Here is a 72089-nt window from a genome sequence, read left to right on the forward strand (position 1 = left end):
ACTTCATTTTTCACAATCAAGAGTCAGTAAATAGCTAAGCTGTTTATTTAATTGTCAAAAATTGTCCTTTTACCTATGTTAGAGTGAAGAACAGGAACTTTCTCATTAGATGAAAACTTCCAGTTCAGTGCCTGTCAAGCTTTTGAGAGTTCTAATAAAATTTTTAACTATTTAGTTTCATAACAAGATTATCTGTTTCATTTAGGGAAAAAAAACTCCCTTTAACTGCCAACTTTGATTAAGCAGTGATTTTAGCAAATGGACATGTCATGCAAATAAGCTGTTAGCAGCTGTAACAAGAAAGATAAAAGCTATTGAAATATCATTTTATAAGGAAACAAGCCCACTATAGGTAGCAGCAACTACATAAAACACTGAGGTGAACAAGAAGTGTTTCCCGGATTTTGAAAATAAAGTCAAAAACACAGAAGAAAACCAATCCTTCATCTCCTATCAGCTGTTCCTGTTGCCAATGATTATGGCAATATTTCACAGAGAACATATGGCAGTGTTTATAGCCATCAGGCAGTATTTCACAGAAGCTGCGACACCATGTGTCCACCAACTAGCCTTTCTGATTGCAATTAATTAGAGAAGCAGGAGGCACTTTTTAAATAACATTACATCTTAGAGATTCCTGAAGTTTTATGGCCCATGTACAAGACTAAGTGACAGGAAAGTCTATTAAAATTGTAACAAGCCTAGCACATTGAGTCTGTCCTTGAGGAACAAGACCTAATAAAAAAAAAAATGCTCTCCTTAAGGAGCATAAGAAAGAACAGAAATATAATAAGCCATTCAGGGTGGTACTTTGGAAGCCTGCAACAATAAGGAAATATTGAAGACCTTTAACAGGCCATTTTATGAAACAGATTCTGCAGAAAAGCTGCCATAGTGAAAGCTATAGAGTTGGTTTATAGTTGCAAGACCCAAGAGGATGTGTACCAAAATTGCGTGGGGATCTATTAAGGAGCCGAAACTCACAAAATTAACTGTGGCAGTCATTTCATGACTCCTATTTTAATAAAAGCAAGGAAGAGAGAAAAACTAAGGGTAATAACTACCCAATAGGTTTTCATACAGAAGTGGAAAGCTGAGCTTCTCCAGCCAGCCCCTGAAGCTGAGTCCAGCACTTCAGGTAGCCCCACTCAAAGATAAAGCAGGGGGGGCCAGAACCACCCCACACTGCAGCAACTCCAGCAGCACTGCAGACTATTCCCATGCAAGTATTGCCACCAACAAAGCTTTCCATTACAGAGCTATTTTCCCAACCCAGTGCAATCTGAGCCATTAGGAATGAGCCAGGAGAATCACACAACCCCAGTTTCATACTACAAGTGATCCAACAGGCAAGACACCAGTCAAAACTGATGGGAAGAAGTTCAGCATCATGTTCCTGCATTTGGGATTGGCTCATAGCATCCTCTCTCCTTACTGACACCTTTGCCCCATACAGCCTGCTTCCCTGCTGCTCCTTGTCTTGAGTTAGGATTCCATTTCCTGGAGAAATGGAGTATGAGAGCAAGCTGGGAGGAATCCTGTCCTGCTGCAGCCTCAGCAGAGCTACTTTTTTCCAAATCTCTAAGCTCTGACCATATAACTGAGCTCACTCTGCAGCTCAGTTACATGGACCGCCATGGCTGGAGTCCAGGTGTATCTCTCTTCTCTCCAGATTCTTAGTCTCATACAACTTTAGAAACTCAACATCTTTGAGGTCCCACTACATCCACTGAATTTTTATAAGTTGGCCAGCAACCTCAGAAGTTATTAAGACATATCAACAGTGCAGCCATCGAAGCCTCTTTTCCTCAAGAAATCAGGCTTCAATATTCCTTTGCTATTATATTCTTGTTATTTTAGTATTTCCTTCATTTCCCCAAACCTCTAACCTCTAATTTTTATTACAGAATTCTCATCTTGGGACACAGGAATTGCAAATGGTGTTGGTAATAATGGAAACATTTATTTTTATTATTCTTAAGAGCAAAATTCCACAATATACCCATGGTGGATCTTGAAAAGGTAAACTAATGACCACAATACACCTGCCTAACTCCAGTACAATAACCTGGGATCTGTTGTTCACACATGCAACATGACAGAAAATGCAAGCCATGTTTAAAAGTGCATCAGGCTGTTGAGATTGGTAAAAATCTTTTCTCTGGAACTAGGCAAACTATTTAAAACTCCAGGTGCAACCTCAATACCAAGCAGCAGCTAAAAATGAGCCACCATTCCACCCACCACTACCCTTGCATGATGACAATAGGGTAACTTTATAAATAAATAAACACCAAAATAAAATGACAGCTGGCAACTTCACCATCCTTGTCTACACTTTCCTAGAAGTAGAACTAATATTTTGAGCTGTGCATGTTGAATGCTTTCAAGGTTTGTACTCCATCAAAAAAGTTCCCAAACTGCAAGGCTGACAGCTGCCACCAACTTAACAGCTATACTAAAGTTCTTGGCACAACTTACAGTGGCTGCCCTAAAATTTAAGAGTAGCTTCAATGTTGAAAGAAAATTACAATATATTCCTTAATAAAATATATTTCAATGAAAAGAAGAAAAAGCTCAGAGAGAAATTCCCATGCAATATGCACCACCAGCTGTGGTGCCTTTTCTACAGCAGTGTCTGTTATTTTTAGGACAGTTACAGAAATGCCACTGATAATCGAGAGCTGTGGCAAGGATCACCCTCCCCTGTAAATCCCTCCTTTTGCCCCTTTCAAAGGGCTCCCATGGGTGCCCTGCTTTCCATGTGGGCTGGGAGCTGGACAGGCAGCCAGCCCATGTCCCTGGGATGGTCAGAGGCTGCAGGCTCTCCCTTCCCTGCTGAAGTGCAAAGGCACTGCAAGGAGCAGCTTGCACCCGTGGCCAGACCCAACCCAGTGATCCCGGTCTAGCTGATGCAGCCCAAAGCCAGGGGAGGAGTTGAAGGCAGCAGGATGGGCCCAGGGTGTGGGCAGCAGCACCACTGTACCTCAGCCTTAGATTTTATCAACATAGCTTTGGGTATGACCCACTACATACAACTGTGGTCTTTCAGGGAAAGAAATAAAAAGCCTAAAAACATTAAGGATTTCAGCGGGAAGGAGGTATCACGCACAGAGATACTCTACCGCCCATAGTGGCTGGCTGGAAAGATAAGCAGATGATGAGAAGAAGAATAATTTATACTCCCCACTAGCTAAAGTGGGAAAAATATAATTTGTCCCCAAAACACCAGGATGTAACAATACAGCTTTCTTTTGGACAAAAAATATTCTTGACTCAACTATATGCATAGTTATCCTTGTAACAGTCATGTCAGCAGAAAGAGTCAAAGCAATAAAAACAAATATTTGTAGGATATTTGTGAAAAAGCCAACATTTGAGCAGAGCTCATCTGAGCCCAGCACTCTGCACTAGCCAGCCTCCTAATACCAGAGACCCAACAAACTTTAAGGCCAGATTTGAAATGTTTTTTCTTTTAAAATCTGAGGTGCACAACCTGGCACCTCCCTGGTGAGAGACCACTGCTTCCAGTCCATCACCTGATTTGCTGTCAGGCCCCTGGGTGATCAGTAACCAGATGAGAATGAAATGAAAACCAAGGTGGTTCTGGCAGACACAGCTCCCACCTCTCTGCAACACCGACACTGCCCCCAGGAGCTAACAGAGCAGCTGATGATCTGTGGCCCATCCATCCTGTGTTGGAGAGACTGGGCCCTGCCACCAGTTCATGTTGCACAAATGAGAAATAATTAGGAGATATAAATGGTCATTTTCATGAATAATTGACTTCTACCATAATTATTAGAGTTCCAATCACCTCCAGAATTTATTTGTACAAGTACCTCAACGCCATGATTAAATTAATTTTCTCTTAGGCTAACAAAGGGACTTGACGAATAGCTGAGTTGAAAGAAAAAGTTTTCCCAATATCAAGCAAATCTACAGAAAACTGAATTTCATATTCCCTTCCTGCACACACCTTGAAAGAGTCAAGTTAAAAATGAACAAATCTGAATTTCCAGTTCTTGTTTAACTAACCAGATTATGCTTTTAAAGTTCATGTAATGCTTTTAGAACTCTTCTAGTAGAACACACATTAGTCACTCTGAATGAGCTATATCTTCAATGTAGATTACTTAAAGATGTACCTACACACATTACATGCTATTATCTGGATTACCTTTAACAGGAATAAATGGATAAGACAAAATATGCTCCTTTTATGCAAATGGAACTTGGCAATATTCTAGTTTCCTTGCACAGGCTGTTTAGAAGGGAGTGCTGTTATCAGATGTCACAGGCTACTTGACATCTTTGCACATATCACACAGAGGAATGACCAAGAGAATTCTTAGCCTGAGCTATCCTAAACATGACACACTTCAGATTCTTTCCGCCTAGAACAGTGATGCTGAAAAACAAACAATTTAAAAATTTAAGCTAGATCAAAAGCAGGTTTTTTTCCTGCAAAAACAGCTACAGAAATCACACTGAACATACTGTTTTGGAAGAATTTTGAAATAATATTCCTTGATTCTTACTCCATTCTTCAGATGTTTTTTAAAGTCCTTATACCATGTAGTATGCTATTTCTAAAGACGACAGTACCTTATAGGTCAAACTGTCTCCTGGTCAATGAACATTAAGAGAGTTTATGGTTTATGTGAGATTGTTACATTAAACAAAAACTACCCCAAAAAAATCTAGGGAAAAAATGTAGAGTATGGTAGTTTTTAAGCATTTGAGTGCAATGAAAATGGTAGCAAAGACTACTGCTAATGAAAGTTTCTAACTGAAAGACATGCAAACAAAAAAAATAAGAATCAAAATGAAAGTTGTTTGTTTTTACTAATACAGAATTATCATTTGATTGTTTTTTTCCTCAGGAAAGGTCATTAAGGTAGCAGTTTAAAGAATTTTTTTTTTATCTTCTTCAGTTAAAATTATCTGAATGAATTTTTCTTGTTCTAACCCTTCTTTCGGTCAAGATTGACTCAGAATCAAGATTCATCATTCTTGAAAAATGAAGGCAAAACCCACCTTCGAATCAATAAAGAAACAGTAAGAGAAAGAAATATATATTGTACTTTATTTGCTTTTACCAAAATTCAAAGCTGATTTAATAATACAAACAGTATTGTTACACACCATAACTTTTTATTCAAGGTCAACTATATCCTCATTATCCATTTCAAAATTTTCTTTTGTCAACAAGCAAGCACAAATTGCATTAGAACACAGCCCAGGGCATAAAAAAAAAACACCCAACAAGAACATTACACTGAGTTCCCAACAGAAACAACTGAAGACCATTATACACCTTTTACAAAACATTTACTTAAAGTTCAGAAGGTGAAAAACGGAACACTTAAAACTCTTGTTAAACCACCCTAAAAAAAAATCTTTGGTCAATTATTTCGAGAGTGGATCTTTCTCCATTATATGCAGGCTGTAATGGGCATACCAAAATGTTGAGGCTTCTGATTTTTGCTGTTTGGAAACATACAAAAATCATATTTGTACTATATCCAAGCAAAGGCTACAGATAACTCTTTAGGTACTTCTGAAAGATCATTAGGGCTGTGCCTACTCCTGAGCTATCAAACAAACCTGAAGGGCTTGGAAGACAAGGGGAAGGGCTGCTTTGGGTTGGGTTTTTTACATTACTTTAGGAGAAAAAGAAAAAAAGGAAGTACCTATATTTGCCTGCACACTGTAGCTTGGGCCCTCTGTGTGCTTCAGCCCTGAAATCCCACAGCCATGAAATTCCACAGCCCCAGAGCTGCACACCGTGGTCCAAAAGCTGCATCCTTGATAGTGGGCACTCATCCCCTTTGAGAGGGGTTCAACAAGCACAACTCATTGGATGAAATCTGGGACTCACTTTTAGAGGGAAAGAGAAGAGGCATCTTCAAAAGAAACATTAGAAGCAACATTGGGAGATTTTTTTTTTTGACACTAGTGTTCAGCTCGTACTCTTTTTTACTACTGTAAAATAAAAGACAAGTTTATATCACAGCCCTGAAAACACAGAAAAGAGGACTAAGCTGGAAGGTTTTGGCTTTATCAAAGGGCACACTGCATGGCAAATAAGCCTAAGCTGATGTACTATTAGAATGGAACAGAGTAACTCTCACATGCTTGTACTTGTTGTGTTGTGTCTTTTTCTTCCATCTATTTCCCCTAAGATCTGAATTCACAAGGCATCATTTGTGATAGGAAGAACACTAATAATTAGGTTATTTATACTTTGTTCGCATTTTCTTCAACTGAAAATTACTGACGTTAGAATGATATTTGCAAACTGATTTGTATTCATATTTCACTCTTTGGAGGCAATGATAATTCTCCAGGACACAGAATTCTACCTAGCATTTTGTTCTGAGTAAATGCAGCAATAGACTAGTAACTCACAACTCTAGAATATGCTCCAAAATAGTTGTAAGTCTCAAAAAGGACCAGGGGGAACCAACCACATACCGACAAAGGTTTCATGCTTCTAGACTACAGCAGTGTGAAAATTGAACCACTAAATCTTTAGGGCAGTAAATGACCTTGAAAACTCACTCAAGATTTCATTTATTCATTACCACAGGATTTATCTGTTCTGAACATCAGACTTGCTTCACCACCATGGACTTGCCTGGCAACTACTGATGTGTGCCTGACCCCAATTACTGGCCTGGGCCAGGCCCGGTCACTGTGTGAGGGCACTGCAGGATAGGTACCATTCCAAGGGTCCCCTAGTCCTCTAGCCCCAGTTTGCCAACCCCTGTGGATCAGCCAAGTCCATGTTACCCTCAGCACATTTCTCCCAGATTTTTGGCTTCTAGCACAGCTATGCATCAAAGGTTTAGTGTTTAGCTCATGTTTGCTGTCAGTGTCCAGTCCCGATAGAATGTTCTGGGAATTAGAAGAATTTTTCACCAATCCCAAATGACCACTGCATGCAGACTGCTGAAGCTCACTCCTAATTCTTTTAATCTTGAGCGAGTCCTCAGTCAACAGCCAACATCCCGGGCCAGGACAGTATTCCATGGATGAACGAGGTCCCACAGTTCTGTCCCTCAACTCTAAAGAGGCAACCAGGCACCCAATTCACCTTGATTTAGCCAGTCACGGATGTGGGCAATGTGCACATGTGCTGCAGCATGGATGACACACATCACACAGAAAATGTTCCTGCTGAAGTTCAGCAGCAATAAATAACAAAAGTAGAGCAGCTGCTGCATGACTTGGAAAAGCAAAGTCTCTGGGCAGCTGCACAGCATAAGCTCCCATGCTGTGTACAGCACCAAGATCTCATTAGGTTTGCTCAAGTCATGAGGCTTTTTTTAAGTCATTGCCATAGTTCTCAAATTGAAAGTTGGAGATTATAAACTGTTACCTCAATCATTTCTTGAAAACCTAGACCAGTTTAGATCACCAAGGGCATTTGAAGCAGACACCTTCCTTGAAGCTATAAAAGTGACAAAGCGAGAGTAGCACAGCACATGGACACAAAGCAGCAGGACACATTTTACCCTTTCTGCTGCATCACAGATTTACATTGTGTCCAGAATCTCACCAAATATTACAACAGCATTACTCCTTCAGCACAACATACGTTTTCAACCTCCACTGATCTGAGCATGCTCTGACTTCCAGAGTATTCTTTGAGATCATCTTCCCTACATTCTCATCTCACTAGCTGGCCTCAGGAAAGGGCATGTCCTGCAACAATACCAAGAAATTCTACGTTTTCTAAGCTCCATCCAAGAGCAAATGGATTCCATTGGGTTATGGATCAGAGCCTCAAAAACATCACTGACCACAAAGTCATGCGGAGTGACCGGGTTAGACAAAAAGGGTACAGAAATCTCTAAACACTAGCCAGCAGGAGCTCTCCTCTGGCCAGACCCCAATTTGAACCTCCTCTGACCCCTCCAACCATTTGCTGCCTTGGCACTTGGCCATTTTGGTCAGTGCTCTCTGAGAGCAAACTCAACAGACCCTCAAAAATATAAAGAAAAGCAAATTTTTGAAGGGAAGCCACTTCTGCTGGGAATAATGAATACAGTGGTGGTGGAGCAAGTCAGCCTATACAGAAAACACACTGCCAACAGTGAATGCATCCTCACAGTTGTTTATTTCTTGGTCCCCTAGTTAAAATAAAGCTCTTCTCTTTTTTGGCCTCATAATGTCATGTCAGATTGTCCTTCCTTTTCAGCCATTTTTGGTTTTGCATGCATTTCATAGGATGTTTTTTATAAAAGTGGAGGTGTTCTTGGCATTTCTACCACAACAGCAGGGCTTGAACTTAAGGTCAAATTAAAGGAACAGTGTGTTCTGCTACCATGACAACCATTCCAGGCTAATATCAGGTACTAAGATAGCAAGTATGAAGTGATAAAATCACTACATTAGTTTAATAAACAAGTTCCATTGTCACCATTTTACCAGATATATATATGGTTCATTGAAAAAAAAATCAAATTTCAGAACTTATTCTGCTTGGCCTGTCATTCATTATCTAACAAAAAAGAAAAATTATTACCTCTCTCAAGAGCTTCAGAATTACAGGTATATTGAAAACTCATTAAGGCTGCTATAGATTTTTAAGCCATATTCTAGGTACACCAAATTTTGCAGACCCTAAAGCAAACCCTAACATGACATTTAATTTCAATTCTCACTTTACATATTCATACTCCGCCTCAGCCTTTTAATAAATGTATAATTGAATTTTAAATATAAATCTTAATGTGTCAAACCATAAAGTTAAGGGCACACCTTAGAAACTCTTTATACCAAGAGGACGAATGTGAATGAAAGGCCTTCTCAGCACACATCCAAAAGCTGGTGCACTGAGCTACAACCTGGGCATGTCTCCCACATCCTTTACCTCACATGTCCAAAGCCAGGTCCCAAGCCAGAAAGACTCAACAGCCACAGTGTTTGCTGGAGCTGGATCCAGCTAATAAAGGGAACAAGGCTCGCCAGGCCTGGATGCAAAGTAACCAGCACCAGAGGGTTTGAGGCAAACACCTTGAGCAGCTCCTAGAAAGCCAGGCCAACGCCAGACAGGGAGAAGATGTTGCTGCATTTATTGCTGGAGTGGGAATATCCCACCAGCTCTGCTTCCCCCTGGGCAGCCTGGACTGAGATGGCCAGTGAAGGTGCCAGAGACACAGATCACCATGCTGAATGAGCGCCCCTGTATCAGAATTGCTAATAAGACAAAGATTTAAAATGTCACTTTTGGCTAGTGCTGACAGTAGTGGCTAGAGAAATAATTAACACTGATTTCCATATTACTGATAATTTTGCAAATGAAAATGAATGGGGCCAAATGGTTCTGAGAATTTAAGATAACTCCAGAAAGTCGGGAAATCCAACAGAGTCTGAGCACTTTATTTGCAAAATAATTTGAAATTACTTTGCATAGTAATAGGATTCTGGAGATATGTTGTTAACCATGCAGAACAGCCACATTGATTGAGAGCTGCAGTAGAGAAAAATAAAAGTTTTTTCCAGAACAGAGGATTGCAAGACATTTTTGTGACCTTTTTAACGAGATGAAAAAAAAAGTCATCTCAATTCATCCACCACGAATCACCAGCACAACATCACTCAAAAGACAGAGATAGGTCACCAGGCCCCACCAGAAGAGACACTGCCTGTTTTCATCAGCCAAACCAAAGCAGCAGATCCAGACAAAATTTCTGCAGCATTTGCCTGGTTGCCTCAGGTGCCCTCAGACATGCTTATATGAAAGTCACATCATCACTGCAAAAAATTAATCTTTTCAATATATGAGAAAACATTTAGAAAACATGCCAACAAATTTGTCTTATTTATTACATTTAATAAATGCATACATCGAATATTTACCGTCCAAATAAAGTCAGATCAAAAATGAATTGCTGAGTAACAGAAACATGCTCAGAAGCTGCTGATTCCCATCCATCTCATACATTCATCTGCCTCTTGGCATCTGCTGTTTGACATGGATTTAATGCAATAGTGTCAGCCTGGCATCAGTGAACAAAACACTGCACAGGAGTGGCCTGTGGTCTTCCAGCCACACATCCACACACAGACTCAAGAACTGTAAGCTGTAGCTGCCAGTTCCTCCTAAAAAGTCTCAGGGCAGGAGGACTAGCTGACCTAACTGATGGGCTGTTTGAATAGCTTTTGCAGTGAGGACACAGCTAATCCTTGGTTGACAGGCCAGCCAGGGGATTTTTATTTTTTTACCTGTGATTAATGGACTTGACATCCATGTTCCCACAGCTTTTGCTAAACACGCAGTTCAGACCTTATTGTTAAATACCACCAAGATCACAGAAAACTAAACTCTTATGACAGCAGAGTGACTATGCCAGAGGGCAGACTGTTCCGAGACAAGTATTGGATTACTCCAGAAATGTAACACAGACTAATAGTGTGCTACAGAAATGCTCATGGTCTTGGGCCCCTGAATACCTTGCACCCTTAAAACTAGCCTGACCTTTTTGAACAGAAAATAGATTGTGAGAGTTCCGAGATCTAAAAAGATAACATGTTATTTCAAATTATACTGGGAGATCATACTCACATATAAGTTTATGTTTATCCTTTTTAAGTCAGGGCATATGCAATCAACTTGACCTTTCATTTTGTATTTAGTCACTACTCAGAGCAATATGACTAAAGCATTGGTGGACGTCTCCCTCCTTCAGAATTCTCAGGTTGGAATGCGAGACGAAATGCAAGACTCAGAAACCCTAATTTCTGTTTTTCCTCTACATTTTGCACAGATGCCAATAATAAAAAAGAGTTAAAGCATGCCAGTCTGAAATAGAAAAGCAGTGTCGGTTCATAAGGGATGCTCTTTAAACAGTTATCTCTGTCTGAACTATTCTTGTTTTAGACTGAGAAGTATTTTAAACCTTAATTACTAAAGTCTGCAAGACTGTGACAGATCTGTCTTTTCCTTATGGGCATCTTGCCAGGATGAAACATGAATTCTTTTAAAATCACCATACTTAATTAGTGCTTCAGCCAAGTTTATGGTGCCTACATGATTCAATAGACTACTTTGGCTTTGGCAAGTGGATCTGACTGTTGCAGTTGGGGAGCTTCTAAGGTCAAAGCTATTTTTCGTGCATTTTCACAATTTGTCATTATGTCTTGTTTGTGCATGGATTTTGATTTCTCTGTGTAAAGTAGAGACTAGAAAACTGAAATTTCCTGGACCAAAAAAACCTTACTTTGAATATTCCTTACTACATCGATAGTCACCGCTTGATTGCTGGTTCAAAATGTTGTTATAGAACCCCGGCATGCATCTACAACAACAGCTCTGTATGGCAATGGAGATAATAGAGATGGAAGAGCTGAGTTATTGTCCAGGAGACTATTCCAGGTTATGAAAAGCACAGCGGGGATACGAGAATGATGTTGTATTAAAAAAACAGGAAAAGGCACAGATCACCTGGGAAAATCAGTCTGTCTTTAGCGCTACCTATCAGCTCTTGGACAGCACCTGGGCTGCAGAACACACCCAGCACCGTGCCATGGCACTGCCTCTGCCCAGCAGAGCCCTGTGGCACAGGGAGCCACCCTGCAGCGTCCCAGCCACCGAGCACTGCCATCCCTCAGCTGCACCTCCTGCACTCAGCCCTGGCTGTGCCTGACAAGGGGAGATGACTGATTAAAGTGACAGGGTGTCAATAGAGAGAGGAGCTTGTTTTAGCGCAGGCTTGTCTCCTTCAGTAAATCTCTGGCTTTATCAGCTCTGTGCAAGTGACTCATTTAGCCCCAATGGGTGGCAGTCCCTCCCTGGCAGCCCCTTGTCAGTGACAGCCCACAGGTGCCCAAGCACAGCAGGTTTGATACAAGTCACACCCTGCTGCAAGCAGATTAACCTGCAAAATCACGCAAGGCTCCTTTTAAGTGTGTGTTCTAGCCAGGCACAGCAAAACCACAGACTCCATCAGACTTGGTAAACTTTCTTTAGCTTCTCCATTTCCTGCACCTCATTTATATTCACTCTGGAGGGTGAATAAAAATAACCAACGACCCACGTAGCCTGACTACTGTGCAGAAACCACATGAGCCAAGAAATTTCTAAACAGTCTTTGTATAACCAAGTAGTTTGCCAGACAACACTGGAGTGGCTTTCAAAAATCTGCATAGCCATATAGAAGATGAAATATTAATATGTTTAATATTGAAATATTTGATTAAATTAATATTAATTCACCATTAAATTTTTAAGACTTTCATATTTCATAAGAAAATCACAGTGAAACTAGCAATAGGGACTTAACATGTGAACCAATTATACAAGACCATTAAGCAACGCCTCAAAAAGCAATCCAAACAGTTCTCAGTGATAAAAAGGAATTAAGTGAATTTTGTTTACAAACCAGTTTGTGCAAATTCTCACTGGAAAGGAGATTTGCTTTTACTCACAATGTATCATATATTTTACTAGAACATTAACATATCATTCTTCTTCAGTTCTGTAATACACACGTTTGATTCCTTTTTTTGCAATAAAGTAGAGTAAACCCTCTGAATTTTTTCTATGGTTATTGGTGAATGTTCTTGAAGAAGCTGACTTACTGATAGGTGAAAACAAAAGCTCTGATTGCAATCAATTATCTTCTGGCAAAGCAATAGGGACAATAGTGGAGGTTCTTTCAAGAGGGGATATTCAATTTCTGCTAGTAGTTCCAAGTCTCACAGTTAACTTCTTCTTGAGGATCCAATTTTCCTTTCCACAAGTACACCTATTTTTCTTCTATCAAAGCTATTTTTAAAAAATCATCTTGATAATATCAGATTACTTTAAAGTATAAGCAATAGATTTTGTTCAGTTAATTCCTTTCCTTTATATGTTCTTCTAAGGCAGTTCACTTTTGCCCTCTCAAGTATTCACAGTCTCCAACAAACTGCAGTCAGAACATCTCAGTCAGTTCACCTGAGCTTATACAGTCACAATGCAGACACATTGAGTGTCAATGCAGACTATCTTTCACCGTAGCATGGCTTACCCAGACTCAAATTAATTTTTCAATAACATTAAAATCTTGTTTGCCTAACGAACAACACTGGACTGCAATGGTGCAGGGGGTTCATAATTAGATAAAGCCATTGTTTGGAGGCAGACAGTGCCCGTTCACAGTTCAATAAACCACTTGTCACAGTTGCTTGGTCAGAGCAGACCTGGGTGTCAATGGGAACAGTTAACAGCCAGGCAGCAAAATAAATTGGTCTCCTGGGTAAATAAATTGAACATCAATATGAATATGCTTATCAGTAAAGACTGTAATTTATAAAGCTTTTATAAATACTGCTTTATATACCCTGATGTTTAAGGAAAATGCCTTTGTGTCTTTTATGGTTTTTTTTTTTAAAAAGGCTTAACAATGGCCTTTTGTCCGTAAGTTTCATACATATTACTGCAAACAATACAAAGTCATGCCATCACTTACAGCAAAACAGTACTTTGGGTATTTTTCTTAACAAATAAGTACAAATAATTACACCAGATTAAGGTGTTTTTACATTTTTCATGTTAGTTTTGCCATGTGGAAGTACCCAAGGGAATCACACAGAAGCCCACTGAACACTACCCTGCTTCTAGCCAAGATGAAATGTAACTTCTTGGCTCTCCCAGCACCATCAATGTGTGTCCATTGGTGAAACTTAGCACACAATGCTCTGGAACTAGCATACAAATTTTAACTTTTCATTGTGAGACTACTTTATCCTCAACTCTTCAAATGGGTTAGATTTATCTAGACTTTTGCTTGTGATTAATCTCAAGAAAGCCATTAGTCCCACACAAGATCAGATACACTTAATGGTTCTTAGTCCTTACTTCACCACAACTAGATAAATGGCTAAGAATACAAGTTATGCTGAACAGTCTGCAGACTAAAATACAGTCAAAGAAAATTTCATGGACATCTACTGTCTTTTAAGAAAACTGACATGGTAAAAAAATCTGAACACAATGAATTTCTTTTATTTCTGTATCCGTGTGTGTGTGTATATATATATATATATACACACACATAAACCCCCCATAAACTTCAGCTGTTCAAAATTCATGAAAATCCAAATAAAAAGGTTCCTATTAATACTGCACTTATTTGCAAAAGTGATCATTGTTTCTGTCCTGTGTCTAGACTGAAGAAAAACTGATGGATTGCATTTTCTGGAATGCTTCCCAAACCAAAGAACATCAACAATGTTATTGTTTCCATGGAAATAGTTTGCTTAGCCCCAAATCAAATTTCCATTTTAACACATTAATCCATGTACATCTATAAAAAGAGGAGGGAGGAGAACAATAACATTAGTAAAATCATACATAATTTTGGAAAGAATTAGGGAAACACACTCTGTCTTGCTGCTTCCTTTACACTTCATTTTATTTGTCCCCTTTACACTACTAAAAAGAAAGGCAAAAATATCTATTAGGTTTCAAGTCCTAAGCAATTAATCACATGAAAACTATTGAACTGTTTTAAAAGTTACCTCTTCAAAATGCATAACATGTTTGTTGTTAAAAGATCATTATTTTATTTCAATGCCATTCATAAATGACTTATTGAACTCAAATGCCTCTTTCAACTCTTAGCATATATTCCAATGCTTCTGAACACCATCTGCACTGCTCACCCAAAATTATTTTTCTGTTCTTTTCAAGAGAAGCGTAAAACATTCGCTTTTGTAGACACTGCAACACTTCCATTTACCAACCCAAAGAAACAATTAATTTGCTCCTCTTTCTTCAGAGGCAATTCTAATATTCTTTTCTTTTTCTCAAAACACCAAATACTGAACTTTTTATTCTAACTCAGCCCATTCTGTGATCAAATACCAAGTTCATTTCACTTCAGAACAGCTAGTTCTATTTTTCTTTCCAAAGCAAATCTCAGAAAGCAGCTCAGGTCCAACTAATTACAAGCAGGTTTATTAGAACAGTCTAGATATGGGTGATTTCAATAGAAATCTCTGCAGGAAGGGAAGAACTGCACATTACGGGAGAATACAAGTGACAAGGTCATTACAAGCCCCCTGTGCCTCACTTAGCGTCTCAGATCTGTTCTCCCTCAATTTCTGTGTCCTCTTTATATTCAAATACAGATGTCATAGTTTCAGTTCCTCTCTCACTTTCTACTGTGTTGGAAAATTAATTTTTCACTGTATCTGAAGGTTAGCTTTAATGATCCTGATACATACTGTCCAAAACAACTTGGAACAACTAATTTGGATTTCTTTTCACAGCCTTGATCTGACAGGATCCTTTCAGGGCAACATGACTTTACCTGCTCAGAGGCATATTTCTATTAAATATTTGCTCATTTTTTTCCATGTAAATTCCTAAAATATTATTTTTATTAAAATTTCTTAGAGTTTTTTTTTCTCTAGCTGTCATCCCACTTTGTTATATTGAAACACAAAAGTAGAATTCCCTGCACAGTATTTATATAAAGTTTGATAATTCAGGGCCAAATTACAAATTTTTTTCCAGACATTTCTCTCTTTTCATATTTTTCTTTTCTTAAATACACACAACTCATCAGCACAATGCTGTTTGTGCCCACCACAAAAGGAAATTTCCTCCAGGAGGGATCCAAGCTACAGTGCTCATAATTGAAAACCAGACAAGGAAGGGAAGCCAACAAAAAGTCAAGAGCTGGGGAAACTGTGAGCATGCAGCCCCTTCTAAAAGCATGGCTTTCTATTTAAATGCATAATCAAGACTTTGACATTCAATCAGGCACATAGGTGTAGCATGATTATTTCAGTGAGTCAATAAAAAAGGCATTGTTGTCACAAGAATAAAATAAAACTTTGTTACAATAAAATTCAGAGACATCCCTAAAATTACCCAATACCATAATCAGATAAATATAGAAACAAAAAATTGAAGAAAAAGCTCCAGTTAAAGATCAACACTTGGTGTTTTTTCAAGCTGGACAATAATTCCATCCAGTTGTTTAATTTCTTTTTTAATTTGTAATTGATTTACAGTGGAGGATGTGCCACAAATTAACCTCATTTCCAGTTTTAAGCTCTTACCTCTAGGAGATAAGTAACACCCCAGTACCAAAAAACCAGCCCACCTTTTTACCACATGAATCCCACTCTGTCTTCCTTCAATCCTTCCACCATTTCTGGCTCAGAAATTACAAAAATCAGACTTCTGTCTTTAGTATTCCCCAAAAGGCCTACCATACTCATAATTGAAAACCATTTTAAACTGAAATGGCATTATGAGCATTACTGTACAACTGAAATAGTATGCATATTCTAACAAAAGGCAGGATCATAATGCATGAGTATGAAAGTCCTAAAACATGACACTGACCGTGTTAATCCTGGAATCTCCTCCCCCTACTGAAAGCGTGCCTTTGCAGCCCTCATGTTCCCTTAGCACAGCTTTATTTTAGCACAGAAAATAAAGGGAAACTCTTTCTTCCTGATTCAGGCTGGTTTTCCTTCAGGTAGATGAACACTGAAGTAGAAAGAAATTGTCAGTGTAATACCCTGCTTGAATGAAATCACTATGCCTCTTATCACAGAGCAGAACCAAGAAATACATCAATAAATAAAGATGTATTATTCTAGACTGTCATTTTGGTTATTAGGGTAATGTATTCCAGAGGAAGGGAGGAAGAATAGAGTGCTCTTCCAGTAAATATGTGGCTCTGCAGGTATTAACTGAAAAGAAATACTGTAGCAGAGCTCCAATTTGCAGGAGCCTGCAGCAAGGTTGCATTCACAGCAAGGTCAGTAAAAAATGCCAAATACATTAGCAAGTAAGCTACTCTCATAAGTGTATGACACTTTTTTCCATCAATATTTTGTGGGAATTTAAACCACAATGATTTTATTATTTTATAAATCTAGGTTAGCATGTGTATAATGACATGGCAGTTCATGCACAATGTCAATATTAAATGCCAGTTTTAAATTCAACAAGACATGTTATTAAAATGAAAACTGATTGACATCTCCAAGGAGCATTAACTCTCCCACAAGTAACTCAGACCAACCCCCATAAAGAGAGCAAATTATGTCCACTTCAATGTCCAGCAGCCCTCCTACACAGGGTATGAGCAACAACTCACTTCCACATACACCACTTCTGGATTTAGTCCAATATGATTCTGTTATTTTTAAAATAAGGGTGCATACTACCACAGAGGTATTGGCCACCACTTGTGGAAAAGGTCCAGAAATACCTCTGGCTGTGAAGGTCACAGTAGTAGAGAAAGAGACTTACCAAATTGATTTAAGTATCATATAAAGCTTTGGCAGCTTGAGGAAGAGTAAGAATAACCTGCAAGTGCTCTGATAATTTCACTGCTATTTTTCATCTGATTTGTCAGTTAGTGGTTAAATCCTGGTGTTACTGAATTCAACCAGACATGTGTCACTGACTTCCACAGACTAAATATCTCCCACCACAGAGACCTTTCTTGAAACTGTAGTCAATAGAAATGTTATTAACTTATATAATTGCAGAAAAAAAAAGTATTATTACATCCCCTAGTCAGTACATAATATGACAAATCATGCTTCATTCAATATCCTGTAATTTAAAATACTTCTTTCAACAGCTGGACCATTTAATGCAGTGAGGCAACACTCCCTTTCACACTGCACAAGCAATGCCTGGCTAAAGGAGCTGAAAACAGACCATACCTGTGCCAAGTGACCACACTGTGCCAACCATAACAACTGCAAAGCTGGGAATGAGAGGTCAGAGCAAGTCAAAGTGGTTAAAGGCCACCGAGGCACAGCTGGGTTGCACCAGCTCCAGGCATTGCAGCAGGGAAGAGAAAACATGGATTTGCTGGGTCTGCAGAATGGTGTGTGAGTGACAGGATGGATTACAAGGGTCACTGAGTAGTCATGTGTGAGTGCAGCTGAAAGGAGTTTAGGAAATCTTACAAACTGTTAGTGGGAAAGGGATGACAAGTAATGGGTTTTGTGGGGAGGGGGTGGATGAGAGCTAAAAGATGCCAGCATGGTTCCAAAGATCATGACCAAGACTCTTGTTCCAGGTCTTCTCTTCAGCAATAAACTTTTAACTAAAAGGATTTCCTAATTTTATTTTTTTTTTCCTAGCTCTGTCTAAAGCTCTCACAAGATGTCTCTGATTACTTCTCTGGGCATTTCTAAATACACAAAGGCAAGATCTTCTTGCATGATTACAGCTATTTGTCTTCCATACACATACCTTACCCAAATGTAAACACCCTAGAAAATCCAGCCATTGGTTACCTGCTTCTTGCACAGTTAAAAAGACAAGGTATTGACACAAGTCCCTGAACCAATCCATCAAAAAACATCAAGAGAAGGCAGTTGTTACTAAAGCCAATGTATACTTTGCACAACTAATATCATGAGAAGAGTGTTCCACCAGTTTCAGATGGAGTTTAGGGCAAAATTGAATGGAAGAAGGGGAAAGCAGATGTCTGAAGTTTACAGGAAACATGACTATTTTATTAGTAGCTGTGACATTGAGAAAAACTGAATACCATGACAGTACAGTCAGAGCTGAAAGTAGTTCTGGGTACAGATCCAGAGCTGTACCACCAGAAATACAAGTAGAAAGAGGTGAAGACAGTGCTCACCAAAGCCCAGATGTTCTTAATCAAAGGGGCAGGTAACCAGCTGCCCTCCCTCAAAGAGCTTTCCACCACTGACCAACACTACCTCTGGTTTTTACAGAGCAAGATGAGTATTTTAGCCAGCTCTTGTTTCATGCGATCAGTCACATCTGCATTTATTGAACCTATTCCACTGAGAGCACAACTGCCCATTTTGGGACACAAAACTTTTCTTCCCTTTAACTGTATTACTGTTATTGCCTATGACCTCAGAAATCAGGTATCTATTTACAAGTTCCTACAGTGGCTGCATTTCTACATCACCGCCAATTTATCGTGCCCCCAGACCTGCATCCTGCCTCTCACCTGTGCTGTGGTGCGTGTGCTTATCCAAGTCTGCAGCAGCAAGGATGAGGCTTCCCTGGAGCCGCGCTGTGGCTCACCTGTAGCAATGACTGTCTAGTCAAACAAAGGCAACAGCACTACAACAGAGTTCTGGTTTGCATTAGGAAGATATTTTCCAACGGTCATCACACCCAGGTTTCAGTGTTTGAACTCGTCTCTATTCATTGCTCTTCTAGGCATTTCTAAACCTTGATGTGAAGTGTGGCTCTGTCTCGCCACAGAACAGAGCAGCACAAACTCCTTCAGCTCCTTTACAGTCCAACTGGAGATACTGCAAGGTAGGGGAATTTTTTAAAAATTATTATTATATATTGAAAAAAAATTTGCTAATAAGTGATTAAACAGATGTGGTGCTCTATAGTGTGTAGATATTTTGGTTTTGTTTTTGATGAAGAGGACTATCTTTACCATCAACAAATAATTATCCATTTAAAATAGAAGATGTAGATGTAAAAACTTTGAGTCACTTACTGCAGTTGGAAATTACTGATGAGTACTGTTGATTACCACTGCAGTTTTTCAAAAAGCTTTAAGATTAAGAGACATTCACTGCTCTTCTTCTGTCAGGTGCCTCAAAAAGAAACCGTGAGAAGAGACACACAATGAAAAACGGCAGGTTATAGCACATGAGACTCCTTATTAAAAACATAAAATGCCTTTCACTCTTGCTTTTATTAAGTCTACTTTTCAAGCCAAATGAAAGTTAGGTGAGCCCATTATAATACAAGTCACGTCTAACTATTTCATTATCCACGTCCTGCAGCACGATCGCCCACAGAACACCTTTTGAAAGCTCTGGAGTGATGGCAGCAGGTTGAATATAATGAACAGTGTTACAAATGGGGACATGAGACGACAGGTCTGGTGAAGAAGGAGTCTCCTGGAAACTGTATGGCTGTAATTACTGAGTGCTGGTGCTGTCTCAGTTGGCTTTGAACAAAGGTAACCGCCTTCAGCAAGTTATATTTCCTCAGCTAGCTAAAATGAAACCAGTCAGAGACACAAATATTTATGATACACAATACATAACCAAAGTCATTGTCTGCTTTTATTGCCTTTTTTTGTTGTCGCTCTGAAGTCTCCCACATCAACAGCACAAGAGAATTAAACAGTGAAGCACTGAATTATTTTTAAATTAGACTTCCAAAACTAGAATGTTGAAGTCATACTTACAGGAAGATAAAATGCTGTTATTCTGGGCACTATGCTTGCACGCCACCTTTATTTCTCAATAACTCATCCAGTTTGCTATTCAAGAATCTGCCAAGCAGAAGTCAGTGAGAGCTGAGACCCCTGCCTCCCTGCATGTGAGCACCCCTCAACAAACACCCAGCAGGAACAGTTTGGTAATAAAGGGAGCATCTGGTGCAGACAACATTGGAGACAGCAAGACTGAGAAGAAAGCTCAGGCTAATCCATGCTTTCTCATCTGTGATCTGTTAAATCTCAGAAATGGGCTCACCTGCCCATACAGTAAAATACCAGAGAACAGCAGACAATCATATCATAATTAGATGAGATACAAGGTGAAAAAGAATCTCTCTGTTGAAGTCATTTCTGCTATTACCAGCATGCCCCAACTCCTGTTTCCCTCTTACCTCTTTTCCTGGAGAATCATAAATTCTGAAAATTCATTTCCCAACACTAGTGATAATCATTAGGTTGCATAGGAGTGAAGACAACTGGAGCTATTATATCATTATTCTTCATCTTTTACTGGTTATGGTTTTATGCCTGCTGACAACTAAGTACCACACAGCCACTCACTTGCTCACTCCCCCAGGCAGGATGGCAGAGAGAATCAGAGAAGTAAAAGTGAGAAAACTTGTGGGCTGAGATAAACACAGTTTAATAGGGAAAGTAAAAGCCATACACACAAGCAAAGCAAAGCAAGGAATTCATTCAATACTTCAGGCAGGCAGGTGCTCAGCCATTTCCAGGAAAGCCAGGCCCCATTGCTCATAATCCTGACTTGGGAAGACAAACACCATCACAGAATCATTGAGGTTGGAAAAAACCTCAAATTTCATCAAGTGCAACCATTGACCAAATACCACCATGCCCATGAAACCATGCAGCTGAGTGTAATCACTCCAAACACCCCTTCTTCCTTCTCTCTCCCCCAGCTTCATGTGCTGAGCATATCTCCATATGGTCTGGGCTATCAGCTGGGGTCAGCTGTTTTCCCTCCCAATTCTTTTGTACTCCCATTCTCCTCACTGGTGGGGTGAGGTGAGGAACAGAAATGGTCTTGATGCTAAGTGCTGCATTAATAGCTGAAACATCCCTGTGTTAACAACACTGTTTTCAACACAAATCCAAAACACAGCCCCAGAGCAGCTACTGTGAAGAAAATTAACTGTGCCCCAGCCAAAACCAACATAATGCCATATTTTTTCACAGTCAATTACTAAAAGAAGACAAAAAAAAAAAAAAACACAAATCAAAACCAAAATAGGTTCACAGAGGTAAAATGAAAAGTACTACAAGTTTGGGAAAAAAGCATTATAATGAGCAATTAAAAAGAAGGGAAAGTTAGCTAGTGAAGAGATGAATAAAAGATGAAACAATATGACACAAAATATAGTGAATGGAGTGAGAGAGGTCAACTAGGTGCACCTGTACAACTCTTCAATGTGTTCAAAGATTTCATATCACACAATGCTCTCAATGATACAAGAAGGCAATATATTTTGAAGTGGACAACATGACATATAGAAAAAGTCTGCAGAAGTTACTGCAACAGTATTATAGTTATATCCAAAAACTCCAGAATTTCATTTAATTTGCAGGTGCCCAGATGTGGTTCATCTTTCCCTGTGGAGCTGCAGAGCCACCACAGCAGTTCCCACCTGCCCATCCACCACTTATGGCTCTGTTATTGGCACGGGACAAACACGCTGGGAGCGCACAGGAAAACTGGTCTGCAGAGGTGAACTGGCAAGAAATGAAACAGCAAAGCTGTTACATATAGACACTGTGAAAGAAAAGTTATCTTTCCACTATTATCACAACAGGAAAGCAGGAAAAACTGCAGCACAGACTTATGAGGTAAAATCAGAGCTCACACTCTCAATATCATTTTCACTATTCTGCAAGTCCCACATTCTCATTTAAGCTTTATGAATGAGAAATTCATTTGAAAAGGGGGCTTCTATTCTTTATTACTCTGTTCTCCCTGAAGAGGCATAACCAAAGCCATAAGGGAAGCATCCTTTGTCAGGTCAAGGATCAAACCTGGGGAGAGTCCAGGACCAGAGGACGCAGGTTTCAGTTCAGGGGAAGCTTAGCTTGGACATAAGAAAAAATTCTTCACTGAAATGGTGATTAGACATTGGAATGGGATGCCCAGGGAGATGGTGGAATCACCATCCCTGGAAGTGTTTAACTAAGACTGGACATTGCAGAGTACCCACACTTTTACCCTGCCTACCACCCTGCCAAAGCACTGCAGGACGAAAAAAATGCAAGACCTTCGTACTAGGCAAAGAAAACAGTGACTGTTAGTAAAACTTCACACAAATAAATAAAAGTAGAGAAAAGCAAATCTAACTGTCAGTACACATTCTCTAACTCTTCCCCAGAGGCTCACATCTTACCACTGCTGTAACTACAGTGCCCTAAAGGCCTCTGTGCTGCAGCTACAGTTCTGGCTTCTTTAACAGATTCCTGCCCTTCATCACACCTGTTACCACATTATATCCTCCCACTGCTACTCTAAACACCTTCCATTCACAGTATTGACAATGGGCAATTTCACAAGGAGGGCAAAATAAAGCAGCCATGCTTAGTCTGGAGCACACAAATTTACTGACTGTAAACTATGCTCACACTGCTGGTATTACTTAAAAGTGTTTGGCACTGCCAGCAGCCTGAGAGGCTGAAAACCAAGCCTAATTGAGATGTGAAATTTCAGCTTCCTTTTCCTCCTGTGCAAGCTGTAAGTATCCTGCAGGCCACAAAAGGTAAACACACCTGAAACATCAGCCCATTAATTTTCTAGGTTGAAGCTCTTGAATGCTCCATCTCAGCTGGTTGGCATGGAGCATTAGGAAGCCACAAAACGCATTTCAGGATCTGACATGGAAAGCAGCTCAGGCCCCAGGCTGCACAGGCATGGAGACCTGTGGAGCTGCCACCCAGCCCAGGCACCCTTCGAGCAGAGCCACCTTGCTGAGACTGCATTGCCTGGCCAGACACAGCTGAGCCCAACCCTCAGAGCACTGCAAGAACTATGCAAATAAGGAAATCAACCTGAAACATATACCAATTAAGTCAAAAGCATTCTTGGTTGTGCTCATCACAAAAAAAAAACAGAATTCAAAGGCTTCACCTAAAGAGTTTAAACAAAACAATCTGTGCACTGTATTACTAGTGGTAAATATCCACTGGCTGACATTTAAGAGACATGGATGGCCAAGAGTGATTATTCTTAAAATAACGTCTCAAAAATCATTTAGATAAAGGTTTATATCTCTATATTTCTGATCAAAAACTTAGGATGCAACTGAGAATACATGACAGAGCATATTTGGCCTACAAAATCTTATACTAGGAAGCAGTTGCAATCATTTTGAGCAGAGATTTTAAAAGAAGAAAAACAAAGAGCAATGTAGGCAGTAATTGCCAATGTTACTGCATTCAGACAGTGTTATCTTTTATCTGCAGACTGCCTGCAACACTCCCAGTAACGACTCGGTAGGCACAGCAACAAGCAATATCTTTTCCAACTTGGTTCCCAGTTCAGGAGTATCCATCCCTTGTTCCCAAGTCCAGGAGTATCCATCCCTTGGTTCCCATGTGCTACACCGCTCACATTGTTCACACTGCTGCTGCTACCAAGCATCCTCTGCTGCCAAGTGTGCTGAAGAATTCAGCATCTGTTATGTATCTTTCCCCTGTTTAGGGTAAACAGTATGTATTTATCAAGAACCCAGCTCTGCTGATTAACCACTCTGTTTCTCCCTTGCTTCCCCATTTGCAATTCTCTTCCATAAAATTTCTGCCTGGACTAAATCTTTGCCTGCACACACACCATATGGCACAATGATATAAACAAGACAAGACCAAGTTAATTGATTGTATTAGACCCCATGAAACAGATTTTAAGTTCAATGATGAGCATTTTTTTACCAATACAGAACATAGAGGTGTCACCCAAGCCACAGAGCAACAAGCTCTTGCACACACAAGTTATTTGTGCACAGAAGAGAGGAATTCTTCCTTTCATAAACAGGAAATGAAAGAATAGCAGTCTTTCTATGCATATTTGCTTTATGAAACTTTGTCTCCCTGAAGTGTACATACCTAAGAACTGGCACAGCCATATCTAGAGCTCAAAAGATACATGAAGTCCTTTACCAAGCAAAGCAATGACAATCCTGAGAGTGCAGCAATCACATTGCAGTAGCTTTACTCACAGAGAAATTAGAACCAGGCTGAAAGAGACTACAAACAAGTGACTGTCTCTGCTTTTCAGGTTTTTTTTTTAATTACTTCATTCTGGGATTTAGGGGTACACAAAAGTCAGATAAACATCTCTCATGTAGTTTTACTATCTGTTACATCTAGACCCTGCCAAAATTTTTGCATCACCTGTGATGAAATCCAAGGAAAAGGAAATCTGTCACTTTAATACAGCTTCCAAATCACACATAACAAGGTATTTTAGAAGAGAAGATTTTATATCTATTCAAAGAAAAGAAGCAAATATGAAGCATTTTTCTAGACAAAGAGAAAAAAATATCATACAAAGAACCTTAATATGCAGTAAAAAAAAACGAGAAATACAGAGCTGCTGTTGAGCATGGACATAAATCAGATGCTGGTGTGCTCCCTGCTGCTTAGGTGTGGTGTTGCTCATCACTACCATAATTTATACATGGGGAAAAAGTTCTTATTTAAAAAAAATTAGGGTGCAACTGATTTCAGTGCAGATTCAGGAATGTGAACAATGATACTCACAAACAAATATTTTCTACTGAGGTCACTGGGCAAATGGAAATTCTCAAAGAGCATGACCAAATCCCCTACAAGGGAAAACATCCATTTCAATGATTTGTTAACTTCTAGTGATTCATAGAGTAGGTACAGGAATTTTCAATTTTTCTTTATAGAAAACAAAGTATGTTAGTCATATTTATGATTTTTTTTATTGAAACTTAGCATGACCTGTCACTATGTTATTTCGCATTATTTTTATTCTCAAAATGTAAGATTACCAGATAGAAACATCCTCACTTTGCAGATATTTCTAGAGCCCTTTGTACTAAACCTAAACCAAATAACAGAGATTAACTACTTGCAAAGTAGGTAATCTCTGTTATTTTTTCCTTTCCCCTCTCTTGCCAGCAGAGGAAGAATCACAAGAGACACAGGCTGCAACTCCAGAGGAAAGCTGGCTCTGCACCAGTGAGTGCCTGCCCTTGGTGAGTACAAGGTACTCATGGTTCCAAGGGCTCACCACAGCCCTGGAAGGGCTGGGGGTCCCAGAACCCAAGAATAAAGTCTTCCCAGGGACAGCCCTCCCAAGTTAGACTGGGACATCTGTCCCCTTTAAAAGGCAAGCAAACTTTTTACTACAGCCTTTCCTACATGAAGTGGGTCACTACAGAGCACGGAGCATTCATGGATGCTCCACAGAAAAGTGGTTTGCTGCTGGATCTGGGGTTTTCTCAGCAAGAAGGGTTAAGGCTCTGTCATGCAGAAAACCAGAACAAATAACATAAGACTGGTGGCAATCCTGCTCCAAGGGAGTGGGGGAAACTCAAAGCAAAAGAAATAAATGCAGTTTGCAATGTCAAGTCATTACCAAGAGAAAGATTGTGGGGTAAAGTGCTGCCTGAGCATGCAGGCTCGGGTGTGCCAGGCAGACAGTGTCTCCTTACTGGGTGCAGGGGAAGGCTGAGCACACGCTCCAGGTAAACAGAGCATCACATCAAAGGCACACCTCGCTCCACCAGCCATTTTCCTGCCTAATGGGAATAACCTGCAGGACCCCAAATACTGCCTAACAGCTTGGATCAAAGAGGACAAAAAAATATTTGCTACACTCCTGCAGAATTGGAGTTTGCACTACAACGAAGATAAAAGACTATTTGTTTGTCCTCATTACATGAAGCTTTTTCAACAAAATAATTAACTGTAGCATAACAGAAAGCTTCACTGGATAAGAATTTTTAAAGCGTGTGTTGAAATCCAGCTACTGAGAACGAATTTGAAAGGCCACGTAGAAATACGGAAAAAAAGATGTGAGGCTTTTTTTAGAACTTTATTTTTTTAATATTTTCTACCCTCTTAAAAGCATAACCATCAAAGCAAATAAAAGTTTAATAAGTAAAAAAAAAAACATTTTAAATGAAAAACCATGATTAACTTATTAAGATCCATTAAGTGTATAATTACAAGGATTCTATTACATTAAGATACCAATTTCTTTAAAGCCAGAAATAATACCTGCTGAAACTTTAATTATTTAAATGAGAAGAGAAAAAGGCATGTTATCTTCTCTGACAAAGATTAAAATCAATTTAATTGCTTCTCTGCTGCATTGACACGATTCTTGCTGTGAGTCAAGCAACCAAAAAGGGAAATTAATACTGCAGCTGTTAATCAAGTGATATTTGTGTGCTTCATCTTATTATAGCAGGAGCAAGAATAACTACTACTTTGGAGAGTTTGTCCACACTATATATCGCATAATTTTTTTGCTTGAAAGAGCATCTTAACTTGAGTTGCAGGCATCTCCAGGTGACATGCAGCCTGAGAAAATTGTATGTTACATTGTTTGATCCCCTCGTAAAAATTGTTCTTCCAAGAGTAAGGTTTATTTCAAATTAAATTCACCCCCAGGTATCTGACTCGCTAGTATGAAATTACCAAGTCATACCAAAAAGAGACAGAAATACAGCTGGAGGAGAAGGTTGCCTATGAATCATACTTTCAAGGAAGAAAGCAGGTCAAAGAAATCAACAATTTCAGTAAAATTAGAACATGCATTTGAAAACACGTAACAGCTGAGCACACAGCACAACCCATGGCTCCAATCTGCTGATTTAAAAATGTTTATCCTTGCAATGCCTTTGTTAAACCTCTGCACCAAGTGAATATTCAGCAACATCTACAGTCGACAAATTAATGTATCTGATTGTAAGAAAAATGGTATTGTGAGATATTTATGAGTTCTGAAATACAAACCCGTGTGGTACCTCATCATCTCTTATCAGCCCTTGTTAACTTTACAGATGATGAGAAGCACCAGAATAACTGAGGTTGTCAAAACTAATAGATCTCAGAGGCTCAGCATCAGCACAGTTCAGTTCCATCTACAGTCCACTTTTGAGAAATTTTAACTCCTTCACATCTCTTCACTGAGCAGGAACCAATCCCATTACCGGGCTGTTACTTACTGCTGGCAGCATCAGGCACTACCCTAGATATTTCAAGGAGAGCAGGCAGCACTTTCGGGGAAGAACTTGTGTTTAGCAGAAAAATACCAAGCAGGTCAATTTAAATACAACCTAAAGTACCATCATGGATCTTACTGGAAATTCTAGGATCTGGGAACAGCAAAATCAAGGTAAGTTTTTTTGAGAAGGGCTTTTCTAGGACAGTATGGGTATATTTGCTAACAGAGTAGAATCATTTGTAACAATAATTCTTCACTTAATGCAATAGCAAGCAATAATTAACTAGGTACAGAGTTAAATGACTGCTTTCCACTGCAAAACTGGTTTGAGTTTTGTTCATTGCAAAGAGTCAGTGAACATGAGGAGCCAAATCTCTTTTTCTTCTATATTATTTGGGCAGTTTCATTTTAATTTAGAGCTTTAAACTGGGTATCTGGTCCCTTCACAGCCCCTGCCATGGCTGACTGTGCTGCTGTCAGACCACCAGGTTATATTCAGTTTGGCCAAAAGTGGCTGTGATGGATCCCAAAGGCTGGTTTTTAAGAAAGCAAAGCTGAGTGAGCTCTGATACCAGACTGCAGAAACCAGCCTGGGTGTGGGTAGTGACAGACTCCCAGAGCTCACATGTTCTTGAAACTGAAAGCCAGGGAGCCCTATTTAGAAGGGATTTTGGCTCCATTTTAAGATCTTGCAGATAAGCTCCGGACTGGGTCTGCTTTTGGATGCTTAGCTTCTGGTTCACTGAGAGAAAAAAAAGGAAAGAACAAGCTTCTGGCTGTAAGACATTCCAGTTAACTATCATTACTGCCTCCTGTTTATTTTTACAGCATGTGATGGAGCTCCCTCCATCATCCGGGGATAACCTTGGGAAAACTCTGCTAGCAAGACACCAACAAAATCTCACCAATACAAGAAATGTGTTTGACCTGTGCAAATCCTGCCAGCTCCCCCAAGGACCCACTCTGGAAAGGACTGGAAACATTCGGGACAGAATGTTTCTGCACACAAGGCCAGGGAGGAAGGAAAACACCAGACAAGCCACTAAGGATGCTCATGGACACAGCAGAAATTCATGGCAAGTTTATTATTGTCTCAAAAACTTGGTACATGGAAATCTGAGTTTGTAAGTCTCCTGGAGGCTTTGCAAGCTCCCCAAGGAGCTGCAGGAAGTAGTAGAGCAGCACAGCAAGCTGCAAGGCACCTATGCACTGGGCACTGATGGCTGCAGGGAATGCCGCAAATCCCAGCAGCCTGGCATGCTGTGGATAAGCACAGTGGGACTGGACAAGAGGCCAAGAAATTCAAGTTGCTATTCAGCAGGGGAACAAAGCCAAGGAGCCCAATAAGCTCAGCAAAGATTTTCCTTCCTGCATTAGATCAGACTCAGAGGGAGAGGCTAGTGACACCAATAAGGATAGAACACGAGCAAGAGTCACTGCAACCATGCAGAAGAAAATAAATCTGTCATGGAGATGAGACAGCAATAACAGCAAGCTCTCTCTGTGCCTGGCAGGCACGGGCAGCTTCTGCACGTGCTCACGCTCACACCCGCAGGCTCAGATGGGAGCCTCAGCTGAACAGACACTACCAGGGGCTCAGAACAAGCCACAGCATCAGAGAAAAACTTTTCACTCATCTGACACAGCAAACAAATATAACCAATAACCATCATGTCCTCTGGGGTGTGCAGCAGAACAAAAAAAAGAAAGAGGTTTAGAGAAGGAGATTGATAGAATGAGTCCAATCTTATTTTCCACAAATGTGACGCAGCAAGCTTCACTTGCTCTGATGCCTGACAGAGGGTCTTTGTCACCAAGAGACAGTCTGTCCATCTGCTAGGTGAAAGTGGGATTGACTTTAGCATTTGCTTCTCTTAAGAGTCCTAAATGTAATCCTGTGTCTCCAGACCAAACAGCCATGTTCCATCTTGTTCGACAAGGATAACCTCACATTGCCTCTCTTCTTTCCCTCACATCTTGTCCATCCTGCCTCTGGCTGTGGGATGCCACAGGAATAAAAGGGTTCTTGGTGTGTGCTGTGCAAGCCCTACATTTGGCAGCAGTTTTTTTCAATCTACATGGTTACACCCCCGTCAGTCAGGGTACCACTACCATTTATATTGGTCTGTACATGGCCAACCAGCTCACCAGACTGAGAAATTGATTGAAATTTAAAAAAAAAATTAAAATTCTAATAAAACAGCTTAATAAAACAGCTGAGAGCCACAAAACTTAAGGTAGCTCAATAATATCCTTTGTCCTAAAACATTAAAGGAAAGCGCCCAGAATTGTGGGGTGCACACAATTCAGTACTTCACAGACAGTTTGGTACTTAGCTTTGGAAGTGCTGCATAGCCAGAAGCTGTGTACAGCTCCTGCCACAACAGCAGAGCACAGGTCTGCAGAAGCAGCAGAGGGATGCAAAAGAGGAGGATATTTACAGGGCAGGGAAATCTGATGGGAAGGGTAGAACAGCATTAAACCTCCTGGCTGCAGGGTACTCACTGAATCTGCCACCGGGGGATAACATCCAAGCACCTTGGTGTGCCTTCAGCAGCCTGCACAAAATGCACTTGAAACCATGATCCGGTTCACAGCACTGCCTTCCCAAGAAGCTGTCCCTTGGAGCCCAGAGAGCACTGACTGCATCTGGAGTGCCCTCACCAGCTGTAACTCCAGCACACAGAGACACAAGAGACACAACACAAGCAGGACGGGATGATGCTGTGGCCCAGCCAACACTGCCCCTAAGTCCCCAACAAACCCCTTGGAAATGCTTAGTGCTTCATTGCTTAGGTCCAAGGCAGACCCAAATGTATTTAGAGTCTGCAGAAAGAGAGATGAGAAAAATACATCTATCATTTCAAGAGCTGGCAATACTCCTTTTTTGGGGAAATCTAGCAAGCAAACACAGTTTTTCTTATTGATTTCAAATGAAAGACAACAAAAAGTAGATTCAAGCCTTTCTTCTGGACATAAAAATGTTTTCAACCTGTAGTGTGTACATTATTGTGAAGGCTCTTTTAGAAGCCATTTTGCTTTTTCCAAGTGCTTCACTTCCACAAATAGCAGACAAACATAGCTTGTAGTTATTAGATATTAGCCTTAAATCCTCCCACTCCTCTCAACAACACAAATTCCAATTAGATTTTTGTATTTCTTTCATTGCTTTGTGGAGATGAAATGTTCTCTAACCACTTGGCATGGTACCAAGATGAATATTTGCACCTGTAACACACCATAGCCTAAATCCCACTCCTGCTACAAGTTGTGGTGTTTGGCAGTAGAGGCAGGGAGGTTCTATAAAAGGAAGTAAAACTTGGTTTGATTTTTCTTGTGAGTATAATTTCACAAAATAAAAGTGGGCCAGAATCAAAGGAGATTATTTTTTATTATTTATTTTTTTATTTAATCAAATAAAAATATACTATTTATATTATTAGATAATAATTACTACTATTTAATTACTAGAGAGCACATCAATCTTCTGGTATGGAGAGAGCCTGATCTGTGACAAAAAACATGTGAGAGAAGTCCTGCTCCAGTGTGCTGAGAATGGAGTCACATTTCTCTGTATGTCAGCACAGAACACCAAGGATCCATGTGAAACATTTGCTTTTTCTGAACACTATCAGCCTGAACAAAATTAATGATAAAGTGTTTCATAACTAATATTTTGGCCTCAACATTCCTTTTCTCAGCCAACAGCATTTCATAAAATCAGAAACAGTAAAAACAGATTTCTGGTCCCTCACAGCCTGCCAGGAAGCCAAAGGACATGAGAAGCTTATCAGGTTTCCAGCATCTCCAGCTCTCTTCAGTCATGCGTTCATCTTCCTTCCCTCATGGCTTTTTCAACACTGATAATTTGCAAAAGGCTTGCAGAAACAGCAAGGAGGGAGGGAGCAAAAGGTGTCCCCACATCTTTCACCATCAGTAGTTTTTATGTTCTGGCAGTATGGAAACATAACTAATAGCGCAGCATACATCACTCTGGATGAGCAGCCATCATCAGGGACACAAGACAAACACAGAGGGGATGCTCTGAGATTGCTGCTGCAATTTGGGGCTGGGGAGCTGGGAAGCCACACACACACTTCAGATGTCTGACAAGATTCTGCGCTCGTGGTGCTACAAGGAGGCTTGCAATGATTAATTCATGCTTTACTGCTCTATCACTACATCTGCAGCAAGTTAACCTCCCTGCCTCAGTTTTAACTTTTGCAAATTACAGATTATAATTACAGGCTAGGGATTAATTAATATTTTAAAGAGACTTAAGGCTTGAAAAGGCACAAAATTGTCACCAGGTATTGGGGGGGAAAACATTTTCTATGATGCCCACGAAAGTGTAATTCAATACTTTATGAAAAGAATGCACCCAGATTTGTATACGACACATGCTGAAATAAAAGCAAAGAAGAAAACAGAAGTCTTTAAAGAAAAACAGCAATTGTGAAAATAAGTATATAGCTTGCTCCAAGCCCTATAAATGCTATGGATTTAGGAAAAGAACAATAATATTATTGTAACTCCTGACCACCCTTAGATATGGCTCCACAAACAGTTTCCACCTGGGAGGTTGTATGAATTTACAATACATTCTCTACTCTACAGTAACTACCCACATGTATGCTTTTACTGTCCAGTAAATACAAGACAGCTTATAACACATTCATGGCCCAGCTCATGTAACTCCAACTAGATCTGACTCTCAGAACACTGTTATTAAAAACACATGTATCTGAGGTAATGGCAACAGCAGGTCCTGTATGACACCAGCAAACAAAACCTGAAATGAAATTCAATACTGCATAATGTAAGGCAATGCAAGATGATGTGAAAATGGCCTTCCTGCAGATCTATGCACTGAACAGGCATTTAAATCTTATTATACCCCATCATATTGCACTATTTGGGCACATTTCTAGATAGTATAGAGAAACATTATGCCTAGTACTGCTAATTCCCCACATGCAGCAGATGGTTTCACCATAGTGAAAATGTGTGCTTCAAAATCAGGCCCTGTGTAGGGAAGGTAATGATGGAAACCGTGGCATCACATTCCAGAGATACAGAGCTCAGTTAAAAAAATTTAAAAAGTCAAATGCTACATAGACAGTGAATATGGCAGTGATTTATTGAAACTTCTGCAACAAGTAGGGGAGCCAGAAGTGAGTTGCTGATGCTTTCTTGACCTTTATCACGTAGGAGAGAGGAGCTGCACAGAGCACAGCTAAGGCATGAGGTTCCAAACAACAAAGTTATTTTACGTGCCTGGGGTATCAGAAAAGTAGAACTACCAGCCCCAGTGCTAAAGGAAAGCTCAGAAAGCATGGCAAGCAGCAATGCCACATCCACAGCCTAGTGAAGGAAACAAACACCTTTCTGAACACCTCACACAGCCCAGGCATATCAAGCTCTGGCTCCACTGGGCCAGAGACACCTGGTGTTAGAGAGACAAACACCTGGAATTTCTATTAAATTTCTCTATAGGGAAAGAATGTCACCTATTGCTGTTAGGAATTAAAGAGGGCAAAAATTGTACTCAGGGTAAATTACACCATTTCTGTCACAAACTCCCTGCAAGAACAAGAATGCTTTATTGGATGGAGACTTGCATTTTGGCTCACAAACATCCTCATGAGTTTGTCCCACCCTCCCTTGAATGCAGCCCTTCCTTGGGACCTGATAGCAACCAGCAGAGGCAGCTGCCTTTTACAGATCATGACCTGAAAAGCAAACAAAGATGTTTTTGTGTCCCTTTATCCTATAAACCTTTAAGTAGACAAATGGGCTTGGCAAACTTCTCACCAGCTCCTGTGAATTTGTTCTTTGAGACCAGTGTGAATGAGGAGGAGCAGATTCAGTATTTGATGTTTGATATCCAATGTTCAAAAGGAATTAAATGAGCATGAGGTTTGGAACACAAGGGAGGAGGGAGGAGTTGGGGCATGGCTTTTCCCCCCAGATACCTTCAAAGAGACTGTCAGAAGACTGCATTGTTTATCCCACCCCTGGCTCCTGGCCCAGAGGAAGCCCTCTCAAGCAGAATTATCCCTGTACCACCCTGGCAGGTACAGGTCTCCATGGAGGCTGGCTCTGGTTTCCAAAGCATGGCTGAGCTGAAAGAGGAGCCAGGACTGCCGCATGAAGCCAGAGGCAGGTTCCAGGAGCCCAGCACTGCCCATGAGCTCAGTGTGCAGCACCCAGTGCCAGCTGTCCTACAAACAGAGCAACAGTTCTAACAGGGCTTTATCACTTGCAGAACGTTAATAATTTCTGCTGTGAAATTATTATTATTATTAGATCTACATAGGATATGTTTGAGACTTAGTATTTCTGCATTCCCTTTTGGGATGTAAATGAGCCAAAAAGAAAAAAAAGATTCACCAGGACTAACTCCCTGCTCTGCCAAAATGAGCACATCCCATATCAGCTCCTTCAGTTTCCTACACCCCAGTCAAAGCTTCTCAGGAAAAAAGTTTTTCATTAAAAATTCCACATTCCCTAAGAAATTTCCAACAAATTGCCACTTTCTGACATATGTTTTGTTGAAAAATATCTGACCAGTTCTGTGAATATAATATTACATGTGCTGCACTAAAATAAACACTTACAGAAAGCTAGATAATATAAATGTGGAAACCTGTTAATTAGAGCAAAATATATGAAACATATGTCAGTTACTGATACATATTAAAAATACGGTTAAATATAGCAGCTTGTTTTCCATCACTACAGCTATGTAACAGCTCACAAAAAAATGAGAAGTGTGAGGGCAACATCTTGAGACAGCACATTAGTGTTCATTTTGGCCACCTTATTGGTGTCCTATGTATATGTACTGAAGACAAAACATCTCTGCTTTTCAGGGACCTTCAGCATGTGAAACGCAAGTACCAATACTGCCTTCTTTATCATGGGCAGCAAATCCCAAATCAAAGGTATTTTCTCAGAGCTACCAGTACTCAACCATGAGAAAGTCTGACATGTCTATGATAGCAATGTATGTCAGGATTTGATTACACATACAGCATCAATTACCTTGGAGCATGCGTTTACTGTCCAGAGTCTAGAACTGGACAGACTTGGTACTTCTGGTAGGAGACTTCTTGGAACTGGACTTCTGGTACTTCCCCAGAAGTTATAGACACTTTCCTTCAAAGTTAAGACAGAACAGTATCAGTTTTAAGTGAAGGATGCAACACATCATGAACAGAAATAGGCCAAGCAACCTTTTCCTTTCAGTGTTGTTCTTTGCTGGGCAGTACCAAACTCCTCATGCAGACAGAGAAAAGATGAGAAACTATCTGTGCTCTACTCTGGAGTCATTTCCCAAAGGCAGACTGGTCCCTGCACCATGAGCTTTGCCACAGGCAGGGAGCAGGTCTGTCTTGGGTCAGCCAGCACAGGATCCTGCCAGCACAGGTCTGGCTACCACATTACAAACTCCCCAGCCAGGCAAAGACACATTTTAGCACTGGTGATCAAATGTATTGGAGCTGCTCCTGAGAGCATGGCTGCCAGCAGGAACCAAACCCAGAACCTTCAGTCACAGCCATACAAGTTGTTACTTCCAGCCCCAAAGTAAAAACTCACAAGCGATGACACACCCACAAAACAAAAAACAAAACAAAGGAAAAAAATGAAAAACAAACCAAAAAAACCCAAAAAAACCCCACTAACTCCAAAACCCTACACAGCTCCCAGATATGTCTGATCTAGTTTCCAACACAACAAAAAACAACTACACTGAAAAATTACAGCAGAATAAAGACCCTTAAGCCACAGACATTCTGGTCACATTTGCTCACTAACCTGAGAATCTCATTGGTATCCTGCATGATAGAGTTTGCCCTTTCCCCATTGAAGCTTAGCTAAAAAGCAGACAATCAATAATCCTTCCAAAACAGATACCATTTTCTGCACATGCCAAGAGTTTCTTAAATCATTTGTATATTACACTTGAATTTTTTCCTCCCTGTGCCCAGAGGCTAAGTCCTCATTATACTTAGAGGAATTAAAGAAATTTGAAAGTGTTCATAACATGAGGTGGGCTGTTCCTATCATAGTAAAGACTTTACTGAATTAGGTTGTACAAATCTAGAACAGATACATATATAAGAAAATGCTATGAAGTGAACTTGACACTCCTAACCAGTAGCTAATTAATTTCTTTGATAATACTAAATAGAAAAGTTAAAAATAGTAATAGAAAACTATTGGTTCCTATATAAAGAATTAATACTGCAGAAGAAAGCCTCTTTGAAGCTTTATCACATTTCATCCTTGCTGAACATTTGTGGCTTCAGCAGCTGCTACATGAAATGTGACTGTCAGTGCAGTGAATAAACACGTAAGCAGTACTACAGTGCAGCTGCCCCTGGTAACAGCATTAGTATAAAGCCTTTAGTGGTCACCACAGACCAAACCAGAAATGCACTCTGACTTTATAAAGATGTGCTCTCATGTCACTGAACATACTAGCCCATAGACTATAGAGCTCATGTACTACAGCTTGTCACTATTTTTTTCCTCCTTCTTCAGAATTCAGAAAAGGGAGAACCCTTGTTCACTGCTTATTTTGGCTTCTTGTCTGTAAGACATTTCTAACAAAAAACATGTTCAGTTCCTTTTCCCCTCTGGCCCACTCCTCCAGTACTAAAGAGCTCCTCTCATCTCTCCCCACAGCCAGCACCACCTCAACCCCTCTTTCCCCCTTCTCATGTTTTAACACAACCCTCACACACTGCCAGCAAAACACAGACCCTGGAATAGTGCCTGTGGGAAAAGGGACAAGGTAAGATCAACTCCCTCATCTGTGCTGCTCTGCAGATTTCATCAGAATACTGATTTCAGGGAGAAAAATATCCTGTTCATTTCACTAGGAAGCTCCAAGAGCAACAGACCTACACAGATGGACAACAGTGCAATAAACAGAAAGTTGGCAGCGTGAAAGGAACACCTGTTGCTAACAAACTATTTTTATTACAGTTTTAAGTCTGAATAGCTTGTACTTCTTTTAATTTTTTCATTCCCTCATAGATTTCAGTTACATATAATCACAAGTCTTCAAACCAATTGGTTTCCTTAGTAGACAAGCTTTTTTCAAAGAAATGAAAGATGATTCTTTTATAAGGTCGCTCTTGTAGAGCCTGCCCAAATAAAGATGAAAACATTAACAAGGACCTGCTCTGTATTCTAGAGAAAAATAATATTTGAAAAGGAAAAAAGAAATCTGACAAGCAAGGGCCAAGTGGAAAGTCATGCTATCTACCCATTCAGCACTTCTGCAAACAAATCTATTTAGTCACCTGCAAGCTTGGCCATAAGCTCCCTGCAGGAATTATAGCTCGGGCATTCACAAGCCCCAAAGATTGTTGTTCGAAGTTTAATCACATGACAGAAAAATATCACCCATTTACGGTATATGCTACCTCAAGTTCTCATAACATCACATTTTTGAAAAGGTGAAGGAACCACACAGCACTGACAAAGTGACAGAAACCATTGAAAATGTTCAATTCATCAGTAATTCAGGATATTCTCACAAAGAAGGGGAAAAAAAACAACGGCAGTTATGAAGGAAGGTGTGAAAATGTTCTGAAGCTTAAGTATTAAAGTGAGGAGCACAACTAAAATATCAAATACTAAATTCAAATGAACCATTAGGATTTCCTCCTTCCCTCACTGCAAGAGTATTGACAAAAAAATGGAGAATAAACAAGTAGCTGTGTTTTCTGGAAGGAATCATTCCATCTTGTTGGGTTATTTTTGTTTCATTTTTGTGATATCAATGGTTACTACCCCTCCCTCTCAACATCATTTGAGGTCTAGGTAAGAGTGTCACAAGTGCATCCAGCACATCTCAAAGTATTTGATTTGCTTTTAACTTCATACCACTTTGGTTTCAGCCTTTCCTTTGCCTTACTTTGCAGTCTAGAAAGATTATGAGAAACCTAAAGAGACACAGTCATCTACCTCAAAAGAATGTAGGGAAACAGCTGTTTTGTCTCAAAAAGCATCTTTTTCCTCTGCAATTGCATTTCAATTTCACCTATCCTTGGGGAGCCTTGCTCCTTTTTCTAAAGGAAAATAGCTCAAACAAGGCAAGTCAGCAAATGGTTTATTCACCACAGCTATTACCTAACAAGTTGGTCAAAACTTCCTCAGACGGCAGGAGCCAGCTCTATCAGAGATGGTCCAACACCACTCAGTAACACTCAGGCAGCTTTATGAGAGAATAGCGAAAAACACACACATATCCCAAAAAGCCCACAGGTGAGGATGGGAAGCAGTACTGAGGGAATAAAGGCAGGGTATCTCTGCTGAATGTAGTTTTCCTCCTCAGCTGACAGATAATGTAGAGGGAAACTTCTTGCTGCTTGTCACCTCAGGGCTTTGCAGTGGTACAGGGGTTGCCAAGGCCAGCAAGGCTTTCCTGACATATGCACTTATTGCCTACCCACCAGCAGTTATTTGTAGTGCAGGATCCCCAAAACATTTGTTTAAACAATTACAGGGGCTGTGTGACTACATACAAATAAAACTGAATTCTTGACATATTATACAGAGATTGAGGAGAAAAAACAATATACTAATCCCAAAAGAAAAAAAACGACAAACCACAAAAAAGACCACAAAAGATGGAAACAGAAAAAAAAAATAGCCATTTTCTACATAGGCCCACTCTGGAAATGGCTGAATTACATTCAAACTTTTTTTGGAGAGAACAAAAGGAGTCCAGCTCAAGTCAGACAACTTGTTGAAAAATTCAGACTCAACAGGTACAATCAGACAACACTATAAGAAATAAGAGTCATGATATTAGCTATAAATTTGCCCTTAACACCTATGTAATGCCAGGTGCATATTTTATATCACTCTACAATACAGTTGTAATAGTAGACAACCACCTCAGAGCAGGATCTTGAGCTGTGCCTCCCACCCACAACTGTACAAAGCACTTCCCCCTCCTCTATCTTTCAAAATTATAGCATTGAAGACAGAGAAAAGCCAGCATGTACCACCCCACAGCACTGAGCATCCTTCAGGAGAGCCTGGCCTAGATGAGAAATGCTGCATTCCCACCACATTTTCCTTATCTCAGCCATTTCTTCCTCCCCAGTCTCCACTCCATTAGAAAGCAACAACCTTGGTCTTCTCCAAAATGGGTCTTAAATCAGAATAAGCAAAGTGAAACACAGAAGCAACCAGCCAGCTCCATGTTAAAAGGCTGATGGAGGAAAATTTAAAGCTGCCAGTATCAAGGAAAAGCCAATCTCTAACACCCATTTTTAGGCAAGCAGCCCAATTACCCAGAGCAGCTGAGCTAGCAGCTCTCACGCTCGCAGAACTGTACTCTGCTCTCATGCTTTGGGGTCCAGTTCCATGCTGCTATGTTTGAATGTTGTATTGTAGAGCTGATTTCTCAGACTCTTCATTTGGCCTTTGTCACTGCTCCTATTACCAGGTTCAAGAAGTTCCAGATGCGCATATAACAACACTGGCAGCTTTTCTAGAGCAAAACAAATATCATCTTTGAGTTGTGCTTGGCAACATCTGACTTTTTAAAGTGTACATCCATATTGTCTGGCATAAAGGCAGAGACCCACTTTGGGCACAAACTCTCCCTTCCCCCAGAGGTACACAGATATGAATAAAAAAAAAATTAAAAAAAAAAAAAAACCCAAAAAAAAAAGATCAGAAGGCTTTGTGATTACTCTGTGGCACACTGAGCCTGTAAAACTAAACCCATTTTATTTCATCATATTCAAATCCCCACAGTTCCAGTGAAATTTAATTATACCTTCACTTTGCATAATTAAACAGCCATTTCATGGCTTTCTAAAGCATATAAAATGAGTGATGAGTGCAGCGGTAAAACTTTCAAAAGTACTAAGAGATTTAGGAGGCTACAGGTATGTCTAGACAGCAGCTAACTTGCATAAAAGCAGCAGTATTATTTTGTTTGCCCAGTGGGATTAAGCAGCTCTCCACATATGCCACATTTTAGCAGTTCAACTATTTCTGATATTTTATCTACCCCATTTACAGCTAGCTCAAGTAATTGCATCATATAGAACAGATATATGTAAAATCCTGGTTATTTATCAGATGGAACTCAATATTTCAGCCACAAAGGAACTTTCAGAAGGTTCATAGTTTGGTGAAGCAGCAGCTATGAACACTCAATTGAACCCTTAGCACTGTTTCATGCCAGTACATTAATTAAGAAGCAACATTTTTTCCCTCCACACTGAAACAAACACATATTATGTGACATTTTTAATCTAATTTTGTATATTCCCTAAAAAGCTTCTTAGATCAAATTCACTGTATTTTAGGTTTCTTCTTTCCTGGTTTTCTGTGCCATGTCCATCCTTGTGATGCCCAAGTCAGCTGTGTTTAACTCATTCCTCTTTGAGAAGAGGTGGTAATGAGCTGTGGCATCTCTAACAGCAGAGCACAAAAGCTTCTTCCAACTTTTTTCCTTTTGGAAAACTGATATTTTGTAAGCAGCTAGGATAGGATTCAGACATATCAAGTGGTACCTGGCTTTTTCTCTCTCTCATTCCCTTGTGTTTTCAAAGAGGCTGCCTTTGCTGATAGAATGGTTTCTGAAGCTAAAGGACACACCTTAAAGAATTCTTTCTTTTTACAGCAGCACAGGTGATAGGGACTTTCAGCCAACACACCACACACAAAACATAATTAACAACAGTCTGCTTTAGAAAGTATTTGCTTCACATACTAGGTGAAAAGTAATGGTTTTTGCCATTCTCAGAAACTCTACAAAAAGCCTTTGCTATGCCCAGAATGTTACCACTTTATATGGAAAATTATTCAAATAAAGTAACCAAGGATAACACAAGTTGATTTGCCTATAGCAGACTTTTCTTTTTAATTCAGTCTTGTTTTAACAAGTCAGTAGGCCACAACTTAAGATAGCATTTCTATGCCCAATACATCATCTTGTATCTTGTAAGAAAACCAGAAAAAACATTAATTAGGACTCCTGTCTGAAAAATACATCATGCTGCACTTCAAGTAGTGAAACAGGTGTTTTAACTTATTTTACACACTTCTATTCAAATACAATCCTAATGTAGAATGGTAAAGACTAAAAGGAAAAAAAACACAGATGGAGTAATATATACATAACGAAATGTGAAAGTATAAATAATGCAAGCATATGGCATACATGTGAAACTGCTTAGACGATCAGGCAAAAGTCAAATGAAAGCAGCATTCCTTGTTTTAATCTTCAGTCCATAAGATGGACAATCTTCTTGCATTTTTTACAAAGGTCAGAACAGTCTTTTTTCTTGACAATTACAATGCTCCCTAGACAAAACACTTTTTACTCTAATTTCTATTACTCAGTTTCTAAAAATGCACTCTAGCTTGGCCCAGTCACTGGAGATTGTGCAGAGCACACAGACCTGATCACAGCAGTTCTGTGATTTAGCATTTCCAGAGATCCACATGTACCTGATGGCTGTGCACAGAAAAGGTCACCTAAGTTTATAGCGTGCACATGGATAGAATAACAACGCAGGAGAAATCTCTAGTGAGGAAAAACAACCTTGAAAACACACCAGATTGCATAAACTAAATGTGTTGCCAGAAGCCAACACAGACAGAAGTAGAAATTGCTGAAAAACAGTTCTCCAACAAACAGCTGACACACACAAATACAAAACTGAATTTAAAAAAAAAAAAAGCAACCTACTTTTTCTTGGACAATCCAGCTTGAGGAGCTACCACCCCAACCACAGCCTATGCAGAGCCACTCAGCTGAGGGACCCCTAAAAAGCTCTGTTAACACCTGGAGCCAGTTGGACCTTGAGGCAATCAAAGCCCAGGATCAGCTGCTGCAGCTCCCAGGAGTCCCACCCCTCTGGGGTTCTGCAAGGGATGGAGAAAGTTCACACACCAACACCTCAGCTGCCCCACACAAACTCAGTGTTTCAATGGAAATCTGCCTTTGACATCAGTTTTAGTTGCACTCCCTGGACTGGCTGAGGTCCAAGTGCTTTTCTCTTTTGTGCAGAGGAAAAAACACCAGGTTCACACATTTCTCACACTGTTGCTGGAAAATTTGCCACCACCAAAATGTCAGAAGTGATACATCCATGGCAAGAGAGCAAGTGTCTGAGGAGCACAGCCAAGCACCAGGGTCCTTCTCATCCTCCAGCTTTATGTCATGTCCTCTCCTGTAGATGGGGAGGTGACTGCCAGCCATTCACAGGGACCTGTGTCCCACCTGCCTTTGCTGACTTGCCTGTGCCACAGGCAATAGTGTAACCTACAGCAGCATTTGCCACCCAGCTTCCTTTTACTCAAGAATGATGGCAGTTAGGGCAGGTGGAAAAAGAAAACAGGGAGAAAGTTCAGTTATCTGCTCCTGCAATTTAGGACTAACTCCTGGGAACAAAGCTGTGTCCCTGCAAGTGTCATCGCTACAAAGCCAGCAATGAACACAAAGGATTTAAAAAACAATCCTCAGTTACAAATTCACATTGATTTTCAATAAAGCCATTTGAACATTTTTTTTGCTTGGGCTGCACGTTACTCTGTCACCACTGATTTACAGACAAGATATCCCCATATAATATTATTACTACTATTATTTTGTATGTGTTAAGTATTTTTTTAAGCATTTCTACTTGCAACAGTGAGGAAAATAATATGAAAGAGAAAAAAATAATAGAATGCCATTTGATTTTCCTTTATTTCCTGTTGGAATTGCTTGGGGAGCTGAAAGAACACATAATCTTACCAGATAAAGAGTCATTTGTTTTGAAATAGCAACACAGATCATATTGGCTTTCCACCAGCAATGTTCCTAACAGACTGACCACAGGAAATTAAGAAGAGGCAGCTCTGAGAAAGCTCTTCATGATTCATATTCAAGGTGAGTGGCCAGCTTTTTCTTCCTCATTCAGCATCTTTCCAATACAAAACATCCATATACTAGAAGGCTGTCATGCAAGAGGCAGAGGTCATGCAAAGAAATTAAAGTAATACAACTGGCTGATATAGGTCAACCTGGAGATTGCAGACTTTCCAATTCAGGGCTGCCTTAATTTGTTCAGCTATCACAGAGGATAGCCCCTGAAAGAGCAATCACAGTAAAAATGCATGAATAGGAACATGAACAGGATGCAAAGAGCACCACCTGTTTGGTGACGCTGGATGCTTCACACACACATCCTGGCAAATACAAAAGGAGGAAACCTTAGAACAAAACGCTTGACTATTTTTCATCCACACACAGTACCTATGGGATCTGATTTCACTTTTCAAACAGATGCAACTACAGCTGCTTCACTTGCAAGGTGTCTCCTAACACTGTTGATGAATAGCCCTACATTTATCTCCCAGGGACATTGATCAGAAGGGAATCTGCTTTGTGCTCCAGATTTCAGTAGAAGTGCCTAAAACCATGAAATGCCACAGACAACCCAGGGCTCACCTGGGAGGATGGTGCTGTTGTTATGATTCCTAAATAGCTTTCAGGTACTGTCTAAAGGGAAAGTGAGCATGCACTTGGAATGGCTAACAGTGAAGACAGGTTTTCACACTGGAGGTAGGTCTCATTCTGTGTCTCCTTCGGGTGCTCAGGCCCTCAGCTCTTTGACAGGACAGCACAGTGAGGGCTGAGAGCCTGCCTGGCCTGCATTAGGGCCAGGAATCTGGTACAGTCGCCAATTCAACATTTTACCCATTACTATCAGTACTTACTATTAAATATTTATTGTCAATATTTGACAGGGGCAAATGAGATAATCGGGATAGTTGTAGACTTCTCAGCCCTACTTGAAACTAGAGGAAAATAATGAAGCATTTGATACAGAATGAAGCTTTAAAAAAAGTGATGAAAGGTAGTGTGATGTAAAACAATGTGGGTTTATGGAGAAGAATAGAACTTTTCAAGCAGTTGTTACCTTTCTTAAGAAAAATACAAGTTTCAGTGAAAAGGGCAATATACTTAGCCTTCTGTAGGGTATTTGACTTGCTAGTCCTGATAGAGGGGATCAAATAATATGGGGTCAACACAGTTAGCACTTAATGTGTTAAAAACAGGCAGTCAGGTTTCATCTTAGTAATTTGAAGTAACTAGTTAGAGTTGAGAAGTCATCCCAAGTAGGTACTTATGGGGAGGACCCCAAGGATCTGCCCCTCTGACATGCAGTGCTGACACTTCTCCTGAGGACAGGAGAGGAAACAGAGCCTCCCCAGTGAGAAAGGCAGGAGAGCTGAAGATTAGGAAGGTGGTGAGAAACAAAAACACATCTTTACTATAGAGCATTCAAGGAGCCACATGCATTTCAGGACAGGCAAATTTACATGTCAAAAACCACAGACATTCTGAAAACAAGGAGTGAAAGCCAAAGTAAAAAAAAAAATTAAATATATTTAAAAAAACATTTCTCCAGGCATTGGCTCCCACATTCACTCCTCCTTGTGGTGCAGCTAGTAATCATGCAGCATGGGGCTGGCTAGTTGTCTATTCAGAGTTAGATTTCTGTTTGTAAATTATGAAGGCTTTAAATAAAAACACCGAAGAAAAGGTTCCAGACATTATATGGTATCCCAAGGGTCCAGCTAGCTAACACAGGAGAAGGGAAACAAGAGAAACCTCCCAGGAGATGCAGAGAGGATAAAAGGGAAGTTACTTGTTCCAGAAAGTGCCCCACTGATGACTTTTCCCTGTTCCTGATGCTGTGGAAAAATCGTAGATGCCATGGACATCCATGCATGTTGCCACATCATTTTTGGCAAGTGAGATCTAGGTAAGAAATGACAGGTCACAGAGTGGACCCAGAAAGTGCCCTTCCTCAGGACAGCACCTCAGCATGTGTTAAAGTATGCTGCTGCACTTGAAGTGCAGCTAAGAATGTGTTACCTGCCTTTGATTTTTGTGCTGAAGAGTGATGGCTTCGAGTACGTGCTTAAATCAGTGTCAGAATCCTTCACTTCCTGGCTGAGCAATTAGTGTCAAGCCAGGGAAGGGGAGCATATTTTTATTGTGAGAACATATGCCCAGAGAGAGTAGGACTGAGCCCAAAAATCATCAAATATGGTCCTGAATGTTGCCTGAGGGTAAATTTCAAGTTGTGTCAACTTGGCCCACATTCGAAGGAGTAACTTCAGGCAGGCAGGCGGGAGTAACCTGCCAGCCCTGAGAGCCATCCATTACATCCTCCCTGACACAGAAGGAAGCAGGTTAATTTTGATTCAGACAGCCCAGCAAAATCCTACTTGTACAAAGTGAGCCATTCTTCAAGGCTTGTTTTGAAAGGCTTTTTTTTATAATGGTTAAATAACTATTTGTTTTTGTGCTGTTATCAATCATCGTGGTGAACGGCCAGTGATAACTGAAAAAATTGGATGTGTTCAGAAAGGAAGAATACCTGGGGACCGAGCTATAAACATCCTTCAAAAAGAAAGCATCCTCTGTGGAAAGCTGATTTTCATTCTTTCCAAACACATATCCTAGACACACTGGCACTTTGTGAATAAACAGTTTAACTGCTTTAATTAAGGCAGTACAGCTATGCTATCACATCCAGCCAAGTTAATGTGACTTCTGCTGAACACTAATGGTAAAAGTATTATTCCCTGAAACTTGGATGAGGGACAATTTTACAAACTATTTTTTTCTAGTCTGTCCATCATCACTCTTGTGTGAGAACAAGTTTGTGGTCTCCTCTGTACTGAAACCCACTGAGCTAGAAAATGTAAAGACTAGAAATACCTAGTCATCAATCCCTGTTAAAGCATCACTTCAGGACATTTTTTTACCCAGTAAAAAATGTCATGGTTTTAAAAGCTGAAATCTGATCTCACCATTCTCCCCTCTCCCTCCTCTCCTTTTCAAGGCACGCAGTAAGTTTCAGCAGTTTCAGAAGGAACTGTGTCTATCACAATAGTTGAAACTCTGGCAAGGGTATCAAATTATGGAGAAGGAAATGGCAGTGCTCTAGGTTTCAGTGCTTGCAGGCAAAGAACAATGCCTCCTTCTTTAAAAATAAGCAATGAAAGAATAATACCCTACACATTGTATAGGGAAATTCTAGTTAAAGAATCTAAAAATATTTATGAACATAAGGACAAAAGCAACAAGAGCATTAGGTAAATTTCTCAGCATAGGCAAAAACATCCCTGACAGACATAAGCAGTGTGTCCTGGAGACTTCCAGCAAAACATTTGTTCCTTTAGTAAGAAACCAGCCTGGAGAACCTCATATCCAGCACTGCAAAATTGAGGGGCCAAGACCAAGCTTAGAATATGGGCACTAAATAAAAAGATGACAAATTTTCAAGTGTAATGAAAACAGTTTCTCTAAGGATTTAAGCATGCCTTCTTGGTCTGAGCCTCTGCCCTTGGGCTCCCTCAGCATGCAGTCCTGGAGCCACAGCCCTCCACAGCACTGGAATGTGGGAGTGCACTCCAAAATCCATGCAGCTAGTCCAGAAAAGCTCTGCCTGCCCACAGCATCTCCCTGTTTGTGTGCAGATCCCTACTCTCAGGTTAGCTCAGACAAGTTTACATGAACTGTAACTGTACCTTTGAACTTCAGTGTAAGTGTAAGAAATTAGCTGAGGTGAGATGCTCAGCCAAGGCACCCGTTGGTGCTGCTGGTGACACTGCTGGGACATCTGTCCTCTGCAGAGCATGCACCCCTAGAGAGAGGCCTTTGTCCCCCTTCTTTCTGACCTGAATCTTTGATGTCACACCTCCTGGGGCACAACAAGGAACCTGGCCAGATGTTTCAATTTCCTCATATTCACAGCTTTGATTACATTAGACGAGACAGGATTTCTCCACTGCCACTACCCGGGGGTAATGTGAAATGAGTTATGAACATTATCCACTCTGTGGTGTACATATCTGATGCCAAGGAAACCTTAATGGGGTCAAGTGGAATTTCATGCTTGAAGAAGCTCATATGCTTGGACATGACCCAACTTCAGAAAATGAGATGCTTTAATGTCAGTAAAAAGGCTTTGGAGATGTAGTTCCTAGTAGAAAGTGACTGCTGTGTGAGGAAGCCTGGTGTAACCCGTCCCGAAGGGGAGTGCTGCCTGCGGAGGCAGCTTTTTGTCATTTACACCACAAACTGGTACATTAAATGGCTCTCATTCCTTCTGAAAGACTGACTACAGCAGCCTAGCATGTCAGGATAACCTGATCTACAAGAGAAAGAAAAATAATACAAAGTTTTGCTTTTGAGCAGGTGGTGACCATGACTTGGCTCTTCACATGATCTCAGCATTTCATCTACTTAGGAGAGAGCATCATTTCTTCTTAAGTGAAAAGCTGAAGTTTTGATAACATCCTCTGAACTGCTGAGCAACAGCTGGAGTGAAGACTCACTGCTGCTCCTCCCAAGGTGTGTGCCTGCAGGTGGCTCCAGTGCCTGACCTGGTTTAGCACATCACTGCTGTATCAGGGAGGTTTCCTGATGCCCTGTTTAAACACGTGAGGACCTGATGCCACTGAAATCTCCACCCTCAGTCAAACCAGACTGACATTGTCTGAACCCAGCAAGTTCAGAAGTGACAGGGACAGTGGAGAGGGAGAACAGTCAGATAGAAAGAGTGACCACATTTCTCATTTTGTTGAGAAACCAGACTAAAAATCATTAGCTAATTAAGATGATCATTTTTGCAGTCGAAACACAATATGTTGGTATTGACTGCTATATGCATAATCAATAATAATATTTAACATTGCTGTAGCACTTTTTGCATTCAGCATGCACTGATTTAATCACTGACCAAGCAGTACAGAAGATGAAATTCTGATATCTGCACAGCTTTTACATAATGACAAGGGAGACTTGCCTGATAAAGCCTGGACTAGAAGGGGTTAACATGGAGTGCACTCTTATGATGAAAGAATGTGTAATTGTCTAAAGATAAAATATATTTATTTTCTTTTAAGCACAGTAGCTTGTCCAATATGCAGTCCATTACATCTGCGTGCCAAAGATTTGATCCAAGCCTGCTCTACAGTTATTGAGTTTGCTTTGTGTAAATTTGTGGATTTAATAACAGAGGAACTCTGGGAGCAGAGTGTCCAGCAATCCATTTACTGCTGGCAGAGGCCGGTTACCACATGCTTCAAAGGAAAGCACAAGAAAACCTTTGTAGACTTGTAGGGAACAGCCTGTTCAGAGAAAAAGCCCTAATTAGTTCAGAAGATGCCTTGTACCCTGAAGCACAGGAGGCATTCGACAGTAATTAAATATAAAGAAAATCAGCATGTAGTTCATGAACCACACAAGCAAGATGACACAATGCCTGGTAGCACTGAAGTGAACTATTCTGGATGCCTAGAAATTAATACTTTTGTTATTAATGTGACCTTTTCCTCAGCCCAAATTTAAGTCTGAAAGAAAAGGAGAAGGATGAGAATTCAGGAACAACTGCAAGAGAAGCTAAGACTTGCCAGTGACAAACATGGTGTGAGGAAGAGACAGAAGCAGCAACTTCTGCTCATCCTTGACCTGGCACCCAATGGCACAGGATGCAAGGATCCTTGCACCTCCTCTCACCCAAATCCTGTGGGAGACACACCAAACAGAGAACCAGATGGTTCCCACTTGGAAGAAAAAGGTGGAAAGGATTCCAAATAGCAACTGAAGTGGTTCAGGGAAAAAGAAAAAACAAATGAATGCATCACAAAGGAGAACATCAGCCAGAAAACATGCCAGACAGGCTGGATAGGTGCAGGGAATGGCAAGGAGAGATGTAGAGAAAAGCAGCTGAACTGTGAATTTCCTACTGTACTCCAGTAAGGTCCTACTAGAAGCCTGAACAAAGAGATGTAGAAAGAGCCAGACATGCAGGAAGGAGCCTGGCAAGCCAATTAAAAAATAGCAGTGAAAGGATGAGAGGTAAAATCATCTTGTCAGTATAATGTGATAGGTAAAGTGTGAGTGATACAGACCATGGGAATAACAATAGCATCTCGAGTGCAAATAGATACTCCTCCCCACCAACATACGAGGCATTGGAGAGAAGCATCAGTGGGTATAAAAAGGATGTGCAGAGTAAATTCAACACTGTTAAAGATTGCAGTGCTTGCCAACAGACTCTACCAGCAGGGCATGTCAGGTTGCTGTTTTTTCCCAGCCAGGCTACATTTTCCAAGGACGGGAGGTATGTCTGGAGGGAGTGAGGAGGCTTGTGTCTTTTCCACCTGCCGCAGCCCAGAAGAATCTTTCCTTTGGGGCTGTAATGTCTCATCACAGATGTCCCCACAAAGGTTTTGCTCTTCTCCCTATCACACCTGCACCAGAGGACCTTACACTTAATGCCATGAAACTCATCCCACTTCTGTATTTCATTGCGCACTGTGACCTATTTCTGCTCACATCACAGTCTAATTCTTGTCTCCATTGAAAGTAACTCCTAATTTTTATCATTATATCTGCTCAACACCATTGATTTCTTCAGCTCTGCTATTATTTTTCAAACTGTATATCAGTTCTCCTTTGGGAGTCCCTGCGAAATGCATCCCCCTACTCTCAGGTCTCCTGTTTTTCCTTTGCAATTAAACTTTTATGGTTTAGTTCCTTGGCACTGCTTACAGCCTGAGATGTGGTTTCAGACCCTTTTTCCATGTGAGCATTTCTCTGGCATTTGACAAGGCATGGCCCCAGTGTCCCAGAACAAGCCCCATAACCCCTGGGAGCAGCAATCTCACTGAGTAACTATCCTTCCTGCTTCAGTGATGAGTCCTGAAACTCTGGAAGAGGAACAAAGGGGAATTTCAAAATCTCAATCTTTTTTCACAGGAACACAATTTCTACGTCATTTCCATTTTCATCATTTATAAACCAAGCAACAAACCCCAGGAGCAGTGAGGAGGCAGAGCGGGGTGACTGCCTTGCCAGACCTGGCAGACGGCTGTGTTCATGCTCCTGCTATCTGATACAACAAAGGCACACTCAGCTAATCCCTGCCGGCAGCTACCATTTCAGCTTCAGCTTCTAGTGGCAACACAAGGCAGCTAATATCCCTTTAAATGCCTGGGAGATTCATGTGAAAGGAAATATGGGCACCTAACTGGAAAAAAAACACCACAGAGCCATAAATCCCAAGTCAAATTAGGAAAGACCTAGCACAGTATTGCTGGCAAAAAAAAGTGAATATATGTATAAATGGTGATGAGCTGCATGTTTACAGGCAGTCATCTTTAAGCAAGATATCTTCTGTCTTTAATAAACACACACAGCTTTTTATATATGCCAATGCAGACAAACAAAGCAATAAATAATCCTGCTCAAACAGTAGATACCAAGCCTGAAAATTTTTTTCAAGAGTTTATCAAACTATAAATGTGAAAGCTGCAATGCTGTCTTGAAAAGCTATTCATAAATTAGGAATGACACAGACAAGGCATTACAAGTGTACAAAAAAGCAGAACCGACCTTAAGTATTAGAAGGCCACCATAATTATGTGCCTGTTACTCAGACTCTCTCTTATAGATGCTTATTTGCCTGCACTCTGCAGGAAACCAAGGTCTGGCAGCTAGAAGTCACAGTTTGCCTCAGCTCCTCCCTGCAGGTTTGGACGCAGACCCCACAGTCAGTTCCTACATCAAACAGCTCCCAAGTCTGGCGTAGGTGGTCCAAAGGCAGCCCAGCCTAAGCCCTAACAAGAGCTGACCTCAGCTGCAGCTCACCTCATCCATCTCCCACCTTGGTGTGGGTCTGGGTGTTTTCAATCACGAGCTGGAGTCCCCAGAGTAATGGGATTTTCAGAAAGCCTGTTTTATTTAGAGCCACAAGACTGGTGAGGATGGAGTTCTCTCATGTGTGGAGCCTGTGCTCACTCTCTCAGGCCTCTCCCTGCAGATCCATCCCAGTGCCAGCTCTCCTTGTCCCGCTCAGGACAGAGCAGCAGCTCTCCAGCCCAGGCAGGCTGGGGCAGGAGGGTGGCACAGAGCCTGGGCAGTCACACCGAGCGCTCACCGGGCAGGACACAGCCCTGCTCCTGCTTCCCGCTTAACCCAAAAAAGAGCTTATATCAGTTCACATTTCCAAGGCTACCATGGCAAGGATAAGTGCCAGAAAGTTCCTTTTTTGAAATGAAAGCCTACTTTACATGTTTAGCTCCTCCAAACAAATGCAGCCTGGACCATGTTTTGAGAGGCCTGAAGCCTAACTCTGTGCAAGCAAGAGAAAAACTCGGGGCCTAAATCTTCTTAAAATACATCTTGAGTGTCTGTGATCACCAATGGAAATGTGCCATAACACACATCAATCTAATTTTGGAAGCAAGATGTCCAACTGGATGGCAGATTTCTAGTTGTTTTCCCTTGCCTGTAGTTCTCTGCAGCCCCCTCAGTGCCTCCATCCCTGCACGTCCTGCCGTGTGCAGAGCATTCAGCACTGACAGGAGCCAGCGCTCCTGATCCAGCCACTGCTGCCCAAGGAGATCCTGATCCAGCCACTGCTGCCCATAGAGATCCTGATCCAGCCACTGCTGCCCATAGAGATCCTGATCCAGCCACTGCTGCCCAAGGAGCTCCTGCTCCAGCCACTGCTGCCCATGGAGCTCCTGGTGACACTCACACACTGCAGTCCTCAGTGCTTGCTTCTCTCTCCCTCTCCCCAGCCACACTTCTGCAAAATGTCCCAAACCATTGTTGTCTGTTTCTGTCACTGTGCCATTAACCTAATTAGCAATAGGAAACAAGAAATCACGACAGTGTTTAGCATGCTGAATTTCCAGAATGATTTGCTGCAGCTTTTGTCTGTACACAAGAGGATGTCATAAGAAGAGAAAAGCTGAAAGTTTATCTAAATTAATCTTTTGGAATCAGAAATAAGAAACAAATACAAACACTCAATAGAAACCTTTATTAATTTTTGCATTAGCCTTGATTTTAATTTTTTGTGAGAAAAAAAGTATTAGCAATGTGTTAAACATTCAATATTTAAAATTTCAGCATTATGCAAGCCTATAGTTACATAGCAGAGATATTAAAATATTAACACCTTGTAATTTTTTTCTTTTCGAGGAGCTGGCCATGACTCTTTTAGCATGTATTTGCCTGGTTTATCAAGTTTAACAATTGTAGTGTGTCTCTGGACTATAAGGCTAATGTAATTAAATCCTATTAACACATCAGGAATAAAATCCTTTAATAGGCACATGAGGCTTTGAGAGGCAGCTCATTCCTGAGCACATTTAATATCCTTAAATTAAGCAAGTGTGAATGGGAGGATGAATCTTATTAAAAACTTAAATCTGATTATATTTGAAAATTATTGGTTTCTTAATGTAATAAATTATCCAATACAGACTAGAACAAATAATATATCCTAGCTTCACATAACTCCACTCTATAACAAGTGACAAACGAAATTAAGAATGACTATGGGGCAAAAAGGAAGGTCTTTTTATAAAAGTCATTTTGCATAATGAAATACTTAAATCATTTTAACAAACACTGGGGGAGGGGACAGAAGATATATATGCAGATGAGGGCATTAGAACAGGACTCATTTTTTCTCTTCAAAAAGGAAACTCAAAGACAGTCGGATTGGGTTTTTTTTCCTCTAAAAATGCCATTCTGACGAATTTGTTGTAAATTTTGAAAAGAAAAGATGAAGCTTATGTTGGTGGGAGCTGATTCCTTTTCCAGAAGGCTAATGCAAATGTAAACCATCTGCCACACATTCTGCTGATAAAGCTGTACTTCCGAACAATGGACCAACAGCACTGGAATACTAAAACATTAACACAACATTAGGAAAAAGTTTTGAAAGAGATAACTTCCATAAAATAGAGGTGTTTTTACTGCCCCTTCATGCAAAGAGAAATTATTTATGATAGACAGATAGATAGACGGATCTGTATATACACGTTTTCTTATGTAACATGTACGGGTCATAAATCAGGAATACTGAGGAAGAAGTAAGGGAGTCAGTTAATGAGATCCTCTGCTAAGGTTTAAATCATATTAAATCACTTCTATAAACAGAAATACCTCAAAGTTTATAACAGCATTGCTACTTGAAATGAAACCTGGAGTTGCCGTTAGTCCTTGAACACAACAACCTCTTCCTTTCAAATGGGGGCATATCCAACCCTTAGCAAGAAACAGTCAAGCGAGTAGTTGGACAATCAATAGTCTGAGGTCTTTACTCAGGACAGTGGACACCATCCAATCCCTAATAAATCCACTGGAAAGTCTCAGTAGATTTTTCATCTGGTCCTATGTGACACAGTTCTGAACGGAAAAACTGGGTATCAGAAAGCTTTACTTATAAATCAGAGTAAGCAAAACGATTTACTGTGGATTCATGCAAACAAAAATAGTTGACCTAAAGAAAACACCACAAAAATATCCTTATAGAGATAAAAAAACTACACAATTGATTAAACAACGTGCCCCAAAATGGTTTCTTAAACTTCTTTGATGATGATAGGCACCAATATAAGAATTTCTGGTGAAAGAACTTATGATATTTCTATCATGTAATGCACTAGATTAAAAGGGTTGCCCTATTTTAGCACAGTAAAATATTCTCAAGTGCATTGCAGGCTTAGCAGAGGGCATCATATATGTATTCACCAGAACAGATCTGGATATAAAGTAATTTGATCTTAAATTGCTAATGATTTAACCAGAAGACTTCAATATCCAGTAGTTCTCTTAACTATGTTAATTATTCAGGCATCAAGCTGGGGGTGGGAGGCCAAAACTGTATAATCACAAGTTAAAATATCTTTAAAATGCAACACCCGTAATGCAAGAAAATAGCAGATACTTATATGTTGAATAGACAGAATAGGTTATCCTAGAAAAAACAAAGTATATAAAATAAGCAACTCTCCTCCACCACCACCTTTGGTAGTCAAAACTCATTTCTCTTTAAATCTGAGGCAAAAAAATCCCAAGAGTTCTGGTTGTTTCTTAGATGGATGACAGATTTTGTTCTAATTAATCTAGAGCACTGTGTATAGAAACGACTGCAAAAGCAAACATGTCTATTAACAAAAAGCAGTGATTACTGCTTGGCATTTAGCCAGTAACTCTACATAAGCAATGAATTGATGCCTGCAACTGTCTCAGTGCCATATGGGTTCTGCTGTAGCAATGAATTGGATCCAACGCAAGGTTAAGATGTGTCAAATTTAACTGGGGTTTAATTGATACTGGTAAAGAGGCTCTAAATAAAGAAACAGTGTGTGTGCTATTAGAAACAGGATGCATGTCAGCCTACATCCCCCAGCTTGTTGGCAGCAAAACTATGTTTAGAGATCCAAAGGAGTTTCCAAACTCCTCTTTTTTGCCTTTTTCTCTTCTTCTTTTTTCTTTTTTGGTTAAAAAACAAACAAACAAAAGAGACAAAAAAAACTTTAGGTTAACAGGTTTACTACCACTTAATTGGAATTGAAAGATGGAACACTAATCAGGTGGACAGTGTTACCAGCTCCTGTCTTTTACATGCTACAAATTCTTCACAGCAACACCAGTCATTTTGCCTGGCCGAAAATCCAAGCTAGTATTTCCATACAGTTATGAGGAAATATCCCTAAACTACACAAGTGGCAAGATTGCACAGCTTACCATGAAAGAGCTAAAATGGTATTGTTACCTCCAAGAAGGATTCTCCTCTCTTGAACAGCAACAGAATACTGTGTGACCCCTACGTGCCTCAGAAGTTACTCATTGTGTTTGATGGTTATTTCTGTTGCACTGACAGCTTTGGAGCAATGAGCCTTTTATCCAAAGTGACTCAGCATTCTCAGAGCATGAACACCCAAACTCTCAGTGGGGAACACAAAACTGCCCAACATGCCTTCCTCCACAGCTTTTTCCTTGGAACCAACCTGAGCCAAAGGCTGCCTAAGGTTTGGGTTACGCCTTGGGTTAGGCTTTTGAAAACCACAAAAAGGCATGCCAAGGTTCTCATTGCTTATTAAAGCCCTGTTATATCATGTGCTGTATATATTTCCAGCAAAATGCAAACCCTGGTCTCATGCACCAAGGAACACAATGAGAAAACAGTTTTTTACTACTGCATCTTTAATGCCTTGTTGACTGTCTTGCCTGAAAAGTAGGAGCTTGATTTTCTTCCTCTCTGTCCTTTCGAATGATGCCTGTGTCTGAGAGACAAGATTGCCATGTTAGTTCCAATTCTCTAACACACAGTCTTGTACACTGGAAATCAGTATGGAACACTGCACTCACATATCCCCTAACTTTTTACAGCCTTTAAATTGCCAGTCTTTTGACTACATTTCTTCAAACAATATTGCCATCTGACTGATATCAATCAAACACATTGCCCTTTGATGTCAGAACTCACAGAGTCATCCCACTTGACTGAATTTTGATTACCTCTGTATTCAGTCAAGTAATGTGCTGTTCTTCAAAAAATAAAGAAGCATAGCCACTGTGCATCTTTAATAAAAAGACTCTTGGCTCCTGTATTAGGAAAATAATGCCAAAACCATTAGCTTTGATACTCTAAGTTTGCATGTATGTTTTGTTTCCTGAGTGGAGATGGATGTTTTATGGTTTAGTATGAAATGAAGGAGAAACATTTAAGGATTAAACTTCTAATATCAGGCTTTCATCTGTTGTGGCTCACAAATTTCAATAGTCCTACAGTACCAGTACAGAGAGGATGTGCACTATATTTTTTTCTTTTTTTTTTTTTTTTAATTTTAACCTGTTCTACATTAAAGCATGAATCAAAAGCAGAAGGTTTGCTCAATAGGGAAGGGGGAAAAACCACCAGATATTATGTTCCCTATTTTTTAGTCATGTGCAAAAAACTGCACTAGCAGGCACAAAGGACAGAAGTCCAGCCAAAGCCCTGAAAACCACTGACCATGATAACTGCTGCATTTGGTATTTTTTTCTTTGATAGTTAAGCTTTCCTGGGCTTTTTTTCTTACCCCTACAGTATTCTCTTTGTCTGTGCTCTACTCTTTGCTTCAAAGAATGCATACCTTTGCATTCTGCTACACCCACCTCCATCCCTCCACGCTGCCAGAAGGAAGGCAAGAATAGCAGACTTGTGTCTGTAGGTCAGAAGAAGAAATCTCAGCAGAACTTCCTTTGCAAGCAGATATTTTTAACACTGTCCAAACAGAGAGAGCCACTGGCCATCTTCCAATCTGACACTGAGCATAAGGATATGGTGTTTGACTCCTGAACAGGAAAGACCCATTCCAGGACATGAGATCAAACACAGTCTAAGCATATCAAAGATAACTGTCTGCAGAGCAAGTAGGGACCAGTGAAGGCACTTTCTCCTTATATGTTAAAACTGCTGAGAATATGGGCAAGATTTATAACCTTAAGAAGGAGGCAGCCCAAGCCACCATCAGGCGGAAATAGCTCTCAAACTTGTGGATAACAGAACTAAAAAGATTACTTTCAAAAGACTCCTTCTAAGAAATAGCACCTCAGGCTGCTAAAACTCTATTTTTTTTCCAGCAGAAAACATCTTTCGGTGGGACATCGGTAGTTACAAAAAATCCCCAATCAAAAGGAATATAAATTAAAAACAAAACAAACCAAGAAACCCCCTTCCCAAACAACAACAACCAAAAAACCCTCTTTATCTTCCCAAGCTACCTAAGCCTCCTGTATAGTCCTTTATGTAACTGAGTGGGCTGTGACTGTTCTTGATTTGGTTATTGGTACACCTGCAGTACATACCTACTAAGCATGTTGCTTAGGCTCACTAAATTAGCACAGTTTCTATGGTCTGGGTTTCAGACAGCTCTGTCTTTTGCTTATGTACCTCATGAAAATTCAAGTCTTTCACAATGCTTAGCTTTTGCTGCACTCTCACTCCATCACTGTTGCCAATACATAAAGTTCCTTGGCACATCAGGGCAGACAAACTGTTTCTCTGGATGGCTCATTTTTCCAGAAATGACATGTGTCACAAAGCAGCTCAGACTCCTTAAACCCTACATTCATTCCCAGCCAGTCAATATATTCTCATGCCCTTGTATACAACCTTCAGTCCTTGAAAGGAAGAAGAATTAACTTTCATAAAATCAATCCTCAGTATTCCTAGCATAACTGACTGCACTGTCACACCTGAAGTCTCTGCTTCTCCAAACATCATCCTCATCCTTTAGGGGAAAGAAAGGGATAACACCAACTTTAGGAATTCATACCCTCAGAATAAGCACATGTATTTATGGAGGTAGGAAAGCACCATGCCTTCATGGCATGGAGAGAATGATGCCCTCCTTTTGCTGGAGATAGACTCTCTGAACACTCACAGCATCATTTTTCCATTTCTGGGCCAGGAAAACTGCCCCAGCCATTCTTTACAGAGTCTGATCAAGCAATGAGACTTGCTTGAGGCTATACATAATTCTTAAGATTGTACTTTGAAGAATGATTTTAACACAAAAGGGATTTTTTTTTGCTCCTTTCAATCTAAATGGCTTATAGTGACACTTATTTTTATTGGTCAGCAACATGAAAAGATTAGGTCTGCCAGACATTACAGTACGTGGGTAGTGCTGATCAGAAAAAAGGAAACAAAACCAAAAACAAGATTTACAACTGTGGGTAGTTTAAAACTGTGCTAGTCTTCCTTCTTAGTCTGCCTTTTCTAAGGCCATCAAAAGCTCCTTTGGAGTTGTACTTACGACATGACTTCAACATGTAAAGGGATGTATCAGTATGAGTTTACTTTGCTTCTTCAAAGTGCTGTTCTTGCAGACACACAGGCTCTCATCCCACAAGGAAACACTTCATGTTTTCAGTATCCATCACAAATGCTCCACTCACTGTCCCAGTTTTATTGCCTGGCTGAGCATGTTTGAGCAGAAACAGCAGGGAAAATGCAGGTGCTGAGGTAAGAGTCTGGGAGAGGAGGAGAGCAGGGCTGCCCTTGGCCAGGGCGGATGTGGCACAGCCACCCCTGTCACCCACTGACCATCACAGCCTGCCTGGGACCTGACCCTGGCCCACAGCAACAGTGCTGCTCACCCAAACCAGGAAACCACCATGCTTGTTGCATTAGGAATCGCATTTCCATTTGGAAGCTAAAAACTATGCAGTGCTGTAGTATCCTATCTCCTGTTTCCAGAGCTGCTCACTACTGGCCCAGGGTTTCTCCTTTCATCTTCCTTTGTTAAATCTAGGAATGCATTTGCCTTTGGCAATAAAAAAAAGAAAAAATGTAGAGAACTCAAACACCAAAATCTTCAATCTCTAACCAGAGGTATGGAATGCTCAACAGCTAGCACAAAAGAGCTCCTGAATGATGGTAGCAAAAGCACAAATGTGATTGAAATGGCATTTACGAAATTAAGATCAAATCTTTGGCACTTTCTAAAAGAATTTTTGAAAGAAAGTTGTGTTAGTGGTGCACTAGCATGGGGAATAACTTTCCTCCAAGCCTCTGACAAAACAGCTCACTGAATGATGACTGGTAGATTTTGCATCATACAGAAAAAAGAAATAAAAATCAAATTTGAGTAGCCGAACATAGTATATATTAACATTGAATGGCTATTATGTTCTGGTCAACTGTTGGAAAGCTGTTAGAAGATGACATCTGCTTTTCAGAAGAGAACCATCCTTAAATGGGACTTTTAACTCTTACACATAAGTGATTCATTTTTTTAGTCATGTTCAGTCACGATTTTTTCAGACATATTTCTTCTTTCCCCTTCTGATAATCTAAGCATAAATCTGTTGCAAATGTGATGGGTACATCTCCATCCTCTGTCAGAGTCATGGTCTACTTAAGGTAAGAAGACACTTTTACTATAAGGTCCAAATCATTTCTTGGTTTTTCACACTCCTAAAACACCAGTGTCCTACTTCCTTCTTCAGCCCAATCCCAACCTCTTAAATAATTAAGTCCAAGTTTCCACATTATGTGCAAATATAGTAATTTCTATTTGAAAGAAGGCAGGAAAATTAAACACAATATGTCATTCTAGAACAGGGGTACTACTAAGATATTAATGACAATTAGCACACAGAGAGATATGCAGGCTATGTACTGGTTTAATGGGAGAAAATCCATAAACTCCCCCAGAAGATGCTCTAGCCAGTGCAGAAAAATATAAAATCCAAAAATTAAAAATTAGCTAAATGCTGCTTATCCACTCACAGACTGGGGGTGAGTTGCCACAGCCAGTTCTTTCCAAAGGCCTACTGAGTACAGAGAAATACAGAGATAATATGAAAGTTTCTTCTGGTGTTCTTTAGGGAAATAATGGAAAACATAGGGAAGAATTAAATAATATTTTCATTGGCTGGGATGCCCATTTCAACAATTCAGAGGACAAAAGATTAACTTGAGAAGCTAGGAGGAGTTCAAACTTGCAAGGAGTTTCAAAAGTCAAGTACAAAAGAGGTTAGCACCAGGGGATACAATAAAAAAGTAGTTTAGTCTATGATCCAAGGTAAAAGCATTGTTCTTTAAAAGCTTACACAATGTTGCAAAACTGTATGGTGTGCTGCCAGAAAATAGCTTCAATAATATGCTTTAGGAATGGCAGCTTTTGCTTTTGGTGCTCATTTAAAAGTGGTTCTTGTCTCTTTTGTACCATGGCTCATCATGTGTTGCTGTTCTGGACCAATTCTTTCCTCTTTGATTTGCTGTTTCTTGGATCCTCAGTCCTTTAGCAACTTATCTTTTAATTGTCACGCTAAACACAATACGGCAGTACTGCTTCTTGGTGTTGTCCTTAAGCATTATTTCTGAAGCCCTGTCAGAGGCATTGACCTTCCACTCTCTTGCTTTGAGTCAACAGGAAGTCACCAAAGACCAGGCTGAGCCGTTTCTCTTGAAATACTTTTCATCCCTGAGGTTTATGTCCAAAGCTTGGTTACTTCCCAGAAGTCAGGAGGGCAGCACCTTTCACTGATGGTGCTACAGGCCCTCATATCCAGGTACACACGGCACAATTACACTCCAATGCAAATAGCAGGTGTTTTATTGCACTGAGGGGCTTTACAAACCATGCAGTTTTCAATTCTTAACTGCTGTGACAAGTTATTCCCAGGAAAACTAAGCATAAAGGCTCAATTTTACCCTTCACCAGTTCAGAACCAATTGTTTTATAAACTCCATTAGGAAATATTTGTTTATGGACACATTCCTTTGGACCAGAACCTTTGCATTTCTCTACTCTTGGTTAGGATTTCTCTGTCACTATGCCCATCTCTGGACAGACAACAGCACAGGCCAGGAACTGTGATTAATTTCAGTTACACAGCACAATAATTTTGATTCTAATATTTCCATTCTGCAAGGGAAAATAGCTTTTAAAACCATAATATATACAAGCAGTCAAAGTCCTGAAAAGATACATATTGGCTGTTTTAATTGGGAAATTCAGAAAAGCTTTAGCTGTATAAAATATTTTAATCTGGAAAAAAAAAGTAAAAAGAACAAACCATTTAATAGCTGCATTTATAATATCTCTGCCTTCGCAGGGGAAGCATCTCTGTCCATTTAAATAGTCATGGACAAGTTCAAAATAGGCTCTTGCTGCTATGCTACCCTGAAGGTAGCCAATCTTTGGGGCCATTTTTGGAAACTGACAGCCTACTGAAGGTTTGGGTAATCTGTACTTTTGCCACTTGGTTTTCAAATGCAGAATACAACCTCAGCAGCTCTTACAAAACATTGCAACTGTGATGAGGGCAAATTCTGATTGAAGGACTTCCCCTACTTCTGATACCAGCTGTGCAATGTCCTCAGATCTCAAATGGTCAAAGGAGGTCACTCTCCCATTTCATTCATTATGACAATCCTGACTTTAATTCTTTCTAGACATTTCACTAGGAACATGCATTTTCAAACAAGGCTCACTCCAAGCTGTGCCTTTGGCAGCGCATGGATCACTGCAGCAGTTCTTGGAAACCTGCATTCCTTGCAGAAGGCTCAGTCTGCTCCAGCCCTCCTACACAGCTATGTAAGAGTGCAGGACAGGAGGATGGGTGGCACTGCCCACTGCTGGCACTGCCCACTGCTGAGCACCCGTGCAGCCACGCGCTGCCATTGCCCACGGTCCGTTCTATTTGAAATTTTACTGCCTTCTCACATCAGCTCAGGGCCAGTAGAATTATAGAGACATCCACAAAGGGGAACAAGAGATGGTTACAGATCCTCCTGCCCTACTGTAATTTACAGTGTTTACATTCCTTCCTGATGGCCGGTTGCTTCCTTCACCACTGCCATGCTTTTACCACCACGACAGAAAACGATGAGGCAAGAGGAAGAGAGCTGCAATCATGAAGCAATCCAGTGATAGCCCAGCTAATAACATGAAATAAAACACATTGTGCTTCCCTGCTCCTGTGAGAGCAAATGATGAAGCACAAAGCCAGCTCTCATCATTCAGGAGTCTGGCTTAAGTAAAAAAAAAGAAACACCACATGATAGCTGAAGAAAAAGATTTTGGATTGTGCCGCAAAATAGCTCCTTTTTCTGTATTCCATAACTGGAATTTCAGGTCTTCCTTCATACCCACACATGTGAAGTTGTCAGGCCTGGTAAAAGTGAAGGGATCCCACAGTATTCCACAACAAATCCCACTCTCAGCAAGCTGTGACAGCCATCCTGTTTCTGAAAGCACGTGTGTGCTGTTCTGCCTGTGGATTACTCCCTCCAGTAACTCACAAAGAAGCTCCTTGTTGCACTGTCTATATTCCAAGAAAAATTCTGATGACTGTAATGAGGGGAGACAGTTGCCTTCTCCTGTTTACTTATTACCTGTAAGACTGCTCAAAAGAGTGACAATTTTATTGTGTTTAGTCTTTTGCCCAAAAGCTAAATGGTTAGAAATGTAATCAAATAAAATGTCTTTGCAGTCCATTTCATAATCTCTCAGATAAGATTTTACTTATTAGTAGACTTTTACCTTTTTTTTTCAAAAACGGTATTTATGCCCTGTCACAGGAGGTAAAAAAAAAAAAAAAGTTGAAAGTTGAAAAGCTCTGACTCACCAATGTGTTGCTCCTCATCATCACCTCTGACCATGGCCGGATCTTGTCATTTAAACTTTTATTTCATTTATTCTTTGAGCAGTCTGACTTCTTGGGGAAACACGAGAGCAATCAAAACCAGGCTGAGAAGCATCCTAAATACATAACATTATATTCAATTTGCCTTTTAAAATTTTTTTTCTATTTCTACTATCTCTGACATAATGAGCATACAGAGACTACATATTCTTTGCTATTTTATAAAGGAGTTATTTGGAAATAAGCAAAGGCATAAGTCAATTTTTGAAATGCAGAAGTGTTATTAGTACCTGAAATTTTAGTTTCCCAATGTAAGGCCACATTTCTTTGCAGCGGTTTCATTTTTATCAGGGTTTCAGCAGAGTACAATGATAAACAGCTGTTGCATACCCCCAGGCTCACAAGCAGGTGAGTAAAAATCTGCAATTTCAGGAATGTACAATTGCTAGATTTTTAATAAATACACTGTGTGATGCAGCTGCATATAGCATTCAGATAATATACTAGTATTAGAGGCATATGCTTATTATATAACTTCATTCTAATAATGCATTTATACCCTGATTTATATGAGCTTAATCATAAATAGAGACAAATTAAGAAGTGCATAATAATTTTCAGCTCAGAGACCAGCACCTACTGCTCTGCACAGGGATTAATACCTTACTTAAAAACCACTGTGTAATTTGGAAGGAAATAATCTCTTTTCTCATGCTTGCATCTATCTAGCAAAAGGAAGTGATTAATGCTCAAGATATCTTCCACAATGAAAGAATCTCCTTCCTCCATGCCTTTTGATTTATTCTCTCCTATTTTTCTTATTTTCTTTCTTTCTTATTTTGATGAAGGACATTGCACCCATCCATCAGGACTGGTCTTAATCTTTATAACCAACCCAGTTACTGAAGTCTTCAGCCCTCATGCAAACCATCGCCACTTGTATACAACCATATTACCAATTGTTCCAGACACAAAGCAGCTCCTTGCAGCCACACTACTCTTTTATTTAGCCTCAATATTTATTTAGCCTCTTATAAGAAGAAATATAATCAAGAAAGGGCACCAGAATTCATCGTGCAAAGAGATATTCATTGCATAATTTATGGCAGCGGCCTTATTTCCTGCCAGTTGCCAATACACTGGATCACAAGTTGCTTTCTCTCAAAATCAGCACAGCTGACTTTTTTCACAGGAGGTTTTCTGACACAGCCAAGACCAAGAAGAGGAGAGTTCTCTGCCCGGTGCTGCTCAGCAGAATGCTTTGCCAGGGAGGGCTGCAAGGGGCAGCAGTGGTGCCACCATCACCACCCAGCAGGTATCCCCTCAATGAGGAACAAACACCCCCTCATCAGGGATCCCACCTAGCCTGACTGCAAGACCCCGCCTTCCTAAAAACACAAAGCACTCCTCCTTCCCTGTCCTGCAGGCTCACTGTGCAGGAACCAAAATCCCAAACCTCCATGGTCCCCTGAGTCTTTAGCCCTTTCTCCCTCCCCCTCCGGCTGTCCCTGCCTCAGGCCATCTCAGCACACAGCAGGCTCAGTTTGTGTCTCCACAGCCTGCCCTCCACACCCAGCTGCAGGAGAAGAGCCATACTGAAGGAAGCTCCTTCCTGCAAACCAGAAACCACAGCCAGACCTTTAACAAGAATGCTATCACCTGTTTGGCTATAATATCTGCCTAAACTATAAGTTAAATATCAGAAAATACCCAGTTTTAATGCTAATTTGAATATTTTTACTAACACTTGTTGAAAGGACATGACAACTTTCCAGGAGACACTGCATTCCAGTCTAACTAACAGCATTTATTCCCTGCAGCTTATTGCTCAAAATGGGATAAACACTGGAAAATCTTTCAACTCACAGCACACAGGAGGCGCAGTAGAAACCAATGTTTGTTTTAGAAATAAGATTACAACATATACATTGATTTATAAATATTTGCATTTTATAATTCTTTCTGCAAATGAGTTGGTAAGTCAATCCACATAGGAATGAGATTCTTCCCCTGCAAAGGGAATGAGCCACAGAATCCTAATTGCCTGTGAGGTCTGGTCACTTTCTCCCTCTCAGAGCTCTTTCCTCATTTTGTGCAAGTGCAAAGTTCCTAGCTTTTCTGTTGCACATCTCCTTACTTGGAGCTGTGTGGGAAAGGCAGCCATTCCCAAAAAGCAACAGAAATGGCAGGAATAAAGCAATGGTCAACTCCAAAACAGAGCTGATGTTTCAGTCACCTTCCTGCAGTTCCTCCCCTCTCTTGTACAAAGAGTGCAAATACTTGGCTGCCACAAAGTCAACGTACCCCAGCTACAGGGTCTAAAGAGCACAACCAGACTTACAAACACTTTTTATAGTGATATTAAAGAAATCCCTGGCAATACTGAGGAAAGCAAAAGGCTAATTAGCTCTCAACAGGGATGCAGAATAATGCACACCCTCAAGGGTGCTTTTCCTGAGGCCCAGGTATACAAAATACCAGTGCCACATTCTCTTCATCCTGGCTGACTTAAGGATATGTGGAGGCTGGAGATCGCTCTCCAGGCTGATGAACGGCAAATCAAGAGTACAAGGAATTGTACTGAGTCACTTCTCTCTCCTTCCTCAAATACCATAGGAAAAAAAAGGGAGGGAACAAAAAAGGCTGAAGAAAAACAATCCAAGCCACAAACCAATAATCCCATGGCAGCCCCAACACAACGTGGTCACCTACCAGTGCACAAAGCTGACAGCATTACTGGAGACAAAAAACACCAAAGGCAGCAGCTCACAGCCAGGGCAGCACCAATACAGCCTTCAGCTGTGCCCTGTGGGCTTCCTAATCAGCAATGATGCTGCTCTCCCAGGCCTCCGGTGTAAGGGTTGCCTCTCCTAGGGGACAGAGAAAATGGCAGGTGCAGGACTTCACTTAGGAATAAACACTCTCAAGCCCTCCTTTCCCCCACTCCTCTACATACAGACAGGCAGGTGTGCTCACTGGGCAGTTTTGCTCTTTCTTTTTCCACACTGGGCTGGACCCTTGAACAGGCAAGAAAGCACAAGGGAGAGGTGGCTGCTGCAAACATCAGCTGCTGTGTCCTCCTGCTCTACCCTTCGAGACAAGCTTGCTCTGTGAGTAAGCCAGGCTGAGGAGAGAGAAGATGAGCATACCTAAAAATGAAGGAAAATAAACACACTAACAAACATAACAAGCCACTGAAACAACAGGGGCACGTGAGGAGGTGCAAACGTGCTTAAGCCAGGCCATCAGCAGTGTGTTGCAAACCACACTGAGCCAAGTGCACATGCTCAATCTGATGGCAGTAGTGGCTCCCTTCTCCACTTTGGACATTGATTCTTTCTTTCCTTATTCTGTGCACCTGGCAAGCTCTGTGAGATATCTCCAAAATTCCAGCAAATACACCAATTTCTGACCATTTGAATGAGGCTGTTGCTAAGCAACACCTTTTTCCTTTCTCTTTTGGTTTGTTTTTTTTGGGTCGGTTTGGTTTGTTTAGGAGGGGTTTTTTGTTTTGGTTTTCTTTTTTCTGTTCAATTGCACTTACAAGAAAAACAACATAAAATTAACAATCTCATTTTCTTTATGAAAACAGTGCCTCAAAAAGCAGCTCATTTTTGTGGAGACTAACTGAACTGTATTTCCTATATTCCTCAAATAAAGTCTTTTAATGAAAAACAAGTTTCTTAATAATATGATGTTACTGATTCTTACCTACAGGCCATTTTATACTTTTTTTTTTTTTTTGGTGGGGGGGTCCAGTGCTTATCAGCTTCCTTACATCCATTTTTTTCCTTCCCACCCATACATCTGCTCCTCTGTGTGAAAGATGGAGGAGGACCTTTTTCCCTGAGTTATGGTAAATACATGAGAAAAAAAATCCACATAAGAGATGACCCAAAGCGTGCAATACTAGTGGGAGATTTTCTTTTCATTTCAACAGATTTTGGATCTGAAAGGAGCCAGACCATTTATAAATTTCCTTGCAAACAGTGCACGTAAAACCATGAAGCTGTTTCTGTAAGCGGCTCATTAATTTAAAAGGGTGGCTGATCCCTGAAGGGAAGACCCACTTCAACAGGAAGGTTCTGATGTCACGCCGGGATTTCATTAGTGTACCGGCTAGGAAAAATGCTGAAATAAAATGTAAATAACTAACTAATTATGCATGCAGTACAAAATGGAGCGCCTCCAAAGTAATTAGAAATGTCCATACATGGCAGTCGGAACTGCAAGCTGAGCACAGAGGGTTCGTGCTCTCCAGCTATGACAGCAGAGCCATCACGGAGAGTTTCCAGGCTGTGGTGGGGCAAAAAGAGCTGGCATTTCCTGAGAGTGCAGCCTGTCACTACATTTAAATTAACAAAATTACAGGGGATTGAGCCACTGCCAAACCAAGACATTCTGGGCTCCTTGTCTGTCAGAGACTCACGTTAAGGAAGGCTGAAATCTTACACTGGCAGACAGATAGAAATGGATTGTTTTTAATAGACCTGAACCTCAGTAAAGACAAATATAGTCCTGTATATTGTGAGTGAAAATGGTGGGAGCTACAAGAGAGGGTGAACATAGTGACGAGTCAGGAACTAGGATGTTTCCCCTTCCCTTCACCAATTAAAATTTCCTTTTATTTCATGTCATTATTCTACCTGTAAAACCAAAGGAGTCAATGTAAATGCCTTTTTTTTTAAGAACTCCTTGTTAGATCTTTTTAATCCTTGGCACAAAGAGATGTAATTTTGAAATTATTTTCCTTCTAATGAAAGTACCATCTTTACTAGGAGATGTAGGAAACTTTCTTTGTAGAGAATACAATTATGCAGAATGGCACAAATTTTGCTGTCATTTGTAATCCTAAAACTCCTGTGGAGCTATTGAAGCTACATGGGCATTTCAGAGAAGAATCTATTTTAACTCTTAGACACTCTCTGCTTTTTTACAGCAAGAGCTGTCACTTCCCACTCAATTCTTCTGCCAAGACATCACTTTTCCTCTGCTGCAATCTGAACTGAGCCCTGTTCTGTCACAGTGATGTGATGCTCACTACCTGGGCCAGAGGTTTCATTCTGTACATCAGGTCACACCTTTAGAAGCATTATTAGCAACCAGAAGAAACCATTCAAGGCTACTCCTTCAGAAGGGTTTTTCCCTTCTACAGCCTCCCCTCCATTTTGATTTAGAAAGGGGTAAACTAAGGAGGAGTCTCTCACATCTCTTGTTCTTGGCTGGGTGTTGTGGGTGCTGCTGCTTGTCCCTTCTTTTTGGTTATTTGTCATACAATAGTAAAACACCCATCAGTTCTAAAGTTCTTTGTGGTTCACACTCTTGTCACCCAAGCCACTACATTTCCTCCTATAGATCAGCTTTCTGTGCTTCATGCAAAAGTCTGTCTTGTCATTGCCTTTGTCACATCTATTCATATATTCATAACATCTACTTCTCCTCCAAAAATGCTTCTATCTAGGAAAGCCAGATTCCTTCTCCTATCTTCACAGATATTTAAAGTATTACATGTTACAAGAGGCTTTCCAGCTCAACTAGCAACAATTTTAAATATGTTTGTGTAATTCCTTATATGCCACAGGTCTCTCATGTTTAACCCATACTGGATTAGAAAGCCTTAACCCCCATTTCCCCAAGGATGCCCTGTGTTTTACCTCTTTTGCACCTTTAGGTGAAAGCAGAGCTTGGCCACCTCCCCAACCAAAGTCCTGCTCTGAAATGGCATCAGGTCTAGTCACTAGGAACTCCTGCAAAATGAGAGCCACCTTCATCACACTTGGCACAGTAACCCACATTTGGGAACAGATGAAGTGCAAACTGCTCTGACTGCCTAGTTTTAGTGTCTTGCTCAAGTCAGGTTTCTGATGTGTGCTCCTGGAGCAAGCACTGCTCTTCTCCTGCTCTCACCTCAGGTCAGCAAAAGCTCCTTTATTAATAACTGAATTTAAAAGCCAAATAAATTTAAGGCAAGTAAACATGCCTTCCCAAACAAAGAAAGAGCTGATTATCTGATGTCTTACCAATGCCTTCTGTAAGATCCCAGGATGATCCTGGGCTCGATTGTGATTTCTGTGCAATATTTTTTAGAGTGTGATGTTTGTTTACCTTGGGTGTTTGGGGTTTCTAGCCCAGAGCTGATGTTGCCAAGTGTTAAGGAAGGAGCCTGCCCATTGGGAGAGCAGTGTGGAGCCAGGCAGGGCTGGATGCAGCAGGCACAGAGCCAGGTGCAGGGCCCAGCAGGGCTGGGCTCACAGCGAGCCCCAGCCTCACCTGTGCAGGATGCCACAGGCACAGCGTGGGGAGTTGCCATGGGAATCCTCTTTTCCCAGGCAAAGCTCACAGATGCATGCAGCCCAGCAGCTTGCTCACTGGAAATTACTGTTTTATCAAGAGCCTGCTAACTTGTGGGGGCGCTCCTTCAGAGGTTGTGTGAAGTGTTGTGAAATAAACTCTTTTTGGGGCACTGTAATGACACCTGTGCCACAAAAGGCAGGTGTTGGCCAGAGAGAGAAGGGCAGGGGGATGGAGGGACAAAGGCCACCTGGCACCCCAGCCTTTGGAGCTGCTGCACAGCCACGGAAACAAAGGGCAGCAGTTAAAGGAGGGAAGTCCAATGTAGAAAAATGTGCCATGCAAGTAAAATCTCATCTTAAATACATTGTGAATATTGTACATTGATTGATCAATTATAGCAGACTTCAATGAAATCACTATTGTAAGTTCCTAAAACCCACAGGAGTTTTTTTTAATAGCCCACAATTTTAAAACCACCTGCAAGTTAAAAAACATACCTAGGTTGAAGCTTAGAATTGAGAACGGGGCATGAACAAGGCGAGTTTATTGTGGTATGATTATTTAATAAAAATAAATTTTCTCTTCAAAGTTTCAGAAGTTAAAAATAAACAGTTGAATAATGCAGGTACATGCTGCATACCCTTTCAGAATGACCAACAAAAAAGGTTAGAAATGCCTTGCCCATAGAATTTAGTTACCAAAATAGACTGAAATAAATAAACCAAAATCTGTGCATTCACAGTCAATTACTTCTCTGCCTTAATAAACTCTTCAGAAATAAACATACATTTCTTAAACTAGAAATACTCTATTCTATTGAAGTCACAGGGTGAACATTGGATTCTGAAAAGACAATGGATCCAAAGGGCAAGACTCAAATTTCTCTGGGAAACATTTGCCATGTGAGCAGAGCATTTACAATTCTCTATGTGCAGTCTTTGGTATTTTCTTTTTTTTTTTTTTTTTCTTTCTTTTTTTAGAAGATAAAGAAGGGGGGAAGGGGAGAGTGCTGCTTCTGGTTTACAGGCTACAAGATGAGATTTGCAACATGCCATATTTTGTGTGGTCTAGCAAGCTACTACTGGTTCAGGGAGCAGAGTATTTGCAACTGTTTTCCTGGATGATAACACCCCCTGCAAGTGTTTTCTAACCAAATCATATAGAAGGGTTGGAATCCAAATGTATAAATACTCAAATAACTTTGTGTTAAAGCAGGTAAAAAATGCCAGAGGGAAAACAACAAGAAATCACGTTTGAGGAAGAAAACCAACGAAACAAACAAAAGGCAAGGAGAGTGACAGAAGGTCCTACTGCTGTTTTTCTTGTGCACGGGGGTGTTTTGTGAGGGGGTTTACATCCCTGCAAGATAAAGTTAAATTATAACCATATTTTAGCCATTCAAATCATTAACAAGTCGATTTAAACTATCTCCTACTGAGGACTTGAGCTGGGGTTAGAATACACAAGAAAGAAGAAGGAGCTTCACTGCTTGCTGTATTCTGGAAGTATAACTTAAATTATATTCAAGCCATCAGATAATTATGAACTTTCTTTTCCTTTATATTTATATGGAATATTTATTGAATTGCACAGTGTGCTTTTACAATAAAGTGCTTTTTACGTTGGTTTCTTTGTTCATCCAAAATAAAACTGACAGTTACCCTTTTATAACCTATTCTGAGAACATTTTCCCTTCTTTGAAACTGATTGATGCACTACTTTAAATGTTCCTGCAAATATCGTTTCAATTCAAGTTTCTGCATAATGTAATAAGAAGATAAAAGAATTCTATACTTCAACAAGAGACATTACAAAGCAACTAAAGACATTATCAAGGGCATTAACAAGCTCCTAATAGCAATAAAACCTTTTAACTGTCTGATGTAGAACATGCTCCCACCAAACCACCACATATTATGGTAATTGGCTCCAATTTCTGAATCTTTCATTGTAAAGTTACAAAGAGTTAGGTAGAACTGAAAAATGAACCTGGAATTCACAGTTCAGTTTCTTATCTTCTTTTTGTTATTGTTATGATGGTGTTTTCTCTACAATACACAGAATCAGCATGAGTTCCAGCTGCAGCAGCATCATTTTATATTCTGCTCTGAGGTTCCTGAGTCTCCTCTTATGCTTGTTTCTCAATATTTAAAGATATATGGTTTTAGTCCTTCCAATAGCTTATCATGTAAAGACTAGTACAATGTGTGAATTAGTCACATTTTGGCAACCTCATTTGCTCATTCACTACAACACTGAAACGTCAGAAAATGAAATAGAACTTAACTTCAATGTTCTAATTTACCTTAGAAATAACCTGCGGTAAGTTGCTTACTTTTCTTTTTTGGATTCTCCTCTCAAAAACACAGAAGTTCAGGCTTCATCCAGGGTCCCATGAAAATAAATATAAAATTCAGTACGCAATACAAAAGAAAGCAGAACCTGCAGCAGAAAAGTGGAGAAGAGACATGAGGCTGTCTGGTGATGACCCTGCAGTGTAAAGCCACGGGTCCTGCTGACATGTCTGTAGCACCCCACCACTGCTCTCAGGCTGGCAACCTGTTCACTGGAGAAGGGCAATCCAACTGGTATCTAGAACCATGGTCCAAAAAATAAGTTGTCATTTCTTGTCTCCAGAACTATCCTGGCTTAAAGGACAACATAAAGAAACAATATAATGGAAAAGAAATGTCAAGGAGGAAAAAAAAAAAATCAACCAACCAACCAAAAAATCTTACAATGTTTCCAGCCCAAAGCTTCGTGTTCAGATAGCACAAAGCCTGCCAGGCTCCATTAAAATGACAGGCTTTGGGGGCAGATGTGCAAGGTCTAGAGAAGAAACACACACTGGAAACACCAGACAGGATAACTGGACTACACATGCCTCTCTCTCAGAAGAGGGAGGAACTACCTCATTTCTGAAGTTCTGGCTGATGGCCGGAAAGACAATCACTGGGACTTGACTGAGATCATAAAAGCACAGCATGCAATTTCTGCCTAGTCTGGAAAAGCAGTTCTACTATTTCCTGTAGCATTTAATGGCACAATCCTTTCATTACAGTGTAAATTAAAGCAATCTTTTATTATTTCCATTATCAAAGACTGCTTTAATTAGACTCACTTAAAGGTTTGCTAAGGTTTTTGACAACAGAGCACTATTAGTTACAAACATGCTTTCAGCATGATTACTGACAAACTCCTGAAACCAACTCAAAAGTAAAACAAAACCAGGACGAACAAACTCCTTTTCTCCCAAAACTCTGAGACTGTGGTCCTTCTACTGCAGCTGTTGTAAAAATTTGGGAGATGAAAACAAAACAAAATTAAACCAAAAACCAAACAAACAAAAAACCCAACACTTGAGAAGCAACAGACCAAGGACACCAATTATGAAGGTGAAACATTTTATCAAAGCATTTTAATTACCGTGACTTCGCTTTCAGAAAACACAAAATGCACTTTTTGCTTGACACCAGATTTTCTCCATAAATTGCAATGAAATCTGTAAAGCCTTGCCTTTGCTTATTGCAATCTATTGTACCTCTGGTGTAAACCCGTTAACTATTACAAGTGAGATATTAGCCTTGGGAAAACAAAAAATGCATTACTCAATGCCATATTACCTTACGTATTTCTGCATTGAAGGAACACCTAATGGAGTGGTCTCCATCCCAGATCAACCTTTCGAACGGTAGCATTGCTAGAAACGTTTTTAGGGCATTTTAGATTAATTCCAATGTTAAAACAATACATTTCCAAATCATTATTTTACAGAAACCAAGCAGAAAGAAGCCAATAACTCCAGAGCCCGGGAAGAGGAATAAGCAGGCAGCGCGACACTGTGTTTGGCACACAGCCAAGATGAAAATCGCGCTGATAGCGCCTCACGGAAGGGAGACGCGTGAGTTATCCCCTGCGAACACGCTCCTCTCTGATTAGCGCCGGGGCTCGGCGGCACCCGGCCCTTCCCAGCGCACCGGCGGGCCGGGACCTAGAGTTTAAATCACCGCGCTCATGCCTTGGGGGGGAAGAATTTACAAAAAAATTAAAATAATAATATTTTTTTTTAAATTTTAAGAAAAGAAAAATATCCCGTGCGGCTCGGTGAATTAATTAATTCACCGAGCCGCAAAAGCCTGCATGTAACGGGAGGCGGCGGCGGCAGGGGAAACCCCGCGCGCCTCAGGGAGTGAGGTGAGGCGAGGGGAGCGGGCCGGAGGGCCTGGGATGCGGAGCCGGGAGAGCCCTCGGGGCGGAGCGGGGCTCTCGGAGCGGAGCGGGGCGGGGGGCGCTCGGTGCGGAGCGAGGCTCTCGGAGCGGAGCGGGGCCCGGTCCGGCCGCCGCGGTGCTCGAGCAGCCCCTG

Source organism: Ammospiza nelsoni, chromosome 9 (assembly GCF_027579445.1).
Source record: "Ammospiza nelsoni isolate bAmmNel1 chromosome 9, bAmmNel1.pri, whole genome shotgun sequence".
In the NCBI taxonomy this organism is placed as follows: Eukaryota; Metazoa; Chordata; class Aves; order Passeriformes; family Passerellidae; genus Ammospiza; species Ammospiza nelsoni.